We start from the raw sequence: 72,089 nt of genomic DNA, 5'->3' as shown, positions 1-72,089 counted from the left end.
GACTTTCTATGAGCAGGAACGAGGCCAAGGTAGCTATTTAGAAGCAACAATAAGCCATTCCTTCTGAGAAAGGAAGAATGCTTCAGAGGGTAGAGCCAAGAGCAGTGGAGAACTTGACACCAGTGAGCCACCCCCGAGGAGAAGAACTGGGTCCTAACCAAGGAACATCCTGGGTCAGGAGTGAGGGGAGCTAGTCACAGGGACCTGGGCAGAACTGCTGTGGACCACTGATTGCTATTTGCAACCTGTCCATGTGCCTTTGTTTTAAAAGGATTACATGTTTTGGTTATCCTTCCCCTATTTCATCATTTATGTTGGGTATGCATGAGGAAATACCTTCCTTCTAGTTCATTGTCTCAGGATCAAGAGACTCTACACCTGAAGAACTGTATCTGAGGTGTCCCATCTGTATCCAGAATTGAGGCAAATCATGGATAAGCCTGTGGACTTAGAGGCTGATGCCATAATGGGATGAGACTTCTGAGAACCCCAGGGTGAGGGTGAGCACATTTTTCTTATAGGAGAAATGTGAATACATTTTACCAGAGGCCGACTATACATGATTATTAAAAATGGCCACAAATTCTTAGCAGTACCTTTGATCAAGAAGTCATATCCATTCCCCTGTCCTTTGGATCTGGGCTTGGCCATGAGGCTTGCTTGGACCAAGAGGGGAGTAGCAAATGTGACGCAAGCAGAGGCTTGAACAGCCTCAGCACCCCTGGGCTTGCCCTCTCTTACCAGCGGGGACACTGAGACCACTATGTGAGGAAGCTTGAATGATCCTCCTGGAGGATGAGGACCACAAGGGAAGAGAGGCCAGCACCCAGGTGACCCACTTCTGTAGCTGTATGACTGTGGCCAGGTGAGCAGAGTGACAGACCACCCAGTGCTTACTCTCTGCCATGTACTGTTATAGAACCTTTATAGGAATTATCTCATTTAATCCCCACAACCATGAGAAATAACAACATGATTTGGGGGTGCTTTGTTATATTGACAAAGCTAACTCATACAAGCTTCTTCAGGTTTCTCCATTCCCCATAATGTGTGTTCTTCTTTTAAGGAGAACCAAGAAGAAGGGCATGGATTATGGATACATCATGCTGTTGGAAAGTAAATGCTTGTGCATTTAAAACAAAAATTCATTGCTATGATTTTAAAACACAAGCATAAGCAGCACGTAGCAAATACTTGCCCTGGTGATCCATGTCACCCTGTTGATGATCTCAGCCTACTTACATACCTTGATTTTAAGGCAGTATATGTTTACAATCCTCTGTTCCTGTTGTATACAAAGGCTACAATAAAGCATGCACATAAAAGGAGCATGTGTTTCTTACCATGTCTCAGGGCAACCTTGCTTTCCTTTTGAGGATTGTGGTCACAACCATGGTAAGAAAAAAAAAAAAAAAGGCAACGCTAAAAAAAGATTATCTTGCACACAGGCAGGATCCGCAGAAAGGCTGTGCAGACACTGTTTGATAATGCAGTGTGCTGAATCAGAGTCCCTGAGCACTGGGGGGAGGACAGCTCAGGGACACTGGGCAGCTGAACCCTGGCTGAGTTTCAGCCTGATAGAAGGTTCTGAAAACTTGAAGAGCCAGTTTTGAAATGGAGGTGAGTAGTTCTAAGTGTATCTCGGGTCTGTCATTCAGATCTCCAAAGTGAAGAGCACTGGGCAGGCAAAGTGCAACGTGCCAACACGACTCCGCTGCTATATTCCAACCCTCCCTTTGTCTTCCAAGGCTGGCCCACAGTCGTTTCTTGCTCTTCTACTAAAAAGAATAAAAAATAGTGGGATGTGAACCAGGTTGCTAAGAACATCACAAGTTGATTGTGGCCCTATTAATCTTTCGGAAGGTGAAAGGCCATCAGGATACTTCTTTTCAGAGTCGTAGGATCTGCTTAGAATTCCACACCTATTCAGGGAATTATAAGAGTGGCCAGGTGTTGAGTTTGGGGAGATAGTCAAACCCTAGCTCTGCCCCTACTGGGCCCAGCCTGGGATCTCTCGCTGCTTTCAGGGCTCCCAGGAGCAAGAGAGGTCAATTCCTAATGGATGAGTGCTTTTCAAACCTCTACTTGTCACATGTTTTCGTAGTTACCTTCTCTATACCTTATCTTCCCCGTGTAGACTACCTACTACTTAGGATGGTGCAGGGATTAAATGAGATAATCCATGTGAAGCTCTGAGAACAGTGCCTGGCAGAGCAGTCACTCTGTATGTGCTACAGATTATTGTCTATTCTGGGATTTTAATTTACTCAAATAAGTAATGTAGATTCAGTAACTATCATATAAATAGTGCACTTGCTAACATACCACTAACAGTTTATTACCCAGCTCATCTACAATCATAAGTAAACCTTAACACCTGTGCATTACTATATTCATTGGGGTTTTAAATTACTTTTGTTCCAATTCTGTTGCTGTAAAATCTCACTTTCTGAGTATAAAAGTAACCCATGATCTTTGTGAGGGGGAAAAAAAAAAGAAGAAAGCAAATAATACAGAACAATTTTTCATGGAAAGTACAAATGTCTCATCATCTAATACTACTATACTTATTAACTATGATCATCATCTAATACTACTATACTTATTAACTATGTCAATCAACCAATGACCAAGTCTATTATATATTCTTCCAGACTCTTCTACCCTAAAGTCTGTGAATAACTAAGAAATGGCATTCAGAAGAACTGATCCTGATACAGAAGTCCCTCTCTATTTTGTGGTTCACTTATCGCGGCCTCACTGTATTGCGGAATTTTTTAAATATTACATTTAATTATTTATCACGGATTTTCCGCTATATTATGGGATTTTGCAGTACTGTATACGTATGTTGTTACAGTTATGTAGGTTTAAGAGTGTAGAATATGTTTAAGAACATAAGTAGTGTTTATAAAAGTGTGGAAAAGGTTAATAAGGGAGTGGGAAAGGTTAATAAGGGACTGGGAACAGTTTATAAGTGTGTGGGAAGGGTTTATAAAGCCTTAAAATATATATAAATATTAAAATAAATGTAAGGTTCCTACTTCGCGGACTTTCACCTATCGCGGGGGGGTCTAGAACGTATTACCCGTGATAAGTGAGGGAACACTGCAATGTGAAATACAGCCCGATTCCCTGGTAAACCCCAGGACTTCTCTGGGGTTTCACCATTTAGGGGGACCTCTCAAGATGCAGCGTCACAGCGCAGGCCCCACTGTACTTTCCCACCACCACCATTTTTGTGCAGATGAAATCAGGTAAAAACGAACACCAAAGGCAACCTGGAATGGGAAGGGGACTTTAAACTGGAAGAGGATCTTCCTATTTTACTTTTACATTTAAGAATCTCAAGGCAGTTTCCCCAATTCCACACACTTCAGAGATTGAAAGAGTCTGGGAGTTCCTAAGCCAGCCTGATGATGACTATCTTCAAGGCTTAGTGTTTATAAAGTCAATGCCTAGGTTTTACCATCTCCCTCACCAGTGTCTCACGAACAGCCCCATTCCGCACCCCAGCCTTGACCCAAATCCATTAATTAGGTTTTTCTGTCAGTGGTGGTGGGGTTTGTTTTGTTTTCTAGTCAAGACACAGGAAAAAGGAAGAAGTCTTGCTCCTCGGTTAACGGACATGGTTCCTAAGAGCAAACGTGGTGTAGGAGAAGGTGCTATGACTTCTGCAGATCATATGATCTAAAATGATCTTCAAAAACAAACTATTCCAGCATCAGTTTCTATATTATTCCTATAGCTCAGGGGACAGAATATGAATGCGCTACAGTCACTCAGAACCTCAGGAAAGTATAAGTTGTTAGATGCCTTGCATTTACTGTATAAAGAGGGCCAAGGAAACAAACTCATTTATCATAATGAAAGTTTGTATTTCAAAGTGAATATCTCACCAAGACAGTCCAAGATGGTGGTGCAAAAAGCTGCTAAATTCACTTCCGCCCATGGTCACACCAAACTACAACTACATATGAATCAGTTCCATCTGAAAAAGACCTGAAAGCTATCTGAAGAGCCCACTACAGCAAAGGACAAATGGGCCACATCAATATGTGTAGGGGAGGCAGAACGTGGTCCTGCTCAAACCCCACCCCCACCTCACATGATGACCCATAATCAGGTGGAATTTTAGGAACACAGAGCATCTCCCTGAGGAGCGGGGAAGTCGTGTCCCACATCAGGCACTCCACCCTTTGGGACCTGCACCAAAGAGACGGGCTCTCAAAACATCTGGCTTTGAACACCAATGGGGCTTACAGCCAGGAGACCCCAAAGGCGGGGGGGAGGGGAGAGATGGAAAGTCCCCTCTTAAAGGACTGGCACACAGACTCACTCACCCAGCAGTTTAAATAGTGCCTAGATCATGTGTGAAGGAAATTCACTAGCTAATCTTATGTTCTTTTAAGTTCGTGCATTTTATTTAACAAATTCAGGCCACAGAATATTTGTAACTTCAATTCCTTTTGTCGATTATATGCACATATCCCTGAGGAAGAAGTAATGCCTGATAGTAAATGTTTTCTGGAGGCTTCTCTGTAAAATCCTCAGTTATCTTTGCCATTTTACATTAGGATTGCATTTAAAGAGATGATCAGCAAGAGACTCTTCTTTCGCACATTGATTTTGCACCTCCATTTCCTGCCTTAACCACTCTTCGAGCTCTGTATTCTTTCAAGCATGATGACCTATTAGATCTGAGCCTCTAATGATCTGTGGAAGTCTTCCAGATCTAGGAAATGCAACCTTTCTGAATTTCTTGAAATTCTTTAGTCTCTCATAATCATCATTTACCCTGGGTGCACTTCTGGAGGTAGAGTTACTAACCACCAGTGATCTACATTCGGTCAGTGACGCCTCCCTTGAAGGCGGCTCACCATCATCCTGATTCCTGTCATTTGTTAGATGGTTCTTTTTTTAGCTGACCATAGTAGTTCTTTCTTGATCTCATATTACTTCCCCATTTCATTTTACTGAAATATTTTGGTACGTTCTGGTATTGTTTCATCATTAAAAGAGCCATGTTTTTATATCCATTCTTGGCATTTTTCTAATTTTGACATCTTCCTCTTGTTTTTTAACTAACTCTGGTTTTGTGTTCTTGAATAACTCTTCTTCCAATGTGTCACTTTCTATAGCTAAATCATCAATTTTCCTTTTTTCCGATCTTAGTTTTTCTGTAGAAAGAGATTTATGGGCAGAATTTTCACAGTGGATTTTAAATCTGTATCTGCAAGTAAGTTACCTTGTTGTTTTCCCCACAGGCTCATTCCGAGGTAGATGCTGCTCCTTATGTCTCCATATTGAGGGTGAAGCAGGTTGTGTTTGTTCTAGAAGAGAACATGTCCACTCTTGCTAATTGAGATGAAGACATTTCTTGAGTTCCTTCCTCCTTTTTCCTTTCCTTGGTGGACGGCTGGAAGGGGTCTTGGATGAAGTTAGTCTGCAGCTGCTGGAAAGCCTGAGTTTGACCTCTGTCTACACCTGGGAGCTTCACTGGTGAAAGCTGACAGTTTGGGATTTTTCATCCTAACTAGAGTACTTGATACTACAGCATTGTTATCAGAGCTTAGTGGATGTTTCTTCTGAAGGCATCCTGAATTTTTGTTCCATTCTGAGGATTTTGATTTCTTTTGGCCTTTCACTCAAATCTATGCTGTACTGGGCAGGCATATAGGAAAGCCTCAATAAATATTTGTTGAATAACTATAAATATGTTCACCAGAATGATTTTTTTTCAGTCATTGTTGATGAGACTGGGTCTCTGGAACATAAAGTTGAAAAGGATGGTCCTGGTCCTCAAAGTGCTTTCAGGTTGGTAGAGAGAATAATGACAGCCAGTGGAATAATAGCGCGATATATGGGAGTACTTTCTGAACTCAGTAAGGGGTGGTGAACTCAGTCTGGGTGAGGGGAGGAAAGGCTTCTTAGAGAAGATACTGTATGAGCTTATTCTAAATAGTTCAACAGGAGTTAGAAAAGCAAGGAGAAGAAGGAAAAAACCCAAGTAGAGACAACCTGAGCGAAGGCATGAAACACTGGAGTTATAAGAATCATAGCAATCTGATGTTGCAGGAGTGAACAAAATGGATCAAAATGTCGTGGTAGTTTACCAGATTATTTTTTAGGTGACTAGTATTTTCTGCAATGACCTGACTCAAAATCGGTAAGTTTGAAAGTGTTTTCCTTCTGGAAAAAAAAGAAAAAATTCTCCTAGAAAATGTACTGATTTCTATAATTCACTGATTCCTCATCCCTTTAACTCCCCCAATCTACAATCATTCAAGGACTCTGGCATCTCTCACCCAGGTATCTAAGTTATTAAAGGGCCAACCAGAGATACCGCCCGCCCTCTCCAGCAATCTTGGTCAGAAGCCAACCAAGGAGTTCAGGCCAGGCTCTCTGTTGGCCACACTGGAAAGGTGCTATTCAAGATAAGGAATGAATGTGACTGTACCAAGCCTGCTGGGATTAAGACTGACGTATTCCTCTGCTGTCCCACGGTTCCCATGGTTTCTTGCTAATTTGAAAATCCCAGCAGGCTTAGTCACCATCATGGACATAATGGTTTAGAGCAATTGCTCTTGAACTCTGGCATGTATCAAAATCATCTAGGGAAAATGTGTAAAAACGTCAATTCATGGGCTCCCCTCTAGAGATTCTGTTCCAGTAGATCCTAAATGTGGGCCTGGACTTCCCTTTCTGTTGTCTTATTGTAGTTTGGGGACGGTGGTATTTTTAATATCCCAGGTAATTCTGATGCTTATATTCTACAGGCTTCAGTGAGATTCAATGGGCTAATTTAGGGCCTTTCAAAAGCTTAAAAAGATGAGAGAGAAGGAGGGAGAGAAGAGAGAAAAGTGTAGCCTAGTGTCACAAAACTGTTTACCATTTACAATGTTAAAGCCTAGAATTATAGCAAAGACCAGTATGCATTATGCTTCAGTTATCTGGACAGCCAAGGGTTTTTGTCAGTCCTGTCTTTTACGCGCCACCTCTCCACTTGTCCTGGTCTACGCTCTCCTTTCTCTTCTTCCCTGCTCCTAATCTCCCTAGGGTTAAGATTGCTGTCTTCTTGCTGTCTGGTCAGCTATTCTAAATCCTTAAGGACCTTAAACAAAATACCAGCTTTCTGGTTCCATTCAGCAGGGTGATGGTCTAGGTCAGAAAGACACAAACAAGTCCATGCAGAGGAGAATGCTCTCCTCCACACGAATGCTGTGGATGATGTGAGTCTCAGATCCCCTTCAGGACCTAGACCTTTGTTCCCCCAGTTGCCAGAAATATTGGCTGCCAAGGGCTCACAGCTCTAGGAACTGCCCTTGACTGAAGTAAGCTGTTAGCCCAAGATTATGCCTTCAGCCTGGGTGCAGCTACATTCTAGCTGATGTAAGGGGCACAATGACCAGCTCCCTTGCTTTGAGGTAGCAGAAAAATTCTGAAGGGCTATCCCAGCTCTGAAGTTCTCTTCTCTTGATGCCACTGATGTATGAGTACTATGGTTCAATTTCTCCCTCTGCGTAAACCTGCTGACCTCTCTGCACACCAAGTGTTGTTCCCGGAGGACCTACCAACACACCTCAGAGTCTATTTCCAGGGAATATCATCGATCTAAGGTACAGAACTTTCCTCCTTCAGTCAAGTACAGTGGAGTGGGCCTCTGCACCATACTTCTTGGTTAATGTTAGGTGGTCACTCAATCCCTCCATGTGTCTTCTTACTTATCTATAGAATTCGAATACAGACAATAACAATAATACTTGTTATTTTTATTTTATGAGGCTGTTATGGAACTTAATAGAGAAACTATGATGAGATGACAATGGACTAGGTAGAAGTTATACTCATCTCCTCCCAGGACCAAACTGGAGTTACAACTAAGATATAGAGCAACCTGAGTAACCAAATGAAGACTAGCTGAACTGAAGTCTTATAACCAAGACTGTTCGGAAGGGCAGAAACACAAAATGGGCTGGTCCTATACCTACGTGCAGCAGCTGAGAATCTGGAGGGACATCTCATTTGCAAATGTTGCCCCTGAGGATCATGAGGACTCAGCCCCACACCAGGTTCCCCAGACCAGGGCCCCAGAACTGGGAAGAGGAGCCCACAAAACATCTGGCTATGAAAATGAGCCGGGATTCTGTCCACCAGGGAGACATAGGGGTCTGCTAGAAACCCAGGTGCCCCCTTAAAGGCTCAGTGCACAAAGTCTCATTCAGAGCTACTTACCCAGGGCTCTGGCAGAGGGAAGATGGCTCAGAGCAGACTAGAGTCACGCAAGGAGAGATCAGGTTGTGTGGCTCTGAAAAGAGAGTTGAAGGGACAGCTGCCAGAGTCCCTGTGCTGAGTTTCTCTCCCATACCACAGATGCCATCTTTCCTGGGTAGAACACTTCCCTCCATATGGCATCAGCCTGGGGAAATGCATTATATTGCCCCACTCTCTTGACTCTCTGTCACCCTGCCCAGTGGAAGTAATGTCATATAAATAAGTCAGTTGCCTGGGTTCAGGGTGTAGAGATCCAGGCAGGCTCAGGGGTTTTCAGAGACTGAGTTGTGTGACTCTGGGATGGGGGCCATTCTCCCCAACTTCCCAGGAGACTGACCAGTTCTGCCCACCACCCAAGAGATTTACTTGCCCCACCCTTACAATGCTTGGCATCCCCCACACTGAGCCCAGGCTCTCCAGGAGGTCCTGGAAGAATCCAGGACAGACTACGTTGTATGGTTCTAGGGTGGGAGCCATTTTTCCCATTTTTCCTAGCATGCCTGACCAGCACCATTATTCCTACACAGAGCCCTCCCTTCACAGGTCAAATCCTAGTCCGCTTGGGCCTAATGCACCCTGTTGGCCTCACCTTGACTCCCTGAAACCCAGCCCTACTAGAAAGGTCTGCAGGCACCCAGCACTGGCACTGATTATGAATCTGTGTCAGTCTGGTGGAAACTACCCACCCCTACTGGCAACTCACTGAGAACCTCCCTTGTACAACTCATGTACTACCAGAGGCTCTTTCAGTGATGGGGCCTAACATGTGGTCAGTAAGCAGAGGCAGGAAGAGGCAGATCTCAGGGTGCTTGGGTCTTCTGCTGACCTGCCCCCAGGCTCGGTACTGGTGGAAGCTTGCCTTGGTGTGCAGCTTGGCTCTTCCCACACACACACACAGGCCCAGCAGAGGTGGCCAAAAATTGTGGATCACTTTATAGCTCCAGACGTGTTGCTCAGGGCCAGTTGTGAGCAGTGCCTGACATTGGCCTGCACTGGAGTCCCTCCCAAGAGGTCCCAGTACCAACATATCCAGTGACCACCTTCAGACCACATCAGAGTAGGATCCAATTAGCTCCACAAATGGCACATTCAAAGGGAGATCTTGGCAGGCACCAGACCCTGCTGAGGCAAATTCTGCTTTGGATTGTCAGCAGCCACACAGCAGCTCACGCCCTGGGGTCAGAGTCAGTCCTCACAGTCAGCCAGCTTGAGGCATGACCCCACACATGAAGAGGCCAACAGTGATCAAGACTCAACTACCACAGAAGGGTTCACATAACCCACACAAGGGACATTCCTGGAGCACCCTTCTCAGTTGATCAACAAGACTATGCCACTGGTCCCATAGGATACTTACAACATAACGCCACCCTACCAAGGCTGAGAGACACAGCAGATTTACAGAATACATAAAAACAAACACAAAGAGGCAGCCAAAATGGGGAGGCAAAGAAACATGTCCCAAAGGAAGAATAGACAAAATCTCCAGAAAAAGAACTAAATGAGGGAGGCAAAAAGCATCTACCAGAAACAGAGTTCAAAATAATGATTATAAGGATGCTCAAGGAACTTAGTGAGAATTCAATAGCATTAAAAAGGAATAGAAACCATAAAAAATAACCAGTCAGAAATGAAGAATACAATATCTGAGATGAAGAACACCTAGAAGGAATAAATAGTATGTTAGATGAAGCAGGGGAAGAAATCAGTGATTTGGAAGACTCAATCAGAATAGCAAAAAGAAAAAAGAATTTTAAAATTGAGGATATTTTAAGGGACCTTTGGGACAACATGAAGCATAATAACATGCACATCACAGGGGTACCAGAAGAAGAGATCAAAGGATTGAGAAACTATTTGAAGGAATAACTAAAAATTTCCCTAACCTGGTAAAGGAAAAAGACACTTAAGTCCAGTAAGCACAGAGAGTCCCAAATAAGATCAAACCAAAGAGGCCCACACCAAGACACATCATAATGAAAATGCCAACGGTTAAAGATCGAGAGAATCTTAAAAACAGCAAGAGAAAGACAGTCTCCTTCAAAGGAGCACCCATAAGACTGTCAGCTGATTTCTCAAAAGAAATCTTGCAAGCTATAAGGGATTGGCAAGAAATATTCAAAGTCATGAAAAGCACAGACCTACAGCCAAGATTGCGTTACCCAGCAAAGCTATTATTTAGAATCAAAGGGCAGATAAAGAGCTTCCCAGACAAGAAAAAACTAAAGGAGTTCATCATCACCAAACCATTATTATATGAAATGCTAAAGGGACTTACTAAAGGTAAAGATGAAGATCAAAACTATTAACAATAAAATGGCAATAAATACATATCTATCAACAACTGAATCTAAAAAACAAACTAAGCAAACTAGACAAAAAGAGACAGAATCATAGATACAGAGAGTGTTTTGATTATTGCCAGATGGATGGTGGATATAGAGGAATGGGTGAAGAATAGTTAGAGAAAAGCCATGGGGATGTAAAGTCGGCGGCGGCGGCAGCCGTCCGTCTCGAGAGACGATGGTGTAGCTTCTTAGGAGTCTATCTGCACTGCCGAAAATGGCTGTGCAGTCCGACTCGGGAGTGACACGGTATCTGTCTCCTCCCGTGTTGAATCGACATCTTGCGATGACGCTGGAGTGTCCTCTCCAGTGAAGCTGAAGCTACAGCCTGGGCAGGGTGATATGGAGGGTCTGCTGTTGCCCATGCAGCAGACCCCCCCTCTCTTCGCAGCTGAAGGATCCAAGGGAAAGACGGAGTCAATACAGCTTGGCTTCAGGTGCGCCGCAGGAGTTGCCGGTGTTGACTACAACGTCAAACCGCCTTAGGGACTCCGGCTCCGGATTTTCTGTCGGGGTTTACTCCCTTAGCCTTTCCCCTGAAGAGGTATGCCGCAAGGCAGCGGAGGTTTTTTGGAGTCAGAGTTTTCCTTCTCTGATGTGCCCTGACTGGAAGATCGAACCAGCGACACTTAGCTCGCAGGCCGACGCTCAATCCACTGAGCCAAACCAGCCAGGGTTTGGATGTAAAGTACTGTATAGGAAATGGAGCAGCCAAAGAACCTATACACATGACCCATGGACATGAACAATGGTGGGAGTATTGCCTGAGAGAGTGGGGTAAGCTGGGTAGAGGGGGGCAAGGGGGAAAAATTGGGACAACTGTAATAACATAATCAATGAAATATAATTTAAAAAATAAACTCAAAATGGAACAATGACTTAAATGTAAGACTCAAAACCATAGAACTCTTAGAAGAAAACATAGTAAAATCTCAAACATTTCTCTTAGTAATTTTTTTTCTAATATATCTCCTCAGGCAAGGGAAACAAAAGAAAAAAAACAAATGGAGCTACATCAAGCTAAAAAGTTTTTGCACGGAATAGGAAACCATCAATAAAATGAAAAGACAACTCACTGAATGGGAGAACACATTCACCAATGATATGTCTGATAAGGGATTGATACCCAAAATTTATAAAGAACTCATGCAATTCAACACCAAAACAAACAAACAAAAAACAACAACAAAAAACCAATCCCATTAAAAGATAGGCAGAAGACCTGAATAGATATTTCTCCAAAAAGTATATGAAAAAAGATGTTCAATGTCACTAATCATCAGAAAGATGCAAATTAAAACCACAATGATGTATCACTTCACACTTGACAGAATGCCTATCATCAGTAAATCACCAGATAACTGTTGGCAATAATGTGGAGAAAATGGAACACTTTTGCACTGTTAGTGGAAATGGAGGTTGGTGCAGCCACTATGGAAAACATATGGAGGGCCCACAAAAAAATTAAAAATGGAACTGCCTTATGGCTCAGCAATTCCACTTCTGAGCCTTTTCCATAAAGACAAACAAACAAACAAAAAAACAAAACAAGATTTCGAAAGAATATATGCACCACTAGGTTCATTGCAGCACTATTTCCAATAGCCCAACTATAAAAGCAACCAAGTGCCCATCAATAGATGAGTGGACAATGGAGTACTACTTGGCCATAGAAAAGAACAAAATCTTACCATTTGTGACAGCATGGATGGACCTAGAGGCTATTATGCTAAGTGAAATAAGTCAGTCAGAGAAAGACAAATACCATGATTTCACTTATATGTGGAATCTAAAGATCAACATAAACGAACAAACAAAACAGGAACAGTCTCATAGATAGAGAACATACTGATAATTCCCAGAGGGGAGGAGGTTTGGGGGGACTAAATGAAAAAGGTGAAGGGATTGAGAAGTACAGATCAGTAGTTACTAAAGTCATGGGGATGAAAAGTACAACAGCACAGGGAATACAGTTAATAATATTGTAGTAAGTTCGTATGGCTCCAGGTAGGTACTGGAAATATCAGGAGGAACACTTTATAAAGTAAATGATTTTCTAACCACTACGCTGTACACCTGAAACTAATACAAAATAGTAGTACATGTAAACTATAATTGGAAAAAATATTAAAAATTTAAAAAGAGAAAATATACATTAGAGTTCTTTGTAAATAATGAAGGGCTATGTCATATTGCCAGCTAACCTCACTCTGTGTTTGTTTGTTGTACAGTAATCAGGGAAGAGGGGAGGAGGAAGTGGGACATCTACTGATGTTATACAATTTGGCTTACCGATCGTGTTTTAATTTACCTCATGTCAACAGATTTGTGTCACTAATCAAGACACCCACACACATAACAGAAAATTAGAAATAAAACCGGGAGCTAAGACGTGCATTGCTACAATCCTGAAACCGAAACAGAAGTCAGAACAATACTTGTTCACTGTTTCCATCTGAAGATAGCAACACAGCAAGTTCCACTACTCTGGAAAGTCAGAATTCACATTATTACCCAATAAGTTATACAATGAGTAATGGAATGCCATTTTGAACAGAGAAACAAGTAGAACAGTTGGGTGTATAAAAGGTGGACTACTTTTCTAGGCAACTTAGTATTTTCTGAGTTACTCTGATACTGTAGCCACTGAAAAGAAAAACACAGTAGCACACAAATTAAATTGAAAATATTTAATTTGATCAAGAGAGATACATGGAAATTACCAATCCTAAAACTCTGTTTCACATTAAAATTACCAAACTGTTAAGCCTTACAAAGGACTTGAATGAGATCTGCAAATAATGTCTGATCTCCACAGACCCAGCAGGGGTGACCAACAAATGACTTACTCTGAGAGACAGTTTCTTTATCAGTAAAAGTCACAAAATGTTTAGAACTGCAAGAGCCTTAGAGACCTACCAGAACCCCCAGCATTGCTCTCTGCTCTCAGGGAAACCACAGTTAATTTGAAGAGGCAAGACAAACCCACATGAAATATTAACCAAAACCTTTCCCTTTCTTGTTATCTGAGCAGTGAATGAATTGCAGGCAGGAATACAGGAATTCAGACCAAGGGATCATCACGTGGGCTGCATCATCCTAGAGGGCTGTCGGTCTCAAATAATGGGAAACAATAAATAAATATCTTGATTTCCTAATATATCTGAAGAAATGCTGAATGAAACATTTTCTTCATGTGTAGACAAAACATGTAAGAACTTCAAGTTTTAGACATTCAACCATTTTGAAACTTCAAACTTAAAATGAGGTTGCTGATTCAGTTTAGGTACATGAATTCAGTACTTGTAATCCTTAAGAGGCCCAAAGTAGAGGCCTCTGAGAAAAAGATAATTAGAGCCTGCTAACTGAACAAATACCAGAGTTATGGTTGGTTGAATCATGAAACAATGAAAACAGTGAAGAGTTGGGGCCAGTTTAGAGGAAAAGGGGGCTGGGGTTGTTAGTCAAAAATACCTTTATCAGGACCAAAGAAATCTGCCTGTATCCTGCAAACACAAAGCAGGGCCTGAGCCCAGGGAACTTAAGCCATTTTGCCCAGCCAAAATCAAGAAGACAGGGAACACAGCAGGCCAGCTTCACTTAATCTTAATAAGGTTCTGGAAGTTAAAGGAGGAGGGGGCAAGTAAGCACCTGCTTTAGGGTAAAACCAGAACAAAATAGACCCCAGAAGGCAGATCACAAGCCAGGAGTGTAATAGTTGTTAGGGACCTGCCTGCATTTGTTAGTGAGTCTTCCACCATTGCACCATGCTCTGTAGATGACTATCCGAGGCCAGTCTTTCTGCTTCCCCTCAGGAGGGCTATTACAGGTCTTAGCAACAAAACTTTGCATGCATCTAAGAAATACAAAGTGCCCCCCTGGCTGGAGTGGCTCAGTGGATTGAGCGGCAGCCTGTGAACCAAAGAGCTGCCAGTTCAATTCCCAGTTAGGGCACATGCTTGGGTTGAGGGCCGGGTCCCCAGTTGGGGGCACGTGAGAGGCAATCACACGTTGATGTTTCTTTCTCTCTCCCTTCCCCTCTAAAAATAAATTTAGAAAATCTTTTTTTAAAAAAGTGTTTAACTTCAGTGCTTGGGAAGTGAGGTAACCAAGGCAGCTCTAAGGACACAGTTGTTAAAGCTCTGGGAACCTTCAGTCACTGTGAGTCTCCATTACAATGTTTAAAATTCCCAGGAGATTTCTAATTATTCTAGGCTCATTCCTAGATCAACCATGTATATTGTGGGGTGTAGGCAGGGGCAGGGTTGTCATGCATGCAGCACAATAGGGCCAAAGGAGGCCCATCTAATGTATTGGGCTTTTCCTGGATGAAGAGAACTGTTGAGATCAGAACAATGACAGCAATTTGAGTTTACCACAGTGCTCAAGACTTCATTCATTCACCCATTCATTCATTCATTGAGACAGCATATCATAGCAGTATGGTTCAGAATGCAAGTTCTGGAGCCAAATGCTTGGGATCGATTTCTGGCTTTATCTATTACTAACACTGCACTTTCTTCACCTGTCAAAAGCAATCAGTTATAGTACCTACTTCACAAGCTTGCAGTGAGTACTAAAAGACCAAATTCACATAATGAACCTAGAATAGTGCCTGCCGCTAATAAGCACTCACTAAATTTTAGCTATTACTATTCATTCTTTCAAAAAATGTTAATGACTACTGATTATGTGTCAAGCACTGTATGAAGTCTTCATTATCCTTCAGTTAATTTTCCTATCCTTCAATTTATGTCCCCATCTTAGTCATCAACTAGGAATGCGGGAGTCATCTTAAACTCCTCCCACTCCCTCACTACTGCCCACTCCTAAAGAGGGCCAAGTTCCGCGTATTAAACATCTTTCAGCGCCTTCCCTCTTTTCTATTCCTCACTATCACTGCCTGACTCAAACATTCTTTAATTTCTCTTCTCAAACACTACAGTAACCTCTGTCTCCCGACGGCTAGCGTCACTCTCACACAATCTATTTTCCATCTTGATTCTAAGTTGTCTTTTGAAAACACATTATCTGACAATATCATTCACTTGTTCAAAGCCCTTTATAAGAGAAACTCACAGCTCCTGCCAGGCACACAGGCCTTTGTGATGCCACCGAGCCAGTCTCTCCAGCCCTTTCCCCAACGTTCACCCTGTGCCCACACCAAACAGGCTGGAGTTCCCTGGTTGTGTGACACCGATCCCACTGCCGCGTCACCTATGTGTCCATCTTCCTGGCAGCCCCTCCTCTTACAATAAGGTTCATTATTTAATCAATAAATACTCCCTAACACTCATCAAGAGTAACGTCTGTGCCAAGTTCAGGGATTGTAATGAGGAACACACGCAATCCTTTCTTTCTCACAGAAAAAGTGCCTCTGAGGCTCTCGAGGGAGAAATGAGCTATGAACATTCAGGTACAGTTGTCTCAAATTTAGCTCTGTTTTACCCTCACTGGCTGGGTGTCTTGCAGAATTAGAGAAATTGAATGTATGTTGGCATCAAGTCCAAAAGTACTTCAGCTGATTTCAATCCCAACAGTAAGCTATGACACAATGGATTTACTCATTTTGACTCATACAGCTATAATGTGTTAGAAAAGACTGACTTGAATGACAAAAACAATGATCCGAAAGTTGCTTCAATACGGTATTATAAAGTTACAAGCCATTAATTAGTCACTGCTTTATAAAAGGCGAGTAACCAGGAGTTTCTGTGATTGTCTAGGGGTAATAACAGGCTGGGTTTATTTTTACATGGGTATGAAATAATACAAAATATAGTTAATTCAAACAACTTTAAAAATCATGCCTTTCTAATTAATATATTTTTATATCATTTATTGAATAACACTTACTGAATAAGCACAACGGGCTGCTTACAAAGACAAGTAGATGAGTAACCTCAAAACCTTCCTTATTTTTCCATCAGTGATGCCCCAGTTCATTCAAAATCCCAGACTTGCACTACTGTCCGTCATATTGGAACAGAAGCCCTGCTCTGGGCATTCATTTGTCATAGTGCTCCTCTCCTGTTGGGCACACCAGTGGATTTATGGCCTTCCACACTGGTCTTTAGGGCCCTTGTGAGCAGGACCCTGTCTTATTCATGACTGAACAGAGCTCAGTGAAGAGTCTAGCAGACACAGAGCACCCAGTAACTGCGTGCTGGGCTGCCTCGGCTCAGCTCAGCTCCAACAGAGATGCTGTTCCCTTCTTTCCTGTCTTCTGAGATAACATACAGTTCCTCCCTAAGAGCCACTACACAGCTGCAATAAGGCCTATCAGTTTAAACATTCTAATTTCTCAGTTTTAACAGGTATCTACCTTCTTCAAACATTTTCATGTGGTTTTAGCAGCACTAACTTGCTAAAGACAAATGACCCGAAATATTTTGATTCAGAGAGTGATACACAAGCACTACATGAAGTGATGTCTCTGTCATACCCTGCCAGTGAAAGTAATAAGAAATCAGTTATTGAATTACGAAATTAATTTTCTCTTGGGCCTCTGTGGCAAAGCATGTGACTTAAATGGTTATCTAACATCAGCCTAGTGACCCTAGCTGGTATGTTGTACCAACAGGCAGGCGCTTTAGGAAACTGAAAACTTGAACAGTTACTTCCTATACCAACCGCCCCAAGGCAGCAATGTACCCATTTCACAGCTTAGTCTTATTTTAATTACAGCGAGAGCAAACTTCACTTTTCAAAGTTCATTAACAAAGTATCACAATTAAAAGAGTAGCCTGTGACTCATTTTTGGATACCCATGTGGAAATAACATCTCCTCCCTTTGCTGAGAACCGGCTTAAGCAAGTGCGTGAGAACCACAGGAAGTAATACTGATCTCAGCTGGGCTCAGTGGGCTCTAGAATTCCCTCTCGGACAGTGTGATTCACAAAGGTGCTGCCACTACTTCTTGTCTTCAGTCTTCTTTTTAAAATAAGTTTCACGTGGGCTTATAAAGAGCTGTTTCAAAGCTGTATCAATTTCTCCGTATTTCCTGAGTCCTGGCTCATACTGTAAAGTCAAGAAGTTATCACTCTTGGTGTTTTGAGAAAGTGTAACCTAATAGGAAATGAAGAGATGATCCAACAGAAGTAATGCCCCAAACTAACAAACAAACAAACAAATAACTCCAGCCTTAAACTTAAAGTAAAATTAGTCTTAAGCGAATACTCAAGGGAGGCCTATCAACAGGTATCTGAAATAATTTCTAGAAGCCGTAAATGCACAGTCTCTTGCCCAACAGGAGAAATAAAAATCACTCCGTTCTATATGACAAACCCAATGCCGTACTCTCGGAGGTGCCAAGACTCAGGACCAGACCCGAAATCCCCCCAAGGGCATCCCTCGCGTCCCCGAGCCAGCCGGTCACCCCTCCCCGGGGGAGCCCCCATCCCGCAGCCATCCACGCACAGCTTCGCCGGGCGCGTCGTAGTTCCTGGGGGAGTTAAGGAGAGAAAAAGAGAAAAACGAACCAGGAACTGGCCGGAGCGCGCGAACCCAGACGCCCTGTCCTGCGCGGGCGCCTGTCCAGAGCTGGGCGCAGTCAGAGTCAGGAAACCTGCTGCGCGACTCCCCACGCCTCGGGTGGCTCCTCCAGCGCCACTGGACCTCCGCGCCGCCGCCACCGCCGCATCTGGGCGCCGCCGGCCCGGCCCCCTCGGCGTCGGAAGCGCCCACAGCTGGGACCAGGCCCCGCCCCGGGAGGACAGAGCCGGTCCCCGCGCGTGTCCCCGCCCCGCCTGGAGCTGGTGCGCACCTGACCGCGGGCAGCGGGGCGAACCCACTCTTGCCTCCTCCCCTCCCCTGCCCATTCCGACCTTCCAGGTGCTGCCCCCTAGACACGTTACCCTCCTCCCCACCCCCCTTTTTCGTGCCACCCCGCCAGGCGCGGGAAGGTGGTCAGGACTTTCCCTGGGAATCCCCGCGGCGCTGGTGACGTTGGCCGGTCTGTGGATTTCCCGCGGCGCGGACACTTGCTGCAGGGTCTCAGTGTGGGCGTAACGGCGCGGGGCTGAAGCCCGCCCTGCACCTGCTACCACCCCTGAGCTGGCCGGAAGGCTGCGCCTCACTGCGAGCCTGAGCATGGTCTTGGTCTTCCCAGCACCCACCGGGTCTCCCCTCTCTGGAGCGCACCTAACACCAGCTGGGTTCATTCATTCATTCATTTGCGCTACCATTTGAATGTCCACTCCAGCACCGAGGCTACACCCGTGGTAAAGAAAAATACCACAAGACTCTGCCCTCAAGGACCTGGCATTCCAGGGGAAAGATAAACAGGTAAGTGTATATTATGCGAGGTATTATATGTGGACTCTTGAAAAATAAGGCTGAGGTTGACAAGTTATAAGAAGGGCTCAAAGATGAAACAAGCCTACACTGATGTCAAGGAAATGCAGGAGCTCCCAGCGGCCACAGCTGGAACAATCTGAGCTACAAAATAAATAAAGTCGTATTGGATTACAACGCCAAGTAAATAAAGACATCCATGAGTCCATAATGATATAAATAAATGGTTGAATAAGTAAATAAATGGTGGAGAAGAGATAAATCACCCCTGCAGAAGAATTCCTATGTGCATACTCCACCCTCAAGGAGAAGCCCCACTTCCCTCTTCTTCAATATGCTTTATTCACAGTGACTTTTACCCCCAAAAGTATGGAAAGGAGACAGGGAGTAACTACAGTGGAGATACCTGAAAAACACTACTTCAAGCCAGGAAATCAAGGTCAACATTAACAGTCATGATCATATTGATAGCATGTATTCTTGATATGATGTGATGAAAATGTCACTTTTCCTCTGTGGTCTTCCTCCCCTAAACCCACAAGCCTGGTCTTCCATTAGAAACACATCTGGCAAATTCCAGGAGTAGGACATTCTACAAAACACCGTTCCTCAAAGCTGCAACATCATAAAAACCAAGCAAGTCTGAAAAACTTCCATCACCTGGAGGAGCCTAAGGAGACTCACAATTACAGGTAATGTGGTATCTACGGTGGGGTCCTGGGACAGAAGGGCATTAGATAAAAACTAAGGAAAACTGAATAAAGTATGGATTGTTGTTAATACGAAAGCATCAAGATTGGTTCCTTAGTTGTGATGATGTACCATATTAATGTAAGATGTTAATAATAGGGGAAAACGGGAATGACGTTTATGGAAACTACAGTATCTTTGCAATTTTTATGTAATCTAAAATTATTCCAAAAAATAAAGTTCATTTTAAAACTAAAGCAAAATAAAAAGGATGAGGGGTTAGAATATACATTAAGTCTTCCAAGATAAGAAAACAGTTGAGGGAGGAAACAATGAGGATATTTGGGTTAAGACCATTTCAAGCTGGAGGAATCTGTAAAGGTAAAGGCCCTGAGGCAGGAGGAAGCTTGGCTTCTTGGGATAATATCGGTATGGATGGAAGAGAATGAAAGAGGACAGAGTGACAGGTGATGGAGTGAGGGGTAGGGAATGAAATATGTAGGGCCTTGGTGGTCATGATAGTTTTTAAATCTTACTCTGCTTGGGAAGGGAAGCTGTTAAAGGATTTTTAGCAGAGGACCCATGTGAAGTGCTTTATTTTTTTTTTTCCTGCTGTTGTGTTGAGGATAGATTAGGGGACAAGAATGTAAGCAGGCCAATCAATTAGGAAGCTGTGATAGTTAATTTTATGTGTGGACTTGACTAGGCCACAGGGTTCCCAGGTATTTATTAAACATTATTCTGACTGTGTCTGTAAAGGTGTTTCTGCATGGGAATAAATCTGAATTGGTAGACTGAGTAAACCAGATTGCCCTTCCCACTGTGCGTGGGACTCATCTATCAAACATTGAAAGCTTGACTAGAACAAAAGGCAAGGTAGGGGAGAAGTTTTTCTCTTTTGGCTTAACTGTCTTTAACCTGGGACATCAGTTTTCTTCTATATTTGACTTGCCTTCAAACTGGAACTTACTCCATCTGCTCTCTCTTCTCAGGCCTTCAAACTCAGATTGGAATTAGATCACCAACTTTCCTGGGGCCCCAGCTTGCCAACTGCAGACCTTGGAACTTCTCAGCCTCCACAATTGAGTGAGCCAATTCCTTATAATTTCTCTCTCTCTCTCTCTCTCTCTCTCTCTCTCTCTCTCTCTCTCTCTCTCTCTCTCTCTCTCTCTCTCTCTCTCTCTCTCTCTCTCTCCACTTTCTCCCTCCCTCCACAGATGGCTAAGATTTGCACAGAAGAAAAGGAGGGAATCTGGTCTCTTGGTGCAGAGGTTCTTACGTTGATTAAAGAACAAAAAAGAATCCTGAGGGAAAGAAGTAGAATATATATGCCACCATTGAGTCACCAGGTCACCTCTAGGCTCCAACTAATGATCCCTTAACTATCCGCAAGTCCAGAACCAAGTTACAGGCTAGGTGAAAAGAACCTCTAAGTGTGGGAGGCTTCCAAAGCAAGCCCCTGCTACTCAATTTAAAAACTGATGTTCTTCCTCTAGCATTTCATTTTCATTCTGATTTCCCTGAAAATTCACTAAATCTGTTAACCCATAAAGAAATTTAAGTAAGCCTAGAAAAGCTACTTAAAAAACAATGCAATAAATAGCTCATAGAAAAGCAAATTTCTTGTTGTTCTATAAGCAATTTTGCTGTGCCTGGTCCACAGGGAAGGTAGAAATCAAATGGTGGAAATTGTATTATTTTGATTTAATTAAATGTTTCCCTTGCCTATAATTCCTTAAATGGCACTGTTATATTCTTATTTTAACCCAAGTTACAATTAAGTGAAAACTTTCCTCTTATATATTGGCATACTTGTAAGAGTCTTGAAGTTGAGCATATACTGCCTGCTGTATGCATACGAATAGAATATTTTCTGTGAAAGAGAATGGGCTTTAAAAATCTGGTCTAAAGATAGGAGAACTGATCTGCTTAATAGCTCTTAGGGGAAATCAATTTTTCTGCAACTGCTATTATGCATAACAAGTTACAAAAGTATTTTAAGATGAGACTATTACTCAATACTCATTTCTGGTAAAACCCCTTTTGCACCATGGCCCTGTCCTGCGGAACTGATAAAAGTGAAACAAAAGTATAAGCAGAACATAACAAATAAGCCATGCCTTTTACAGATAACAGTTTAGTCATAAACCTTTAAATATTGGTTTTGAATATCAGTAATTCAATCAGTTCTCAACAAGTAGAATTTTCAAAAATAGGCTAAACAATTTTTACAGCCATATTTTGTTCATTGACATGAATTTTTGCTATCTCTTTAGAAACTATATATTTATACACCAAAAGCCTTACTTTGGAGCTGAGATGTGGTTTTCTTCTCTTTTTCCTCCTCTTCATCCATTTCATCTCCTTGCTGCAGCTCCATATCTTTATCCGTCTTCCGTTTCCTTTAACACATTCTTCAGAGGGACTGATTCCTTCCTTCAGTATGGTTTATAATTTCTGTGAGGGCCATAGTCAGCATCCCTTCATGACGCTAAAGAAAGTTTAAAAGTATAATATTGGTGCCACAAAAAACAAACATCTTTCAAAAGATGAATATGTTTTTAAGATAAATTTACTAAAATTAACAGTGAAAAGAAGTTAAAATATGAACAGTATACTCACAGATTGGATGGGCTAAGTCTTTCCTTGAGAATACTGGCCTTTGGGGTGATACTCTTGGGGAGACCTTGGAGAAGCTGAGAGATGTTCGCTCAGGCCACAGCTCCTTACCTTGCTGTGTACCCTGAGGATGAGGAGGACTCTTTGGTAGGAACTGACATGACCTTGCATAACTAGCTCTGGGTGTTGAAAGCCAGCTGCTCCAGCTAATTTCTTTAAACCCTATTTTCTGCAGGTTGGTGATGAACAAAGGTAATTTATGAAACAGGAACTTTTGCCACCACTCGACATCCCTGGTCAAGAAGAAACCTATATAAAACAAATGCCCCCATGCAAATCCGAATTGATTACAATGCAAATGTAAGTGGGGGACAAAATCTATTCAAGTCTATTTCTTTCATGCTCCTGGTACATCTTTTCTCCAACTTAAGTAATGAGCAGACCCCTCTTCAAGGAAAAGAAATAGATTGCACCCAGTGTTAACTAATTATTTCACTCTAATGTTGCCCAAATATTAATAATATAAATACAGTGTTACTTACATAAATATGGTGTAAATTCCTATGGCTACAAAATATAAATACACACCAATCTGTACATTAAAAGTACAAAACTAATAATATTAAAATATACATTGATATAATGTTTTGATTAAGTGAAATTAAAAATGTTTGTTCTACCTGGCTGCTGTGGCTCAGTGGATTGAGCGTCGGCCTGCGAACCAAGTGTCACTAGTTTGATTCCCAGTCAGGGCACATGACTAGGTTGCATGTCAGGTCCCCAGTTGGGGGCGCAAGTGAGAGGCAACCACACAGTGATGTTTCTCTCCCTCTCTTTCTCCCCTCTCTCTAAAATCAAACAAACAAAAAAATTATTTTTTAACAAAGAAAAAAACAAAACAAAAACAAAAATGTCTGTTCTAAAAGTAGAAAAATATATTGGGATATGTTGTATTTCACTTGTTAACTATAAGACTTTCTTAATTTTTAAGATAATAGACACTCTTGAATGACCCTCATCATCACTGCTATGATTTTTTTCTTTAAAATTACACATTCATCTTGAATTATCAATTCCTAAATTTTTTCAGCTTTATTGAGGTATTACTGAAAAATAAAAATGTAAGCTGTTTAAAGTGTTCAAAGTGTGCAAGTGATATACATATACATTGGGAAAAGATTCCCACCATCTAGTTAATTAACACATCCATCACCTCCCATATTTATCTTTTCTTGTGTAAGAACATTTAAGTTTTGTTCTCTTAGCAAATTTCAGTTGTATTATACAGTGTTCATTATAGTCATTGTGTTTATATTAGATCCTCAGACCTTATTTATCTTATAGCTGAGCATTTGTATTCTTTTATCTACCTTTTCCTATTTCCCCCACTCCAGTCCCTGGCAATCAGTTTTCAACTCTGTTTCTGTGAGTTTGACTTTTTTTAAGAGTCTACATGTAAATGATACCATAAATATTTTTCTTTCTCTGTCTAGCTTATTCCACTTAGCATAATGTCATCAGGTTTGATCTATGTTGTTGCAAATGTCAGGATTTCCTTCTTTCTTATGGCTCAATACTATTCATATATATACACCACATGTTCTTTATTCATTCGTTTATTGATGGACATTTAGGTTGTTTCCATAATTCCGCTATTGTGGTTAATGCTGCAATGAACATGTGAGAGTACATATCTTTTTTTAGATAGTTTTTTTGTTTTCTTTCGATATATTATATATCCAGAAGTGAAATTGCTAGATCATGTGGTAATTCTTGTTTTAATTTTTTGAGGAACTTCTGTACTACTTTTCACATTGGTTCCACCAGTTTACATTTCCACCAACAGTGCATAAAGGTTCTCTTTGTCCACATCCATGGCCAACATTTATTATCTCTTGTCTTTTTTATGATAGCCATTCTAACAGGTGCGAGGTGATATCTCACCTGTATGTTTACATTTCCTGATGATTTGTAATGTTGAGCACCTTTTCATGTACCTGTTGGCCATTTGTATGTCTTCTTTAGGAAATGTCTGTTCAGGTCCTCTGCCAATTTTTAAATCATATTGGTTGTTTGTTTGTTTTTGCTATTGAGTTGTATGAATTCTTTATACTTTTTGGATATTAACCCCTTATCAGATATATGGTTTACAAATATTTTCTGCCATTCTGTATGTTGCCTTTTAATTCTGTTGTTGGTTTTCCTTTGAGGTGCAAAAGATTTTTAGTTTGATGTAGTCCCATTTGTTTATTTTTTTTCCTTTGCTTTTGGTGTCAACCCCTCACCCCACCCCAAAATATGGCAAAGACCAATATCAAGGAGCTTATGCCCTGTGTTTTCTTCTAGGAGTTTTATTGTTTCAGGTCTTATGTTTAAGTCTTTAATTTATTAGAGTTGATTGGGGACATGGTATAATATAGAGTTTGTATGTGGCTATCTATTTCTCCCAATACCATTTATTGAAGAGGTTCTCTTTTCCTTATTGTATATTCTTGACTCCTTTGTCCTAAATTAATGGACCATAGATGTGTATGTTTCTCTGCTCTCTATTGTGCTCCATTAATGTATGTGTCTGTTTTTATGCCAACATCATATGTTTTGATTACTATAGCTTTGTAAAACAGCTTAAAATCAGAAAATGTGATACCTCCCACTTTGTTCTATCTCAAGATTTCTTTAGTTATTTGGGGTCTTTTGTGGTTCCATACACATTTTAGAATTATTTGTTCTAGTTCTGGGAAAAATGCTATGAGAATTTTGATACAGATTGCATTGAATCTTAGATTGCTTGAGTAATATGGACATTTGTAGATGAACCCAGGTTCAGCTGCCTGTTGAAATGAAAACCAAACGTGTGAGACAGGTGTTGGTGAGAAGGAAAGTGATCTATTCAAGTACCAGTATCTTGAGAAGATGGACAGACTCCTGTCCTCAAAAACTCATCTTAACCTCTCTGGGCAATGTAGGGGACCACTTTGTGTGGTTTTGAGAATTGTAGCTTCACTGCAAGCTAGGCCTTGCAAGAGGCCTGTATGTATTTAGATTTTCTGTTTTATTTTTTTTATTCAGTCTGGTAAGTTATATGTTTCTAGGAATATATATAAGATTTCCTAATTTCCAATGTCATCTATTTGTGTCTTCTCTTTGTTGTTGTTGTTGAGTCTAGCAAAAGGTTTGACAGTTTATTATATTGTTCAAATAACCAGCTCTTAGTTCCATTCATCTTTTTCATTGTCTTTTTAGTGTCTACTTCATTTATTTCCATTCTGCCCCAGGCAGTCTTAGCTGATGGCATCATTTTCGATAAGACATAGAACAATGTCCTTAAAGCTGAATTGAGTTTCTTGTAGGCAGCCTATAGTTGTGTATTATTATTTTTAAAATCCATCTAGCCACTTTATGTCTTTTGGAGAATGTAGTCCATTTACATTTAAAGTAATTCTTCATAAGTACATACTTACTATTACCATTTTGTTCATTGTTCTCTGGTTTTCTTGTCAGTCCCTGTTCCTTTCTTCTTCTCTTTGTCCGTTTATCAATTTATGATTTGATGATTTTCTGTAGTAGTATATGCATAGATTCCTTTTCCTTTATATTTAGTGTATCTGTTATAGGTTTTTGCTTTGTGGTGGCAATGAGTGTTACATAAAACGTGTATTTATAACAGTCTATTTTAAGCTGGTTACAACTTAAGTTCTAATGCATGCTAAAGCTCTATATTTTTACTCTTCCCCCTCCCACATTTTATGTTTTTATTGCCATAATTTCCATTTTGACTTATGTATCCATTAATAAATTATTGTTATTTTTCTATTTTTGTCTTTTAACCTTCATACTAGCTTATAAAGTGATTTATCCCCCACCATTGCAACATTAGAGTAGTCTGAATCCTTATATTTACCTTTACCAGTGAGATTTATACCTTTATTTGTTTTTCTGTTACTAATTAGCATTCTTTCATTTTAGCTTAAAGGAGTTCCTTTAACCTTTACTGTAAGGACAGTTTAATGGTGATCAAATCCATTAGCTCTTGCTTGTCTGGAAAACTCTGATTCTGAAGAAAAACTGCTGGGTAGAGTGTTCTTAGTTGATACATTTTTTCTTTCAATACTTTAAAATATATCGTGCCACTCCCTCTGGCCTGCAAAGTTACCACTGAAATAATAAAATGCTTATCATTTTATAGGATTTCTCTTGTATATAATTTGTTGTTTTCCTTCTGCTGCTTTTAAGATTCTTTGTCTCTAACTTTTGACAATTTAATTATAATGTGTCTCAGAGTGGTTCTCTTTGGATTCAGCCCCGTCCTAGTTCTTGGTTGCCTCTCAAACCTTTGTGATTGTTTAAGTTTTCTTTGTTCCTAGTGGCTCCCAGTAGTTGAGGATGTACCAAGAACTGTTCCAAATAAAAGGATCTCAGTTAACTCTTCAATGCAGGCTGATTGAAAGCTTGATGCTTAGACAGCAGCTTTTATGATAAGCAAATAGGCCTGGGAAAGACTTGAAGATAAGCATTTCTGTCATCTCCATCTGTGGGGTGAGGGCGGGGGTATAACTGGTTAAGAAGTGTTTCTTTGTTTGTTACAATCTTATAGGACCTGGAACTGAAGTCTCCCTGGCCACCAGAACCAGGTGATTGAGGGGTACATCCCCTGGGCAACATTTATAAAAGTCAGAGTATCAGACATTTGTACAAGCTCTTTCCAAAGAGATACCAGTGATATGGAGCTGGCCAGGGGGAGAATGTAGAGACAGCATCCAAAGGCTGTCCTTGTTTCTGAGGAGGATTGCAGTCAGCCCCTTGCTGTAGTTTAAATTAAAAGCCTGAACATCAGATTGCAGCATTTACGATATGCAAAAAGGCCTTTTTCAGGGAAACCTGGAATGTGGGTGTTTCCGACTGGTATCTCTGTGCTCAGCCCTGGGGGGATAGTCCCAGGATGAGTCCTTGCTAGCCTGATAAGAATTCTTTCCTTGTTTTCTATAGCCTCGTGGGTCTCACGAACACAAGCCCCATTGACTTTCAGAGGTAGGCATTTGGAGTGCCCAACTCTATGGTGGAAGTCTTAGAAATCGGGGCACTAGATTGGGTACAAACCCATTGCTCCTCAGGGAGAAGCTGGGAGCTATGAGTTTTCTCCCGATTGTCTGTCACTGTGCTATGTGCAGTTTACAGTGAGAGTGTATCTCAGCTTTTCCCATTCTTTAGGTTTGCATTTTTTTCTTGTTCCTCCAATGTGTAGGAGTCACTCAACTATTTTTTGGATTTTCCTCAGAGGGAACTTTTCCATGTATGGCTGTAGAATCGTTACTGGCAGACAGTAACACCAAGGAGGCTAATGGTGGGAAACAGGGGCTGCTGAGGGCATAGAACTAGGCCATGGGAATGGGACCTGGGCTCTACCTGAACACCAAACCGTGCTCCTCACGGTTTGTGACACTCAGTGTCCTTGCCAGCCACGACCCCAGGCAGTTGGTCAAGGTACTCTTTGACTGGCTGCACATTTCCACAAGGTGTGAGGCTCGTGCTTCCTGGGTAATCAGGTGTGTGCCTTGCAGATGCTCCCCTCCAACATGGACTCCCTGCACCTCGCCTCCGGCCATAGATGCCCCGCCCCTCCCACTGAGGCCATCTCAGCACTGTCTGAGAGGCCTTGTGGGGTTTCCAGGCTTCCTTTGCTTAGGCCTTTGGTCTGGACACTCTCTGTCAGAGGCTCTGGGTGCAGGAAACCTGCTGCATGCAGGGACTAGGGCATGAGGGCATGGAGCTGACGGACCCCCAGGGGAGTCTCCCACATCAGCTGAGATGGTGGTGGAGGAGGCTCTTACACTGAGTGCAGGCAAGGCTAGCAAGATTATTGGATAGAGGAAAAAGCGCTCCTTCCCTGCCAGTACCAAGTGGGAGAGTGAGACCAGGGGAAGGCAGTCACATGTGCCACAGAAGTCAAAATGGCAGATGGGGAGGTGCTGGGCCAAAGAGACCTGTGAGTCTAACCAGGGGAAAGAAGGGGTTGCTTGGGAGGTGGACCCACCTGAAACATGAGACAGCACCTGGTCCGTCCCACACCCAAGTTAATATAGTCCCAGGGGAACAAAGAAATGCTCTCTGGCCCACCGGTGATGCACTGCCTGGTGCGTTCACGTGACCTTGCAGCGCTAGCACCCACATAGCCCATGTTCGCGGGGGGTTCCACCTGCAGGCTCCAGCAGGAAGCCTGAAGTGAGCAGCAGCTGAGAACAGACTAAACTACAGGGATGCCCACTTGGCAGCCACCTGCAGGCTTCAAAGGACTGTATTTTAAATTAGAGCAGGAACTCTGGACACTGCCTCTTGTCTTGGTCTTCCTGAGGAGATGGGCTTTGAGACGAGAGTCCGCCATTCTCCCAGATCACACAGCCCTTGAACAAAACCTCTTTCCTTTTTACCCCAGCAGCTGCCTCATGAGTTGAGCTTTTGTGTGGACAAGCAGCCGAACTTCCATTTTTGTTTGGTGACAGATTCAGTGTGTCCATGAGAGGAAGTTCAGGAACCATCTGGGACTGAAAATCTCATCAGTCTACGCTTTTATATAAAAAAGATTTTATTTATTTATTTTTAGAAAGAGGGGAAAGGAGTGAAAAAGAGAGGAAGAGAAATATCTGTGTGTGAGAGAAACACCAATCGGTTGCCTCTCACACACCCCCAATTGGGGACCTAGCCTGCAACCCAAGCATGTGCCCTATCTAAGAATTGAGTCAGTGACCTTTTGGTTTGCAGGACGACACCCAAACCACTGAGCCACAACAGTCAGGACATCAATCTATGCTTTTAATGAGTCAATCATTTTAAAACTCTTCCTAAAATAAAATGCCAAAATATAAGTTTAATTTAATGAAAATGTCTTTATTGAATATTTATGACCATATTTAGCGCTAATGAATTGAAATATTATGTATGATACATCTCTCAAATATGAATGTAGTAGTAACTATGGAGGCACAGATGGAAAACATACATAGTAAGCCCTGCTTACCCCAGATCACTGCTCTGAGGGAGCACATGGCACAGAGAAGGAGAAACCAGGCAGATTCCTTAAGTTGAGGACATGAAGCTAAAGTCCAGGGAGACCAAGGTGACTAAAATTCATAGGACAGAGTACTAGACAGAACGATGAATAGAGAGAGATCCCAGGAGATCGGTATAGGGTCCCCTTGAATATTTAATAGAGAATTTATCAGGCCATGTGCGTGAGAAAACTAGCTAGGACTGTGGGAAAAAAAAAAACTCTTAAAAAGATTGGAAGTGACAGTTGCTCACAGAGCCACAAATAGTGTTTATTCCCACTAGCCACACTGAGTAATGTGGTCAGAAGAGTTTTGTGTCAGTAAGATAAGAATCTCTTTCCAAATAATTTAGCAGAACAAAGTTCGAGAATACTTATGGGAAATCAAAAATATCGAGCACCCAACAATGTATACTACACAATCTATGACATCCACTCAAGAATGACCAGGCATGTTAAAGAGCAGGAAAATTCAATTTATAATGTGGAGAAAATCAATGAATCAGAACAGATTTTTAAAAATGTTAGGATTAGCAGGCAAGGGTATTAGAACAGTTATTATAACTGTATCATATATGTTCAAAAAGTTGAAACAAAACATTAAAATGATGTAAACAAACTACTGTGGATAAAAGATACAATGTCTGAGATTAAAAATAAACTAGTGGAATTAATGGCAAATTACACACTGTCAAAGTAAAAAGTTAGTGAGATTGAAGACAGAACAATAAAACTACCCAGAATAAACACAGAAAGAAATTTTAAAAATTAATCACCAACATAGCAATGATCTTTGATAAAAATTCAGATGACTGTATTTTCTGATATTTGATATATATAAGCCCATAGATCCAAGAAGCTTAATGAACCCAGTCATGAGAAACAGGAAGTACACCAAACCACATCATAAGCAATTACTCAACACCAGTGATAAAGAGAACATTTTAAAAGAAGCCAGAGGAAAAAAGATAGATTATTTAGAAAGGAAAAATGATAAAAAAGAAAAAAAGATGAGGATGGCAGCAAATTTCACATCAGAAATAATGTACCAGAGAAACAGTGGAGGACTAAAAGAAATAATATTAAAGGAAAAACACTGTCAGCTGTCTGCCTATACTTACTCAGACATACAGAAACTGAAAGGATTCATTACCAACAGTCTCACATTGCAAGATATGTGAAAGGAAGTCTTCAGGAAAAAAAGACAATGACAGCATAAAGTCGTATGGAAATCCATACACAAAAAAATTAAGAGTGGAAATGGTAACTACATGAATATATACAAGACTTTTTTTCTTATTAAGTGTCTTTAAATGATAATTATCTGTTTAAACCAAAATAATAACAATATAATGTGGGGTTTATACAATGTGTTAATGTAAAACATATGGCAATAATTGCACAAAGTCTGGGAGGGCAGAAATGGAAGTGTATTATTAAAAGTTTCTTTTACTATATATGAAGTGATATAATATCCCTTGAAAGTAAACTGTGATAAGTTAATGAGGTATACTATAAACCCAAAGCAAATAAAATGACATGACAAAGAATTATATTGTAACTAACATGCCAGCAAAGGAGGAAAAAATGGATTAAAATACTCAATTGATCCAAAAGAAAGCAGAAAAAGAAAACAAAGAAGAGATGAAACAAATAGAAAGGAAATAGCAAGATGTTAAGTTTCTACCTAACACATAATAATCATATTAAATGTAAGTGGTCTAATCACCCCCATGAAAAACCAGAAATGGGTTAATTGTATAAAACAGCAAAGCAGAGCTAAATGCTGCCTGAAATAAGTCACTCGTTAAATAAGTAAAAGCCAAAAGATGGAAAGATACAGCAAGCTAACACAAATCAAAAGAAAACAAGACTAGCTCTGTTAATGTCAGACAAATACATTTCAGAGCTAACATACTAGTGTGAATAAAGAAAGTCGTTTCATAATGATAAATAGATACACTAGGCAGGAAGAGAAAACATTCCTAAAAAGTTTATGAACCTAATATATTTATATTAGGATTCAGTCTTTGTGTTGTACATTCTTGCGTGTGTGTCTGTGTGTGTGTGTTGACAAATGTATCCATATGTATCCACTAATGCAGTATCATACTGAATAGTTTCACTGCTTTAACAAATTCATGGACTCACCTATGTATCCCACCCTATCCCCTAGAGCGCTGGTAATCACTGATCATTTTATTTTCTCTATAGTTTTGCTTTTTCCAAAATGTCGTATGGTTAGAATTGTATACTATGTAGACTTCTCAAATTGGTTTCTTTCATTTAGCGGTATGCATTTAAAGTTCCTTCATAATTTTTTATGGCTTGATAATTCATTATTTTATTGTTGAATAATATTCCATCATAAGGATATTCTCAGTTTATTTATCTATTCACCTATTGAAAGGCATGATTGCCATATCATGTGATAAGAATATGTTTAGTTTTGTAAGAAAATGCCAAACTGTTTTCCAAAGTGGCTGTACTAATTTGTATTCTCACCAGCAATGAATGAGAGGTTCTTTGCTCACCAGCATTTTGTTGTCAGTGTTTCGGATTTTAGCCATTCTGTTAAGTGTGTAGTGGTATCTCATTGTTACTTTAATTACTTTTTAGTTTTAATAGATAATTTTAACATATCGTTTAATATTTTGAGGGTTTTTTTACATCCACATTAATTTACATTTTTGATGAAAATAAATTCAAAGTAAATTAAATATCATTACTATTCATCTGTAAAATCATTTAGATAATTACTGCCAATAGAACAAAATTATATGAAATCTTACATTTTATAATATTTTGCTGAAACGAAGGCAAGGAAAACAAATTATATGGAATAAGTGTGCTATAAGATATGAATATTTTCTTATTCATCAAAACATTGATGATTCATCAATACTCAAAACATGCTCAATAAAATTAAATGTAGTCATTTATGGTATTTTGCCAACTTTTAGTCACATATTTTTCAGTTTTTTATTGTGAGGCTATGTTTGCCAAGATAGAATGAAGGATGTATTTTATTTAACAGTTTAGCTTCATTTATAATTTTAAAATATTTAGATATATGGGATGGTGGCCCCTATTTGGACTCTTTCCTTGAAGCTGTCCTGTTTAGGGGTGGGGGGCATCACAATTTTTGAGAATCACTGAGAGTTGATAATCTCAATAGAAACATACACAAAAAGACAAAATTTGGGTTCATTTCAGGGATCCACGGGCTCCCTCAGACTCTTCCAGGGACTCCAGGCCAGCAACCCCTGCTCTCAATTTCCTGAATTACTGCCATTTTGCTTCCATAAAGCACAGTCCTGAGATTGGCATCCTCTCACCTCTTCCGCCAGCCTCCAGGGGCCTCCAGTCCTTTAAGCAGCCATTCATTCATTCCTTAAGCCTGCCATTTAAAACATTCAGCAAATGGGCCTCAACAGACCTGATCAGACTTCTCTCCCTGCGTTCCCTTCTTAGAGCCCAAGACTAAGCCACTGCCAGCTTATGAAACTTGCTGTTCTCTGAATCTACCTCTAGTCTTTCCTATTCCTGACTATTTCTGTAGTTTTTCCACCTGAAGCCCCCTTTTCTTTATCTCTGCTTACTGAAACTCTACCATTAGTCAGGTTTCCTTGATATAACCTTTTTTTCCCTCCCCCATCTATTCTAAAAGAATCGCTTCTTTTTCTGAGCTCTCAGAACAACAGTATGTACCAGTATATATATTCTTCTACTCATCCTTCCTTCCTTCCTTCATTCTTTCAATCACTCGGTGCATTTGCTGAGTGTTTATAGTGCTGGGCACTCTACTGGTACCGATGGCTCCTGCTCTGGAAGAAGGATGAACACAAGTCCCTCTAAGTGGGAATGGATGAGGCCCTGGCCAACGGGCAGCAAGATGCACAGGGTAAGAGTCAGACTGCTGGGCAGGGAGCCTGGCTCTGCCAATTCTGGCTGGGTGACCTGGGCCAAGTCACTTCACCTCCCTTTGGCTGCTTCTTTATCTGTAAAATGTGTAATCGTTATCTGCACCTACCTCACAGGGTCCATATGAGGATTAAATGAATTTATTATGTAAAGATCTGAGAAGCGTTCCCTGTCAAGGAGTCAGAACTTAATATACTGTATACTATTATCATTACCATTGTGAATGTCAAGTGAGAGTAGACCTTCTTGAAAATATGTGTCTGAGAAAACCTTATATTCTACCCTGTGTTCTCCGAAGCTGGTTGAAGAAAATCAAATACACAAGCAGACTTTTGGCAAGGTTCCTCTTTCAAGCTCATTCAGGAGCTGGTTATGTATGTTTCAGGTGCTTTTGGTGACTTCTGTCCTATAATCAATTTATTATCTCTTGACTTAAAGAGTGGCTTTTAAAGGTCACTACTTCCATTTGCATTTTTTAATCACTGTGGGCCCGATAAGCTTGCAAAGAAGTTTTTTTTTTTTTTTAAAAAAAGGCCTTTCTATAAGGCTATATGAACACATCACATCCCTCTAGTAAGGTAGGGCACTCAGAGGAATGAAGTCAGAAGGCTGATTTTTAAAATGACAAGTCACAGAAAGTATAGGTTATAGAGTCAGCAAGCAGGTATATATTTTTTCAAAATACTACAAGGTATTTTATTACAATGGGGAGTGTTTGAAGTAGGTCATCTGCTTTTAATTTGTGGATTGTACATTTTCTAGCTGGAGAGAGTGGGAAAGCTATTTGAAATTCATTTTCATCCTCTGCATTAAAGGGTCCCGGTTTTATTCTCTGTGTTATGGGAATAATACCTCTATTCAGGATTAAAGAAGACAGTGTACATGAAAGTACTTGAAAATAGAAGGAAGGAAGGAAGAAATAAAGGGAGGGAGGAAGGTGATCCTCAAATGCAATTTGAAGAAATAGCCATAGATTTATGCTTGACTTTTTAAACTTACACTTAAGGCAAGACTATTTTGTTGTGGCATTGGTTTTATGAGTTTAAGTTCATCAGCTTTTTGAATTAAGTGCATTGGGTGCTTTGACTTTGCTGAGCTGCTTGCTTTCTTGACTGGCACTTTAACCCATTATACATTTTCACCTTTGAAATAGTTGGGTTGCATTTCAGTGCATGACCATCAGTTATTGTGATTCAGAACCTTCAGGAAGTTGACTACATGCAGAAACATTAAGAGTGTCAGAGGGAGAACATGGCAGATTTCCATAAATCACTTTTATTGAGAGTTAAGTCACTTTTTGTATGAAAGTAATTTATAGGGCAGTGTTTGAGGAGAAATGAAAATTAATGGCACTTGTCAAGACAGTGATGTGTTTCATCACCAGTGGAAAGGAGCAAGTTTTACAAAAACTTAAACCTCGTGCCACATTATTTCTCATCGTAGCTATCCTGGGCTCCTTGGTAAAATGTTAGAAAGTGTGGCTGAATGAGATATCACTCGTTATTCAACATGCCTCCCCTCAGGTCCATTTGCAGCCATTTTATCTTGACCCAGGATGAGACTGGGTCAGGGCATCTCTTCAGGAGTCCTTGCAGAGGACGCTGAGCTCCCGGCAATAGACGCACCTTCTCCACCACAGCTCCTGTGGGTGCAGGAAGAAAAGGCTTCCTCCCACTGTTGTTCTGGATGCCTCAGTTTTGCTCTTCCCCCAACACAGAGACACACTCTGGCAATTACCTAAGGCTTTACCCACAAAAATGGCAGGTGCTTTTTATGGGGAGTCAAAGCAGCTCTACCTAATACACAGAAACAAACACAAGGAGGCTGCCAAATTGAGGAGACAAAGAAACATGGTCCAAATGAAAGAACAGAACAAAACCCCAGAAAAAGAACTAAATGAAATGGAGATAGCCAACCTATCAAGTGCAGAGTTCAAAACACTAGTCATCAGGATGACCAAAGAGCTCATTGAGTACAGCAACAGCATAAAGGAAGAAGTGAAGGTTACACTAAGTAAAATAAAGAAAAACTTACAGGAAACCAACAGTGAAGGGAAGAAAGCCAGGATTCAAATAAACAATGTGGGACAAAAGGAAGAAATATTCAACCAGAACAGAAAAAAGAAAAAAGAATGCAAAAAATAAAAATAAAAATGAGGATAGGCTTGGGTACCAACATCTAAATCATAGGGGTGTCAGAAGGAGAAGAGGAAGAGCAAGAAATTGAAAACTTACTTGAAAAAACAATGAAAGAAAATTTCTTTAATTTGGCAAAGTAAATAGACATACAAGTGCAGAAAGCACAGTCCCAAACAAGATGGATACAAAGAGGACCACACCAAGACACATCATAATTAAAATGCCAAATGTTAAAGATAAAGAGAGAATCTTAAAAACAACAAGAGAAAAGCAGAGTTCCCTACAAAGGGGATCCCATAAGACTATAAGATGATATCTCAAAAGAAACTGCAGGCAAGAAGGGATTGGCAAGAAGTATTCAATGCGGTGAAAAGCAAGGGAATACAACCAAGATTACTCTATCCAGCAAAGATGTAATTTAGAATGGAAGGGAAGGAAAATGCTTCCCAGACAAGGTAAAGCTGAAGAAGTTCATCCTCACCAAGCCATTATTACATGAAATGTTAAAGGGACTTATTTAAGAAAAAGAAGGCCAAAACCATTAAAATGGCAACAAATTCACAACTATCAACAACTGAATCTAACAACAACAACAACAACAAACAAATGAAGCAAACTAGATCAGGAACGAATCATAGATATGGGGATCATTTGGAGAGTTATCAGCTGGTTGGGGGGAAGGGGGAGAAATGGGGAAATGGTTCAGGGATTAAGAAGCACAATTGGTTGGTACAAAATAGACAGGGGAATGTTAAGAATAGTATAGGAAATGGAGATGCCAAAGAACTTATATGCATGACCCATGGACATGAACTAAGGGCAAGGGGATTTCTGGAGGGAAAGAGAGTACCAGGTGGAAGAGGGGAAAGGGGGAAAAATTGGGACAACTGTAATAAGATAATCAATAAAACATACAAAAAAAGATTTTTCTCTGTTTCACTAACTTTCAATAAGTTGATTATGGTGTGCCTTTTCTTGTTTATTTTTCATTCCTCTATTCTGTAAAACAAGGCTGTGCAAGAAGTTCTTAGATATGACACCAAAAGCATGACCCATAAAAAGAAGAAATGAATAAATTACCAAAATTAAAAACATTTTTCTTGGCAAAGAGAATGTAGGATTTGCTAGCCATATGTCTGACAAAGGCCTTATATCTCAAATATATAAAGAACTCTCAAAGCTTAATTGTAAACAATCCAGTTATAAAACAAGAAAAAGACATGAACAAATATTTCATCAAAGAGGAGAATTAGGGTTATTTTTAAATACTTTAATTATTTTTAGAGAGCGGAAAAGGGAGGGAAAAAGAGTGGGAGAGAAACATCAATGTGTTGTTGCCTCTCGCACGCCCCCAACTGGGGACCTGGCCCACAGCCTAGGCATGTGCCCTGAATGGGAATCAAACTGGCAACCCTTTGGTTCACAGGCTGGCATTTAATCCACTGAGCCACACCAACCAGGGCAAGAATTAAGATTTAATATGTGAATTTTGGAGGGACAAATATTCAGTCTGTAGCACCACATCCTAAACATAGACAGGAGAAACCTCTACTTTTAATATCATTCACAGAAGTTGCACAGGCTGTCCCTTCTTACATCTGTTGGTCAAACCTTAAACACATTGCCGCAGCCAGCTGCAAGGAAGGTGGGAATTAGTTTTTACTCAAAAGAAGAAGGGGAAATGGGTCCTGGAAGACAACAAGCTGTCCTTGTTACCAGAGGCTAACATCTCAAGACTCACCAAAATTTGGCCCCATCTTCCACCTAGATTATCACTACAGCATGTCTCCACTTTCACATTCTCCTAGGTCACTGTCACTAGTCATCAACTCAAAGCACAGCTATAATTAAATTACTCCCTTGTCCCTTAATCATCAGTGAGTCCCTGTGATGTACAGAATGAGTTCAAACTCTTTTACGTAACCACAATATGATACCATAATACCATCTCATCTTGGTCATTCCCTTCCTTCCTGTCCTTTATTCTTCTCCACTGGCCATTCCCTGAATATACCATGCACTTTCAGTTCTCCCTGACTTCTCTCTAACACATCCTCCACCACGGTGATCTTCCTGAAAGCCCATCACCAACTTCTGAAACAGCACAGACTTCCAAACCTATCCCCAATGAAATTCCTTTTAAAAATTCATTTTTCATCATTTCTATTAAAGATAATCTACCCATTCCTTAAACAGTAACTTTTTAATATTACCATACATTATAATAAATTGTCAATTTTCTTATTTATGACCATTATTATATTACAAATTACATAATATTCACTACATATTATTAATCTTTATAGTCTGGGGAAAGCCTAGTCTCTGAATTTTTACCTAACAACTGCATGAGACATATTTATTAAATGGAATTGGTATGCAGCACTGAGTTTATTGAAGGAAAGAGAAAAACCTCAGGTCATCTCCCTTTGGATAAGGCTCTCATTTAAATTGGATTAAATGATTTATCAATAATCTAGTATTAGTCATTACTTAATACTCTCTAAGTCTATATGTACTCATTTTGAATCGTTTTGAGTGAGTTGTATTAATATTCAAAGCTTAATATGGATTTTCATCAGGAAGAACAACTTGTAAGAGCTAGTTCCAGCTCCAACAAGGAAGTGACAGTTTTTAATTTTTTAGCAGAAGTATAACTTATCTCAGTCAAACACTTGTTAGGTCATTTCGTGTATCACTTGTGTTACTTTCTTTTTTAACTCTCGGGCCTCAGAAATAACAAAAGAAGCCCTGGCTGGATCGCTCAGTTGGTTAAAGTGTGGTCCTGATATGCCAAGGTTGCAGGTTAGATCTCCAGTTAGGACACTACAAGAAGCAACCAACGAATGCATAAATAAGTGGAACAGCAAATTGATGTTTCTCTCTCCCCTCCTCTCTTTCTCTCTCTCTTAAAAAAAAAAACTAAAAACATTTTAAAAAGAAATAATAGGACTTCTGGTCAAGATGGAGGCCTAGACTGACATGCTCTGTCTCCCTCCACAACTAAGAAAGAATACAACTACTGCAAAACCAGAAATAACCAGAAGTTCCAGAAAATAAATGGAAATCCAACATTTGAAGTAATAAAAAAGTGGTGCTCATCCGGATGGGTAGGAGGGGCAAAGCCGGGGCAGAGAGGTCAAGCTGTGCTGTCCGTGGCAGTGGCAGTGGCAGCAGCAGCAGCAGTGACAGCAGCAGGATAGCGGTAAGCACAGACACCTCTATTTAAAGGGAGGCAAGAAGTGCCTGGGGAGCACCCCCAGCTGCAGGCCAGACCTGTCAACTTGCAATTTCAACACTGGGGAAGGCAGACCCCCATTGCCTCAGACTGTGAGTCCTGGAGGGGGAGGGGACAGAGGAGGAGTCTCCCAGTCTCTCAACGGAGAGTGAGCAGCAGAAATCCATCTTGGATCTCCACCCCCACTGAAAATGCCAAAGCATGGTGAGAAGGGTTGCCCAGTACTGACGTGTGGATGGGGCTCCACCCCCTATAGTGTAGGAGGTGTGACAGCCCCGCCCAGGAAGCAAAGGTAAACACAAAACTGTCAGGATGGAACAGATCATGATAGAGATCCCAGTGATGCAGCTGACCAGGCAGCAAATACCTAATCTAATGAAGCAGCAGATAGGAAATCTTTCTGAGGCACAGTTCAGAGCTTTGGTTATAAAAATGCTTACAGACCTAACAGCAGATCTTAAACAAGACAGGGAAGGAATGAAGGCTAGTCCTGCTGAAATGAACAAAAACACATATGAAACTAGTGGTGAGGGAAAAAAACCAGGGATCAAATCAACAAATCGGAACATAGGGAAGGAACAAGCAGTCAACCAGTGCAGAAAGAGGAAACAAAAAGTGAGGAAAATGAGGAGAGGCTCAGAAACCTATGGGACAGCTATAAGCAGGCCAACATCTGAATCATAGGGTTGCCAGAGGTGAAGAAGAACTAGAAATTGAAAAATTATGTGAAAAAATAATGAAGCAGAACTTCCCTAACATGGGAAAGGAAGTAGACTTACAGGTCCAGGAAGCACAGAGAGTTCCAAAAAAACTGGACCCAGGTAGAACCACATCAAGACACTGTAATCAAAATGTAAAAATTTAAGGATAAAGAGAGAATCTTAAAAGCAGCAAGAGAGAAGAAGAGAATTACATACAAAGGGGTCCCAATATGACTATCAGCTCATTTCTCAAAAGAAACTCTGCAGGCAAGAAGGGACTGTCAAGAAATATTCAAAGTAATGAAAAGCAAAAACCTACAACCACGATTATTCTATCCAGCAAAGCTGTCATTCAAAATAGAAGGGCAGAGAAAGTGCTTCCAGGACAAAGTAAAACTGAAGGAGTTCATTAGATCCAAACCACTGTTATATGAAATGTTAAAGGGACTTGTTTAGGAGAAAGAGGATCAAAACTATGAACATTAAAATGAAAACTGTATCACAACAACCAACAACAGAAGCTAGGGAACCAAAACAAAGGCAAACTAAGTAGGCAACAAGACCGGGAAAAGAATTATAGGTATGGAGAACATGATGGGGGGAGGTCAGCAGGGAGGGAGAAGGGGCAAAGGGAGAGAGATGGTACAGGAATTAAGAAGCATAGTAGGAGGGAGTGGAGTAGACAGGAAGAGGCTGAGAAGAACTATATGCACAACCAATGGGCATAGACTAAGGAGGCGGGGACAACTGGAGGGAGGGATGTCACTGGGTGGAGGGGAACAAAGGAAAAAGAAATTGGGACAACTGTAATAGCATACTCAATAAAGCATATTTTAAAAAAGAAATAATAAAATAAAATTTTAGTTTTGCTTGTTGCTAATTTTCTTGTGACGAGGTAGAAATGAAAATAGTTTCTGATTTAATTGCGTGTTAAAATATGAGAAGATCTATTTCATACTAATATTTTGTTGATGTTAGTGAATTTTATTAGCTCTTTATTAGGGTCAGACAGGAAAAATGTGGCTATAGAGTTTGAAATAAGCAATAAATTCTCAAGATTAATAAATTATTTAAAATCAATCCCACATTGGACTTAAAAGGAGACCTCTTCCTAAAAAATAGGCTTTCATATTAACCTGTTTGTGATTTTATTTGTTTCTCTGTCTATTCCTCATCTGTGCCCTCTCTGACTTCTTTTTGTGTTCATAGTTCTTGTTTCTGATCTGATTAAAATGATTTCATGCACTTTGTATTAACCCTGGTTATATGGGAAGAATTGGGACACCGATTGGAGTTCAGGATCTCATATCCCTACCGCTACAAGAAGGCTTAGGGAGTATGTGTGTGGATTGAAAATAAACTACAAGGTTAGTAGTTTTAGTTCTAATGCTATCCAATACTGAGTCACTTCTTAATACAAGGAACGTCTGTTAACTATCTAGGGCAGGGGAAAAAAAAAGAAGAGACAACTCCTTTGGGCAGTGACTCATGGAATCATTCAAGTACAATTCACGCTCCAGAGCTCCCACAGAATCAGGCTGAAGTGCATCCCCCACTGGAAACCACATCCTTGTTTAGCCCTTTCCCGTACCCTGTCCGTCTTTCTTCACTCCCCTTCTCCTGAGAGCACTCTTTCAATAAATCACTTGTACGGGAGTCCGGGTCTCCAGTTCTGCTAGTAGGAATCTCACCCTAAGGCAACTGGCCCTGTAATTAACCCTAAGAAGATTCCAGAATGAGGTTCTGGGGTTGATTCACTTGCTGGTCAGAGAGCAACAAGGACCCCATCACTAGTTGTAGGTGGCATGTGGGTAGCTCCCAGCATGCTGTAGAGATGAGATTGCCAACACTGTTCACCTACAAAGGGAAAGAGATGCACTAGCTAGTGCACTGTCTCTGTAGTTTGAGAATCCTGGGGGAAACAGAAACAGTGCCTGTAAACTCTGCAATCAAGAGCCTGTTGCTAAGCACCACTAGTACCTGAAGAGCAAACATAAGAGGGTTGAAGATATTAATCAGCAATTTAGAGCAAAGTGTGAGAGTCAAGGGACCTCCTCGGCCACATTTGAAAAGATCTTCATCTCCTGCAGCCAGAAGGAGATAGAGCGTAGATTTTAACTGTAAGAGGAGCAAAAGTTCAGAGAAGGCTGAATTCACATCCTGGTCAAGTGTCCTGTGCCAGACTCGGGGTCCTCATAGGAAAGGAGCAGGACCCTAAGACTCTGGGTGGAGATTTCTGGTGGAACTCATCTGAGTGCCTTGAGCCCTCAGACTCTCCTGAATTCTCCGGATCTACAGAAGGGCCAACTGTACTTTGTTGGACGGTAGAGGGCATCTCTTGAAGATTTTGCAAATGCCTCAACTGAGACAGTTACCTTACAAGATGATGCTGGCACTCCCTCAGGATCTGTACACATCTGCCTTCCTGTTCACCACACCGGTAACTAGGGCCAGATTTCAGATGACCTCACTGGAGCCTGCTAAAGAAGAGGCGGCTTTCCACACAAAGTGACCGCAGCATCTCTCTAACATGCACTCCCAGGAGCCAGAGAGGAGGCCCTAAGGGAACCAGAACGTGCTGGATCAAAGTGGGGGCAGAATGTAAAGCTCACTGCGGTAAGGGAAGTTTATCAGCACCGAGGCACTCTGTGTGATTGCTGGTCGGGACACATTCCTGGGTTGCAGGCCAGTCTCCGGTTGGGGGCACAGGAGAGGCAACCACACATTGGTGTTTTCTCTCCCTCTCTTTCTCCTTCTGTTCCCCTCTCTCTAAAAATAAATAAATAAACTTTTAGAAAATTACATTGTGATGTGCATATGGGTTTATTACTTTGTTTTTGGTACAACCCTAGAAAAAACTTGACACTTAATGTACTTTTTAAAATATTTAAGGCTTAGTAAAAAATACAAAAACCAGTAATTTCTCAACGCAACTTAAAGGTTGAGAAAAGGATGCTAAGAGCTTTTGAATCTTTCAAACACAGGCCATCCTCAATGTATAGAACATTTTCCAATAGAGGTCCACCCCCAGGGGGCTCACATGTGCAGAAACTCCTTCTGCTTCTCCCAGTGACCAGACTGACCACAAACATGCTATGGCCTTATGGATGGGAAGGAAAAAGACCAGAGAAAGTAAGGAACAAAGTTCTGTCACTGCTGCTCAGGAGCTCTTGCTAAAGTTCATGCTTTCCTCATTCCATAAGGTCTCTAATCCCATCTCTCGTTTGCCCCATCTCCTCCCCAGAAAATAGAACTAGAAAGCTTTCTCTTCATTCAGCTGACAGAGGACGGGAGGAGGGAGGTAGACCAGAGCGACCAGCACTGCAATGTCAGGGTTCTTGGCAATCCAATTTGGGATTCACAAATCATTTTCTTATGTATTCAGAAAGAAACCATAGTTATAACTGGCAGTTCATTTCTACCATTAGACCATTTCATCGTAAGTTAAACAAGTTTGTTTGTTTAAGCTTAAAAAGCTAACTGTGCTATGTGGCATTTTTTAGGGGGGTGTGGGGGAAATGCTCTAAATTCCAGACAACTTTCTTATAAGGACTTTTGAACTGCAAACCATTCAAAGGATGTAGACAAGAAGTACTTGAAAGAGTTACACGGAATGAGTGTTTCACGTCAGCAGGGCAATTGAAAAGGGGAACACTGGCTTTGGCAGGTCTCTCTGTGCTGGGGTAAGGAGTGGAGATAGGTAGGTAGCGTCTGTAGGCTCTTAAGCAGCGAGGCCAATGGGAAAGAAAGAAACACAACCGTTTCTTTTCTAAATTTTAATGATGAAGAAGATATTTCTAGCACTTGGCATAATGTTGGTAGGCACCCAAGGCAATAGCTACACCACCCAAACACCCTCCGCTGTTAACAATTGGTCCAACATAAGGGAAGTATGGGAATTGAGACTGTAGCCCTTTACAGACTGGGAAAAAAGAACACTTGCCTGACAGGGTAAAGCAAAGCGACTCTTGCCAGCCATTGTCTTTGCTGGCGTATATAATGGAATTGGCCAGCTGAGACTTAGCTGCCAAGCTACTTAATCTTCTGGTCTGTCTCCAACTTTCTTCTGCAAATTGTGAATATGGTTCAGAGGTTCTGTGAAGCTCCATAAAAGGTGGCCTGAGCATACTTTTTTCTTTTTTCATCTTTGGTGTGCCTAAGCAATTGACTTTTTTCTGAAAAAGTGTCAGAAATAAACCAAAGTCAATAGTCATTTATATGAAACTGCCATTTTAGAATAGTTTTTAAGATAGTATTAAAGAATTTAAACCAAGATCCCAAGGCTCTGGATCATGTCTTCTTCCTGGCATTAGAAGTGATAAAGTAAGACATACGGAGGATTAAAATAACCCCATTACCCAGATAGATCTGGATACATTTTAAAGTCTTGCAGAAGCCAGTGGGCTAATAGAAAGGAAGAACTGTAGCTTGTGAAGGGAACTGTCCACATCATTGGTGAAGAGCAAAGGCTGAGACTTAAGGCTGGAGTGAGGGAGAGAGAGAGAGAGAGAGAGAGAGAGAGAGAGAGAGAGGGAGAGAAAGGAACAATTTGCAAGCAAAACCAGTCTATAAAGAGAGCAAAATCCATGAAGGGTAGACAGCACTAGGATCCGAGGTGGGTGGGTATCCAGAGACCCCCTGGACCCCCCCCCCAGCCCCCCATCGCATCGCTTCTTTTCTATCCCAATGGCTTTAAACTCTGCTACTATATTAGGCATTTCTAGATTTCCAATTAGCAAAAGGTCGCTGATGCAACAAGGACATGAAAGATGCCACTTCAAGCCCCACTTGGTTGCTCCCTCGGGGTCCTCAGGGCAGCGCAGGCTCTGCGCAGCCAGCTTCAGGGGCCGACAACTGCTCTCCCCGCCCTGCGCCCTTGGGCTGAAACTACAGTATGTAATACCCTATCTCTAGAGTTTCTTGCCCGGACCCAGGGAAGCAGTAGCCTCTCTGAGTACAAGCAGATATTAGATTTTCCTCCCCGCAGGATGGGGACTTTTCTGTGAGAGCTCTGGGCTGTCGTCTTGGGAGTGGCTCCAGCTCCTGGGCCTGGGCTGCTTTCCTCCAGCCACAGCAGCGTTCAGGTCCGAGTTTGGGTCTTCTTCTTCATGACCCTTGGGTTTGCCTGGGTGTCCCAAGCGTGCAATGGCAGTGAATTGGGACCCCAAAACATCATTGATCTTCCCACAAGGTGGGTTCAGATGCCATTGATTTGTCAGAGATGCCACTTCTTCAGCCGCTGGGGAGGCGGTCCTATTAGGTTTCTTTAAGGAACTTCAGCTGGTACAAAAATAGTCGATGCCATTCTATGTGGCCTATTTGAAGGCACAGTTCCTTCTGGACTTAAAGTGACCCTGGAGCTGGCCAGCCACCCTCTCCAGCCCTCAAAGTGTAGCCTGCTGCTGGGAGCCTTCCTCAGCCCTCCTACTCTTTGCTTTTTGGTTAGTGCATTTTGTGTCTCATTTAAGAAACCTTTTTCTATCATAAAGTCATAAGCTATTCTCCTATGTTTATCACTGAGTGAACTGTATAATTTGCCTTATCTTGGGTCTCATATCCACCTGCAACTAACTATTGTGTATAGTGTGAAATAGAAATCCAATTTCATTTTTTACATGGTTGCCCTGGCTCCCTTTTTTGGAAAGACTGTCTTTCCTCCTACCTCTCTGCAATATGCCTCTGTCATGGATCAAGTATTTATCTGTGTGTGGGCCATTTAATTTGCTGCTGCTGGAATATAGAAATACCATTCCTTTTTTATATATTGATTTTGTATCCAGCAACCTCCCTTAAGTATTTTAAACAGCATTAATGGCTTTAATATGTTCAATTTTAAGCATTTCAAATGCCTGACCAAGCAAGTACATGTTCCTAGTAAGAAAAACCTTCCAAAGCATTTCAAAGGCCCTTGTAAATCTAATTTTAACTTATAAATCTGGTAAATTCATTTCCCTTAAATATTAGAATACCACTTACCCATTTGCTCACATTCTTCTTTTAATTTTAAATTATAAGTCTATTACACATTTTAAATAAATAGTATCATAACATTAATCTGTCAGTCTAAAATGCCGAAGTCTTTTAAATATTACAAACAGTTTAAATAACATACATAGATTTTCCTAAACCTCAAATAAAAGTATTAATACTAATGGTATGATTTAATTTGTCATCTTCCTATTTAATTTAAAATCTTCCTCTGACTGAAAAGTCACTCACCCTTTAAATAAAGCAGCTTTAACCTCAAAGGTGATCAGAAGTTCCATTTCAGGAGAACTGAAGTTACTACCCAGAACAAGTTATTGTTGCTAAGTATTATATATACAGTTTAGGACTTTAAGATTACATACCAGTAAGAAATTTGAGACTGGAAGGGGACCCAGTGGAAGTTTAAAAATAGGGTAACCTTTTCTGAAATACAGGTAGACACCTGAGTCCTTTTAAAAATCATTTCTAAGTTAAGAGTGTCCTCCAAGCCCATACCCTTCCGATGGAATTTCTCAGCCTGCCTCTCTGAGTTCACAAGGTCAACACCAGGCAATAGCCATCACTTGGGCACACAGCAGACAGAGGTATGCACACTCACAGTAAGGTCAGCCTTGGGGAGGACAGAATAAGGATGCAGCCTGCATGGGCCCTGGAAGTGGGCTTGGAGCTGTTTGTACTTGGAATTTGTGTTGCAGAGCTCAGTCTTGTCTGTGTTTGAGCTGGGAGTTGGTGGAGTAGGAGCATGGATGGATGTCTCCCTTTGACTTTTCAGCTCACAGAAGTGCACAGCTAGTAGGGAGGCATAGCTGGACCCTCTAAAGTGAAGGGCCCAGGGACAAGGCACACTCTAATCTTGGTCTAGGGGCAAATGTGCACTAAAACTACGACAGAAAAAAGTGCTTTTCTGACCTCTTTAAGGAAAGCTACTAAGCCAAATATAAAGATTATCCTAGGAAATTAGGGGACACAAAAGTCGAAATGAAAGGGTATGCCAACAGCATTTTGCTATCTTGAGGGCTCCAGAGATGAGACTTCAACAAGAAATATTTTCACAGTTCTGCAGAACATATCAGTTCCTTAAATAACTAAGCAGTTACCTCACTGAAACTTATTATTAATGGTCCTCAGCAGCCGGCATGCTAGCATTTCTTTATAAGAGACTTAGAGGCAGGTGATTGCAATGGAAGTGGGGATACTTGAAACTGCATTTGCACAGTGGTTTACGTAAGCTGAAGAAAATGTGAAAAGAACAGGTGGGAGATGGTCCCGTTAGTTCCGTGCCACAGCTCTGTGTGCCAATCTGTTCCACCCCGAATTCCTCTTTGGCCTGTAACTATCATAAACAAATTAACAGCATTAAAAATATTGGGTTTGCTTGTGTGTCATTTTCTTTTGAGGCCACTGTACACAGCATGTTAACACAGATTCTCTGGGGATCTTTTAAGTTAGGAAATCCTCATAAGTGACATTTGAAGGAGATACAAGAAAAATGAATAAAATCTCAAAAATACATAGAATGTGAAACATGGTTCCGCTTTATGAAATTAAGTGCAACTTGTGAAGAGTGAAAGCAACTATACTTTGATAAAGATTGTCATCTCCTCTCTCCCGTACACTTAACTGTTCTAAAAAGTAAAGGCAAAACAACCTCCCTGTGTTGATTTAAAACCAAGAGGCATTAAATATTCCCGAGGAACTAGACAGATCTTACCCTTGAATTTACAAATTCAAATCAAAGGAAAGCTGTAGCTCAGATCTTTTCCTGCAGGTTCACCTGTGACCTTTACTCTCGGTAGACTATAATAAATCAGAAGGTTAATTGGATACCTGAAATTTTGCATAGAAGGCCACTCCCATCCATTTCACCTCTTGTTTTTAGATTTCATATTCTGATTTGTGATTGCGGATATGATCCACATGTCTTAGGCTTAGGGTAAAAGATGGTCGCGACTTTGCAGTGGCTAGTTCTACTACTTGGGGTGCTTTAAGATTTTGAGTATCTCCCTGCTTAATGCAGTGCAAAAACAATATTCTAATTCAACAAGTATTTATTGAGTGCTAATGACAGGTAAGTCAGTATGCTAATATAATGAAGAAAAAGTTACATATTTAAAAGGAACTTACATTCAAATGAGATATGCCATATGTACCCAGATTACACTATAATTTATGTAATTATTATTTTATTGTTGGTAGTAAAGTTATTTCCAATCCTTTGCTATCACTCAAGATGCTATCATTAATGTGCATGTATTCATTTATTCGATAAATATTTAGTACCTATAATATGGCAATCATTAATCTTAGTGCTGCGAGATTTCATATCACTGTAACAAATGGAACGTGTATATAACACTTCAAAGTTTCTTTGTGAATTTTCTCCTATGAGAAATCTTTGTTCGAAAATTGCACCAGTTTATGATTTAATGTTATTTTTAAAGAAGAGAGAGGGGCCAGCCTATTTAATCTCAAGTGAGGGGTTATAGAATGCCTGCCCATGGGAATCATATCAGCCTTAGGAGAGATTATAAAAGGTACAGAACCTTTTGTTCTTTTGAAGGGTATGCCCAGTTAGAGGCAAAACCCTCCAAAAACTGAGAGTTCTAGATCTTCTCAGATACATGAAACCATGAGAGATGGAAAAAGAAAAGCTAAGCTGAAGATATTTTAACCACAGAAAAATGAGACATGTCTAGCAAACTTTTTATAAATTCCCTAAATTTAATTATCACCTAAATTCCTGCTTAATTCAACTAAAGAGAAAACCTCAAATTATAAAATTTGTAATGAAAAGGGAAAGATGGCTTGCTTTTCTCCCCAATTATCAAAGTCTTAATTGCTTTAAAACTACAGCAAACCAAATTATTTTTCTTCAGCATTTCAGTTCCGAGGCACTCTTCCTGCTTAGGATTAATAAGAAACTCAAGATGTCTAATTATAAAATGTTCTCAACCCCTAGTTTATTTATTGGTGTTAAATACTGTTTTGGCGACCTCTAGTGTGAAACATGGTGTCAGTACCTGTGCTAGAGAAAATTCTTTTTAACATTTTAAAGCTTGCTTACAGGCAAAAGTGGCATATAAAATAATATTTCACCAAAGGAAATATAACTTTTGTTCATTTTAATTTGAAGTTCATAATTTTATGCAATTATAATAAAATTTAAACCTAATTTCTGATATACAGACATTTGACAATCAATAGGAAGATGGTTATATAGTATGCTACCCCCATGCAATGGAATATTACAAAGCTGTAAAAGAAACTCTTTATGTACTCATATGAGATAATCTCCATTGTATGTCAAAGAAAATAGAACAAAAAAACAAAATATAGAACTTTACTGAGCATTTTGCTACTATCTGAATTTTAGAAAGGCTAAAATATACAAATTTGTATTTGCTTATTCACCCATTAAAAAATCTCTGAAAGGATACACAAGAGACACACAGCAAAGGCATGGGAAATGAGCCGATGTTGGAAACTACATTCCTTTGCATACTTTTATGTTTTGAATGATGCCTTGACTATTCAAAATATTAAATGACTTTTTAAAAAGTTAAAGCCATCAGCACAAGAACAAGAGAGTTTAAAAAGAGAAAATGTTGCTTTGCATTTCCAGACTTAAAAAATAGATAAGAGAATATATAATTTTTTGTCTAAAACATATTCCTCATTGTAAGTCTTTAATTCTATATCTTGTTTTCATGTAATCTTGTCTTGCATACTTTTTCTTACTCAAATGCCAAATTGTAAGACAGCGTTTCATAGTTACATAGAAGGAACCTAAGAGACAGGATTAACTTGAAGTTATATCTTGGAGCATGAAATAGTAACAGCTGTCCTGGCATGTCTTGACAACAAGTTTACTGGTTCCAGACCAAATTTCCTTACTGGCAATAAGTGTAAAGAAATTGTGATATTCCTTACTAGGTCATAGTTTAAAACTCATAAGGAATATCTTTAAGTATACAGGGTGGGGCAAAAATAGGTTTACAGTTGTTTGTATGGAAAATAATACAATAATTAGTAAATAGTAATATAAGAATAAACTCTGTTTTGCATACTCACAACTGTAAACCCTCTTTTGCTCCATGCTGTACATATAGAGACCCAGAAATAAATCTAAAGAAGATGTGAAAGACCTACATGAAAATTATACAAGCTTTATTTAAAGTTAAAAAAGTAGACATAAATAAATGGAAATAAATACTATGTGTATAGGTGAAAAAACTCAATATAATTAAAATGACAACTCTCCCCAAATAAGTCTATAAATTCAATGTAATTACAATTAAAATTGAAGCAGGGTTTTGTGTGTGTGTGTGTGTGCACGCCTTTGAGGATCATTTAGGGGAACGCAGAAAGTACTACTCAGAGATGTACTTAGGTTTTAAAAATTAATGTTCAATTTATTGAAGCTATACATTTTTTAAAAACTGCCTTTCTCCTTAAGCTTTTAAATCCAGCTAAAAATCCTAATCTATAAATCTAGCAAATTTTGACAATCACTTTTAAGGGGCCTTTAGGAAAAATTTAGTTACACTCCAAATTTTAACTGTTAAACATTTTAAATCACACTAATTAATGTAATATGTTTTATTTTCCTTGTAAATATTGCAATTGTCTATTTTAACAGTATCTGTTCACATACCTAAATTATTTTCACAACGCTTATTAAATTTAAATTCGTAAAAAGAAACAAATTCTTATATATTCCACAGCTGAATTGTATCACCTCAAGATTCATATGTTGAAGCCCTAACCCCTAGTAACTCAGAATGTGACTACATTTGAAGCTAGAATGTATAAAGAGGTAATTAAGGCAAAACGAGGTCATATGGGTGAACCCTAATCCAATATGACTGACACAGACACACACAGAGGGAAAACTGTGTGAAGACACAACAACGAAAATGGCCATCAGCAAGCTAAGGAGAGAGATCTCAAAATGAAATTAACCCCGCCATCACCTTGATTTTGTACTCTTAGCCTCCAGAACCGTGAGGAAATGAATTTCTATTGTATAAGCCCCCCAGTCTGTGGTAGTTTGTTTTGGAAGCCCTAGAAAACTAGTGTACCTTGGCTCTTAATGAATACATGTAAATGTATTTTCCGTCTATCTCTACGGGCCTTAAATTTGAGGAACTCTCACATAGTCTTAGAATTATTCTTAATGATATAGAAACAATACTAATTTTCATGGTTCTGTTTAACTGGTCAATCACAATTTCCATAAAGATTTTACTGACAATTCTAAATTCATGTAGAAGAACAAGGGTTCAAAAATGTCGGAACATTTATGAAAGAAGAAAATTGTATAGGCTTTCACTCTGTCAGATATCAAGACCTATTAATTCTTGTGTTACTGATGTGGGCGTAGACTAAGAAACTAATGGAAGAGAATATCCAGAAACAGACCTATTCACATACAACAGAAGCATAAAACTGAGTATATAAAGGATGTACTATTTAATGAATGATTGGTTATCACTGGGAACTAGTTAACCATATAGGAAAGTATTAAAAAATTAGATCTCTAAAGCAGCGATTTTCAACCTTTTTCATCTCGTGGCACATGTAAACTAATTAGCAAAATTCTAAGGGACACCACAAAATATTTTTTTGCTGATCTGACAAAAAATAGCTATAATTTTGATTCATTCACACCAGATGTTATTGTTGTGTTGGCTGTTTTCATTGCTTTATTTTTTATTTAGCCAGTGCCTCTGACTAAATACAGGTACTTCATGTTTTTAAAATTCTTGTGACATATCAGTTGAAAGTCACTGCTCTAAAGCAAAACAAAACAAAACAAAAACTTTCAGTGGACTGAAAAAATAAATATCAAAAACCAAAATTCTAAAACTTTTTGAAGACAATGAAAAAAACTCTTTTATGGCTCAAGGGTAGAAAAGTTTTGCTTGATTTAATTTTTAAACTAATGCAAAAAGCACAAAACATAAAGGAAGGCTGATACATCTGACTACTTTAAAGTTAACTTCCATACAGCAAATGATTCCATAAAGAAAGGGTAAAGTAGAGCCACAGACTGGAAAAAGATTCTCATATAAGCCATTTCAAAAAGGGTCTGTGGGACCAAAACCAGGAGCCCTTAATGCTGTGACTTAAGATTGAAGTTCTGCATAGGATGTGACAGACACTCAATCGTGCTATGTTACCTAAGGAGATACACGATTAAAAAAATAATAATAATATATCAAAAATTTCCACTGCATTACAACTGACAAGACTAGTATCCTGAATATATAAATATCTTCTTTAAAAAGATTTTTAAAATTTTCCAATAAGAAAATGGGCAAAATATAATATGCAGTTTACAGAGGAGAAATATAATAGACCAGTAAACACATATAAAAGATACTCAGTCTCCCTAGTAAGCAGAGATATGCAAATTAAAGGCACAATGAAATTCCATTCCACCCATCTGATCTGAAAATTTTTTTAATGTCTGAAGACACCAAGTTTTGGGAAGGATATGGATCAAAGTGAATTCTCATTTTGCTGGTGGGAGAGCCAATTGCTATAATCAATTTGGAAAACAATTTGACAATATCTAGCAAAGCTTGAAGACATTCAGCCCTACATCTCAACTTTATTCCTTTACATATTCTCCAAGAAATTTCTTCACATGTATAAGAATATATGTACAACAATATTTCTTGCAGCATTGAATTTCTTACAGTAAAAATGTGTAATTAAATGTCCATTTTGAGAAAATGGACATGTGATACTATGTTAATTCAGTAGCATACTACACAATAATAAAAATGAGCTAAAGCTACATATATCAGCAAGAAACAATGAGGGAAAAAGCAATTTTCATAACAATACATACAGGGTGTCATTTATATAATGCTTTACAACATGCATAACACTAACACTATTGTTTGTGGATGCACAAGCTAAGAGCAATCAATAAAACAGGCTCAGGCATGATTAACTCTAAATTCAAGATAGTGTCCTGAAGTGAAAAGATAAGGGAGGGGACCATAAAGAACTTCAAGTTTATTTCCATAGTTTTATTTCTTAAAAAAAAAAAAAAGCAAAATAACAAATTTGGAAACAAAAATGGCAAGATGGCAAGGTTTGATATACCTGGATGGTGAATCCAGAAGTATACCTTATAATAGTATCTACATTTTAGGAATGAAATGTTTGTTAGAACAAGATTTAATCCGAAGAATAGACCTTTTATTCCCTTATATTTGGTACAGCATTTGATCTGATAAAGAATATTTTTGTTTTATTTTTTGATCTCTTTTGAGAATAAAAACTTTATATTTAAGGTGTGCGACATAATGAAATGACTACTAATCAAGGTAATTAACATACCCATGTGTGGTGAGAGGGCCTGAAATCTACACTGAGAAAATTTCCAGTATTCAATACGGTATTAACTATAATCTGCAACTTCATATCAGAATAAAACTTTTAAAGTTCTCTTTCTCCCAGTAAAGACTTCTATTTGGCTGTCATACAGTTGTTTATCCATCCATCAAATGCTTTTAGGGGATACAGTCTGTGCCAGGCTTTGAGGGTATCATAAAAGAAGCATATGGTAAAAGATAATAACAAAGTAAACTTTCTCATGTAGTTTGTATTCGCATGAGGAAGTTGTTAAAAAGAAAAGAAAAGAAAAGAAAGATAACTATATTAATGAAGAGACGAAACGACACCCAAGTTGCAGAGGAAGGGGAATTTACATCTGCCTAGAATAGCCAAAGCCGATTTCAAGGAGATGCTTTTGAGCTGACTCAAAGGGAGAAGAGTCTGCCAAGGGTACAAAGGCATTCCAAGCCGAAAGAACAGCTTGTACAGAGAACTGGAGAAGCGAGCAGCACGCAACGCTGAGGGGTATAGGCTGGGGCGGGTGCGAGAGAGGATATCACAATTACAAGTTCGAGAGGAAGGAGGGGCTCCATGCTGGAGCCGGAACGTGCTGGAACTGGTACTGTGCAGCGGTCAAAGGGCAGGAAACGGCCCTGCAAGCTTTCACAGAACTTCCACTGCACACGGCTATAAGGACCAGAACTCGTGTCTCCTGCCTTAGGGGATCTACCTCTAGTTGTGAAGGGGCTGCTTTGCAGCCACAGTAGCCCCGAAATCAAGATTATACCGAGTTCATTTCTCAAGTTGCCTTTTGTCCTACTTGAGTTCCCCATATCCTGTCAGACCCAAACCACCTAAGGATGCTAAATGCCTTCAGAAACCGCCTCCATTAGGCCGCTTAAGGCCTCTTAAAAGCGGCGAGGGATCCCAGTACCCTCTCTGCCGGAGACATCGGAGACCACAAATCCCAGCATGCAACACTTTTTGTTAGAAAAACGGCCACTAAATGGACCATCATGCAACGCTCTCCAAAAGGGGGCGGGGCTCTCGATCGGGGCGGCCAACTTATAGCGTCGCCTAGGCAACTCCAATTACGTGCCAGAATGCACTTCCGCTTCCAGCTCTGAGTCCTAGAACCGCGAGGACTCACAGCTTCGTCGCAGTGACGCTTTTCGCCAGCGACTGCACTGTTCCGGACGTTCACTGTAGCGGTCCTCCGGTGAGAAATTCTGGAACCACTGCTTCTGGTCCCCGGCCTGTGACCTGAGAGCAACGAGAAAAGCGGCGAGATGACGGACCGCTACACCATCCACAGCCAGCTGGAGCACCTGCAGTCCAAATACATCGGCACCGGCCACGCCGACACCACCAAGTGGGAATGGCTGGTGAACCAGCACCGCGACTCCTACTGCTCCTACATGGGCCATTTCGACCTCCTCAACTACTTCGCCATTGCGGAGAATGAGAGCAAAGCTCGAGTCCGCTTCAACTTGATGGAGAAGATGCTGCAGCCTTGCGGACCGCCAGCCGACAAGCCCGAGGAGAACTGAGATCCCGCCTTGTCTGCGCTGTGAGCGAGAGCATCTGTTCTTCCTCCGATCCACTCGTTTGCAGTCTTTCCCGCGTGTTCCTGCCCCAAGTGGACTGATTCTCCGTGGCTGCTGCTTCTCGTGCTTTCGCCTGACCTGCCTTCATGTGGACCCTTCGGAACACAGCATTGGAGAGACGGTCAAGACCCCTGAGAACTGTGACCCCGGAGACCAGTTTAAAACCAGCGAGCGTTAGGGGAGACTGTACTGGAGTGAGACGCAATATGGAGGCTCGTTTTTGGCTGATTGTTGTTGATTTTTTCCATAAAGTTTAGAAATTTTTCAGTCTCTCTGAGTGGGTTACTTGTGTTCAGGTGGAGGGGTCCAGGGAGGGTTCTGGGGACTGCGGTTCCTTGGGAGTCCGACCAGGAAACCGGGGTGGGGGGCGGGGCCAGCGTTCTTTACCAGACACATTCCAGGTTGCCCTTCACGACTTTAAAAATATTATTCCACCGCCGTCGCTGGTTCGATTCCCAGTCAGGGCACATGACTAGGTTGCACATCAGGTCCCCAGTTGGGGGCGCGAGTGAGAGGCAACCACACAGTGATGTTTCTCTCCCCCCCTTTCTCCTTTCCCCTCTCTTTAAAAATAAGTAAATAAATAAATTATTTTAAAAAAAAAATTCCACCCTGACTTCCCCCAAGAGCCATTTTCAGGTCCGTAATGCCTTCAGTATTGAGGTTTGTGATCCTTGTACCCCACCTTCTTTTTCTCCCATTAAAGAAAATCTTTTCAATCATTGCCCTTCACTCTCTCTGAAGTTGAATACTCTTTTTCTTGGGACTTTGTGGACCTGTCATGAGAGATGACAAGCTGTCAAAAGGGTTTTTCATTAATTCAACATTCAACAAGTATTTGTCGAACGCCAGTGTAATGGGCATTATTCACACTTGGAGACATGCTGGTTGGGGGGGAGAGAGATACCACACAAACTACACATAGCGAATGTTAGAAGGTGCTGCGTAGAGGATGGGCGTGGGTAGGATTGCAATTTTAAAGAGGATGCTCATGTTGGACTATTGAGGTGGTGCCATTTGAGCAATGACTCAAGAAGTGAGGGCAATAACCATACAGAAAACGGGGGGGGGGGGGGGTAGCTTTCCAGACAAAGGTAACCGTCAGTGCAATGGTAATAATCGTGGGATTGTGTCTGGTTTGCTGGAACAGCAAAGAGGTGAGATGGCTGGAGGGAGTAAGCAAGGGGAAGAATGGAGGGATAAGTAGTGGAAAGAGAACAGATGAGAGTGTGGGAGGCCAACTCTGGCTTTTATCCTGAGGGAGATTTGCAGCCACTGGAAGATTTTTTTGTTTTTTTAATTTCTTTTATTTATTTATTTATTTATTTAATTGTTCATTTATTTTATTTTTAGAGAGAGGGGAAAGGAGAAAGAGGGAGAGAAACATCACTGTGTGGTTGCCTCTCACTCGTGCTCCCAACTGGGAACCTGATGTGCAACCTAGTCATGTGCCCTGACTGGGAATCGAACCAGCGACACTTGGGTCGCAGGCCGACGCTCAATCCCCTGAACCACAGCAGCCAGGGCATTTTTTTTTTTTTTAAGTATATTTTATTGAGTATGGTCTTACAGTTGTCCTAATTTTTGCCCTTTGCCCCCCTCTGCCTGGTACCCTCTTTCCTCCAGCAATCTCCCACCTTAGTTCACATCCATGGGTCATGCATATAGGTTCCTTGTCTCCTTCATTTTCTTTACTATTCTTAACATCCCCCTGTCTATTTAGTACCTACCAATTATGCTTCTTAGTCCCTGTACCTTTTCCCCCATTCTCCCCCTTTATCCTCTCCGCCAAGAATCCTCCATATGATCTCCCTATCTATGATTCTGTTTCTGTTCTAGTTGTTTGCTTGTTTGTTTTTGTTTTTTTGATTCAGTTGATAGCTGTGAGTTTGTTGTCATTTTACTGTCTATAGTTTTGATCTTTTCCTTACATAAGTCCCTTTAACGTTTCATACAATAATGGCTTGGTGATGATGAAGTCCTTTAGCTTTACCTTGTCTGGGAAGCACTTGATCTGCCCTTCCATTCTAAACGATAGCTTTGCTGGATAGAGTAATCTAGGTTGTGGGTACTTGCTTTTCATCACACTGAATACTTCTTGCCAGTCGCTTCTTGCCTGCAAAGTTTCTTTTGAGAAACCAGCTAGTAGTTTTATGGGAACTCTTTTGTAGGTAATGCTCTGCCTTTCTCTTGCTGCTTTTAAGATTCTTTATCTTTAACCTTTGTCATTTTAATTATGTCTTGGTATGCTCCTCTTTCTGTCCAACTTGTTTGGGATTCTCTGCTTCCTGGACTTGCATGTCTGTTTCCTCTGCCAAATTAGGGAAGTTTTCTTTCATTGTTTTTTCAAATAAGTTTTCAATTTCTTGTTCTTCTCTTCCTGGCACCTTTGTGATTCGGATGTTGAGATGTTTAAAATTGTTCCTGGGGTTCCTAATCCTCTCCTCATTTTTTTCCTTTCTTGTTTTTTCTTTCTGTTCCAGGTGAATGTCTATTTCTTCCTTTTGTTCCAAATCGTTGGTCTGAATCCCAGCTTCCTTCCCTTCACTGCTGGTTCCCTGTATATTTTTCTTTGTACAACCTTCACTTTTCCCTTTATTTTGTGGCCATAATAATTTCTCTGAGCATCCTTATCATTTGAACTCTGCATCTGATAGGTTGGTTATCTCCTTTTTGCTTAGCTCTTTTTTTTTTTTTTAATAAAAAATTATATTTACTTAGAAGCATTCAGAATGTCAACAAAACAGCTGCAACTTTTTTTGCAATTAGAGTGGTATTCAGTTAACAGAACAACAATTATTTCGTATAAGCTGCATCACAACTGAAGATGAAAAAACTACCATCCCCATATATAACTAATTTGTGCTGTGCACCAACAAGAACCTGCTTTAAACTTCCATGCCAATTTACAACCCCCTTACTGTACCAGCAAGGTTAGTGGCTATTGAAAATACCACCAGGACAGGGCTATCTAAAGACACATTCGGTAGTGTGCTAACTATACAAAAAAAAGACACTGCAGTTTAAAAACAAATCTCACACAGCCTTACATTTCAGTCTTTTTCTTTAAAAGGAGTGAGTTGTGTACAGAGGGGTTAAATGCTTTATAGACAAGAAAAAAAAACTGCGCTAGAACCAACTTATCATCATCAGCTTCTTCATCTTCATCTTCCTCCTTTTCCTCATCCTCCTCATCCTCTTCCTTCTTTATCTTGCTTTTTTCAGCCTTGACAACTCCCTTTTTTGCAGCATCAGGCTTTCCTTTAGCTCGGTATGCAGCAATATCCTTTTCATATTTCTCCTTCAGCTTAGCAGCCTTCTTTTCATAAGGCTGCTTGTCATCTGCAGCAGTGTTATTCCACATCTCTCCCAGCTTCTTTGCAACATCACCAATGGATAGGCCAGGATGTTCTCCTTTGATTTTGGGGCAATACTCAGAACAAAACAAGAAAAAGGCCAAAGGAGGCCTCTTGGGTGCATTGGGATCCTTGAACTTCTTTTTTGTTTCCCCTTTAGGAGGAATATAAGTTTTTATTTCTCTTTCATAACGGACCTTGTTCGCCTTTGCCATGTCTTCAAATTTTCCTTTCTCTTTAGCGGACATGGTCTTCCACCTCTCTGAGCACTTCTTAGAACACTCAGAAAAGCTGACCGAAGCATCTGGGTGCTGCTTCTTGTGCTCCTCCTGGCAAGTTTGCACAAAGAAAGCATATGATGACATTTTGCCTCTTGGCTTCTTAGGATCTCCTTTGCCCATGTTTGATTACTTTTCCTCAGTGAGCACAGAGTTGCCCAGTGCCCGTCCGGCTTGCACTTGCCCCGGCGCTGTCTCTTGCTTAGTTCTTTTTCTGGGATTTTGATTTAGTCTTTCATTTGGGCCATACTTCTTTGTCTCCTCAATTAGACAGCCTCCTTAGTTTGCTTCTGTGCCTTAGATAGAGTTGTCACACCTATGACATTCTAAGGGGCGGAGCCTTAGGTATTTGTTAATGCAGGTCTGCATGCCCTTTGACCGCCTTTGGCGCTGTATGTGTGGGGAGGTGTCAGAGAGGGAACAATGCCATTTGCTCAGCCCTCGCCCCTTTCCCAGTTATGCACTTCCTGTATGCGACTGGCACCCCTCAAGCTTTTGCTCTGCAATGGTTCCCAGAATGGGTAGGTTTACGTATGTTCTAAGACCATGGGGGCCTCTAAACAGACTCTCCTGAGAGACGGGCAGTTTCTTCCTCCGCCCCAACCCCCATTGGCTTTCACAGCCAGAAGCAGTGAGGCTTTATTTTCTTGGTGCTGGAACCCTGAGCTGCACAGTCTGGCCTGGGACCTGGATTGCTCCCCAAGTGTACCTCCTGGCTTTTCTCCACCACACATGAAAGCAGGACTAGACTGCTCATTCTGCCGGTGCAGCTGCTGCCTGACCACTGCTGCCCTGCCTCCACCACACCATATCCTCTCCACCCCAGCTCCCGGCTCCACCCCTCCTACCCATCTGGATCAATATTTCTTCTTAATTCCTTGGTTGCTGGACTTCCATACAGTTGGATTTTCTGGCAGTTCTGGTTGCTTTTTGTTTTGAGGTTGATGTAATCCTTCTGGCTGTTCAAGGAGGCGACATGTGGCCACCTACACCTCCATCTTGGCCGGACGCCTCTTTAGAAGATTATTAAGTGTTACAATCTGTCATGTTTTAGGTTAGTGGTTCTCATTTAGGCCTTGGGATTCCATTCCATTCTTACAAATTCTTGAAAACCCCACAGAGCCTTTGTGGGGTTTATAGCTGTTGATACTCACTAAATTAGAAGTTAAAACTGAGAAAATTTAAAAATATTTAATAAAATTATTTAACACTAATAAAGTCATTACATGCTAGCAAAAACAGTTTTTATTTAAAATGACATTTTGCCCCTATGTTCATAGCAGCGTTATTTATAATAGCCAAGTGCTGGAAACAACGGAAGTGCCCATTTGTAGATGAAGGGATAAAAAACTGTGGTACATTTACACAACGGGATTCTATGTAGCAGAAAGAAAGAAGGAGCTCCTACCTTTCGCAACAGCATGGATGAAACTGGAGAGTATTATGCTTAGTGAAATAAGCCAGGTGGCAAGACAAATACCCACCTAGCACAGGAACCTAATGAACAAAACAAACAAATGAGCAAAATCGAACCAGAGGCATGGAAACAAGGAACAGACTGACAGTGACCGGGGGGAGGTGGGAGGGTGAGAAGGAGGGAGAGAAGGGGAGGGTCTAGTCAAGGAACTAGTATAAATGACCCATGGACACGGACAACAGGACAGGGATTGACTGTGGGGTGGGGGGTAGGTCGGGCAGTGGAGAGAAGCAGGGATAATTGGGACAAATTAATAGAACAACAATAAAAGTAAATAATTTAAAAAATAACTTTTTTTAAAAACCAATTTTGTAAATGTTGTCAATGTCTAGCTCAGTAGAAGACACTTGGATTCTCCTGTCTGCCTCTGCATTCAAGCTTGGGGTATGAAGTTCTTGTTGAGGTATGAAAAAATCTACTTCACATGAATATGTATAAGGGAGAAGTATTTTAATAACCTTTTCAAATAATTATAGATATTCTTTGATACCCTAGCAAAACCTAACAAGTAGTAATTCCTTAAAAGTTTGTTACAACATGGAATTCGATCACTGAACTTTTCATTGTCTATACGTTAAAATTTATTTCTCTGTCTTAAACTTTGAATGGATCTCTTACCCATACATGATTTTGTGACATCATGCATCAGTCATTTGGAAAGTATTGGCTCACTGAGTTATTCAGGCTTTCCAAATGTTGACATATGTCATTATACATATCAAGTCACATTTATTCATATCATCACTGATCTCATCAGGAAGGTCTAATATTGGGTTGGTCAGAAAGTTTGTTTGGTTTTTCCATAACGTGGCTCTAGTAGCACTTAGTTGTTTTTAACTTCATTCAAAACAATTTTGTTAGATTGTATTATGACAGCTGTCATATCAGTGTCTATTTTTAAAAACATCAAAATAGGTGAATTTGTGTGTAGCCATTTTAATATTGAAGATAGAAGAAAATAAGCAACATTTTTGGCATATTATGCTTTATTATTTCAAGAAAGGCAAAAATGTAACTGAAATGCAAAGAAAGATTTGTGCATTGTATGGAGAAGGTGTTGTAACAGATCAAATGTGTCAGAAGTGGTTTGCGAGTTTTGCGCTTGAGATTTCTCGCTGGACAATGGTCCATGATCGGGAGACCAGTCGAAGTTGATAGTGATCATATTGAGGCCAATCAATATTCTACCACCCAGGAGACAGCTGACATACTCAAAATATCCAAGTCAATAAAGTTATTGGTGAAAATGAAAAATGTGTCTTTTATTTTACAGAAAAAGTCATATGGACTTTTTGACCCACCCAATAGTATTGAGAAGCTGAAAAACTCCTAGGGAGAGTAAGTGTTTCACAATTTTAAGTTTTTGCTTGATAGCCTAAATTTGATCACTGGTAGCAAATACTATCTGTAGTTTTCCTTGAAGTGACAGACCCACTTAGTTTGTTTTCAAGAAAACTTCTGCAAAATACTCAATTCTCAATAATTATAGTTTGTCATTCTTAAAAGTAAAAATGGTATTATTTCTTGAGAAAAAAAAATAGCCAGTTAAGTTTGCAGCTCAGATAGTGCTTTCCTCTGAGGAAACTGTTTTACTTGGGAGGCAGCAGAAACACTTTATGCATTTTACCAATTTTTTCCCACAAAAAACTTTAAAAGATATGTTAAGATTTCATATAATCAATACTAGTACTGCTTCACGAACATTTTTAAATGAAACAGTTGACATATTGGTTTTCTTTGTTTATTAAGAAGTGTATGGCAGCAGAGAGTACAGTGACTACTGATGGTTTGGTGACACTGCCTTGATTCATGCCAGTTGCTTTTGTGCCATCTCTACAAATGTTAGTGCAGTGGAAATGGCAGCTGAAATCTTAGAATTATGAAAATAGCATTGACTTCATGAATTTCCTGAAACTTATTGCCCACCATTTTTACTTGGGAATAAAAAAGGATAGACTGATCGTAAATTACCGTGTTTTTCACTCCATAAGACATACTTTTTCCCCCCAAAAGTGGGGGGGAAATGTCTGTGCATCTTACGAAGCAAATATTGCGTCACAGACCGTGATGTGTATTACCTGACCTGTCAGCTGCGGCGACAGCTGTTAGAAGAGGACACGGTGGGCCCACGTGAAACCCCTGGGGATGCTTAAATGTCCCATTTTACTGCTGAGTCTCAGGGCATCTGTTCAGTACAAAGATAGTGAAGAAAGTGATATCAGTGACTGTGAGCAACTGAGCTTCATAAATTCTGACACTAGCGATGATGAATTCTTTCAGTTCCCAGAAAACTAGAAGAGTACTTGAACCTTAAAATCTCACCTCATTTGTTAATGACAGTGATAATGGTTCTTAATACCACTGTTAACTGCCATGCACTTTACATGGTTGAAATATTATTCTGTTATATTTTATTATGTATTTTAGTACACCATTTTGTTCAGAACATTTTTTTTTCTTGTTTTTCTCCTCTAAACCTAGGTGCGTCTTATGGTCAGGTGCATCTTATAGGGCAAAAAATATGGTAAACTGCAGGGGTAAGCAAAGTAGGTTGACATTGTAACATTCTTTTGAGTTATTAAAAGTTATTTTAATAATCATAGCCTGCAAGTCTTTTTCCATATGAACAACTGTAAACCTAATTTTGTCCACCCCTTTATGGTTATTCATACTTGAGTATTTGGCAGACATTTCCTCCAAAAAAAAAAAAAAAAAAAAGAATGAAATGGGACATCACTTCAAGAAAAACAGCTGAACTGTTTCAGAGGATCCCTCTGACTGCTGTGCTGAGAATAGACTGAGGTAATATAAAAGAGAATAGATTGTAATTGTCAGTGATTAAATAAGAGTACCAACACTGATGCCCCCCCACCCCCTTACCTTAAAGAGTAGGAGAGAGTCAGGCTGTAAAACCCCATCCTTATAAAACTAAATAAAGGCATACAAAGTGGCATGAGAGTGAGCCCCCATTCCAAATTGGAGGCTGTAGCAGTGGACCAGGAGAGATGACAACCTCCACTGGAGATTAAGATAGAGAGGAAGGAACTAGATATATAGTATGGGTTAGCTTATATAAAGAATCAAAAGAGTAACATGGACAGTAAGAACTGTGAGAATTTAAAAGGAAGTTAGTAATTGAGAGAGACCTTCATGAACGGGCTAGGATTTACTTTATCAGGTTTCCCAAGGGCAAGGATTTTTGTCTGTTTTATTACCTGATGTATTTCAAGAATCTAGACAAGTGTTTAGTTATTGTTGAGTGTTGTTATGGAAAGGTATGATAATATCCTGTAGTATTCTGGGACCATGCTAATTCATGTTCTTAGGCAGTCTTCAACTTCACCAAAATAGGTAATACCAAAGAAAAGATATATTTCAAAACATACTTTCTCAATAGTAATACTAGCTAACATTGATAGCTTTTATACTGTACTGTTTTATGTGATGTTTGGGAGGTATTATCTGTTTTACCAATGATTAAGGTTCAGAAAGGTAATTTGGTCAAGGTTACAATTACTATGCGACTAAGCCAGGACTTGAACCAGGTCCTTCTTTTTTCCAAAGTACAAAGTCTTATATATACTGTTCCTCAAACAGCTCTAGTATGTAAAAATCATATTAGAATAATTTGAAATGTTATTGTCTCAGATAAACAAATAGAAATATTAAAAGTCTAGTAAATTATACTTAAGGAATACCAGAGCAACATGAAAAGTTCTTATGTAACTAAGTAACTTGAAATATTTTGAATAAAGATGATTTTAATCAGAAGACTAATAATTTGTGAGAGAAAAAAATCCATTCAAGGATCTGAAAATAAAGCATGGTCCAAATAAATTTAATGGAGCCACTTATTTTTTGTTCTGGTATAAAATTATATTTGTATCAAACACAGGAGGGCAGCAGATGATACACTGACAGAAATTACTTTTGGAAAGAGCTTGCAACTTGTAGATTCCTGCTAACTTGGGAGAAAATCAACTCTCTGTGTATTTACAGTGATGTTGCAATTAGAAAGCCACTTCATGAACTATAAAGTGATGCACATGGGAAAAGATGTGGACCCTGCCCTAAAAGGGTGCTAGCTAAGGGAACAAAGACAGCAGCACATAAACAAATAACTCTGATCTGAAGCAGGGAGTGGTAGGTGCTAAAGAGAAAAGGCTGTCGGGTTTTTACAGAGATTACTGCAAACCGCCAGTGAGGGTGTGGATGAGGACTTGGTTGAGAAAGAGTCCTTTGAGCAGGACCATGAGTGATAAGTGGGATTTATATATGTGAAGATAAGGGCAAGGCATTATGAGCCTATGACGATATTACCAGCTGCTCTAGCAAAGGCAGGAGAGTTCAAACCACACAGCTCTTCATAGGGTAGATCAGGGTTACCAGAACCATTTCCCAGAATTCCAGTTCCATGAAAAGTTCTAGATGGGTTGGTTGTGGGGTGGGGGTGAGGGTAGGATTGGTGGGGGATAAGGATAAGGAAATATCTTGATTTTAAAAGTTTCAGAAATGTCCCACACCTGGGAAATTCATGCTGCAGGTTAGTTTTTTAACATCTGCAACAGAAATTTTTCTTAACTCATTTCCTAAACTTATTTGATCTTCGAGTTCCTTTTCTCAAGAAATACTTACCAAGATAATTTTGAGAAAAATTCAGGGGCGGGAAGGTAGATACTGCTTTTGGCCATGAAAGAAATTTGAATAGAGAAATGATGTATTCAACCCTGCATTTGAGGAAAATGAATTTGATGGCAGCGTGTAGGCGGAACCCATAACCACAGGTAGTTTTCCTTTCCTCCTTAGACTGTAGTGCTCTCAGCTGAAAAAGTGTACCTTTGTGAGTGGGAGTTCTTTGTCCTCAGCTCCGACTCTTTTCAATTCTCCAAGACTAGCAACTTAAAGATATTAGAAAGAAAGGAGACAATTATGTTGTGCAAATTAGTTATGATGTCATCTGAGGTTCATACTTTTCCAGGGCAAGGACAAACAAAACAAACAAACAAACACATGTTATTGGGAATTTGGACATTTTTGTTTACTAACTGTATTAGTGTCTGGAGTGATCTGGCAACCAATAGTTCAGAAAGATGACAATTTGTTCTTTATGTAACTGACATCTCATATCACAAAATCATCCCATGTCCTTCATGGCCCTCAAATCAGAAATGTCTCATACCATTAAAAATGGGGAGACATAAAGTAATTGTGGAGGGTTTTGGTACATGGCATCAAAGAGTTTAGTGGGTTCACCTCAGCTCCCCTCTTCTGTTCAAACTCTCAACTAGCAGGCTAGTCTCTAGTTCTGGTCCAGCTCTGTCTATTTTAGAATTCTGCCCTTTACAGTGAGGGTATCATCACAGTACTACCTAAACACTGAAGTCTGATTCCAGGATCCAGGCTCTTCATAGGGTAGGTGGGTTATCAGAACTGTTTCACAGAATTCTAATTCTAATTCCATGAAAAGTTCTAGATGGGTATCAATTTTGCTATGAGGATCAAATATATGTACTTCTTAGGAAAAAAAGTCCAATTAAAAAAGAAAGGTAGAAAGAATGATATAACATGAGGTATTCCACTTCAGATTAACAACTGTTTATATTTTGTCGAATTTGCTTACGCCTTTCCTATTTTTAAAATAATTTTCCAAATAAGAAAGATCTTTACTCCATCCCATCTTTAAAAAATTATATGACTAGGAGAATATTTTTCTAAAACTTAATTTAAAAGAAACAAAACATATATTTCCCCATGAAATGTAGGGCTTGAACATCTCTTATTACTTGTGTCTTTGTGCTAGGTTAACTCCAACTGTAGATGATAAAGTATAACTAAGCAAGGACAATGATTTGAGCTGATGTTGTCCATCATGGAGCTTAGCGTTCAACACACGATAGCTTAAACATAGTTGTGGTCCAACAACCCTATTATCAGATCATGTACAGCACTAAAGAAATATTAAAATGTTAAAAGATAAGATCGCAATTAATAAGGAAGCTATATATACCAATGGAGATCCACATTCCATAATAGTGGACACTCAATAACTATTTTTTTGAATAATGAGTAGGTCAGTGAATGAACAAATGAGCAAACAAATACACAAGAAGCCACGGGGATTGCGTAAAGTTGATATGGGCATAGAAAATAATGAACGTAGGTTGGTTATGGATCTTTCCACCCTTAGGTTCAAAATAGAACTCTGATGGTTTGTGATGTGTTAAAGACCTCACTGAAGCGATTTTAATCCTATCAAGTGGGAGAGGCACAATAGATTTTTTAACCTCAAAAAAATGCACACTTGTTCCTATCCCTTGTCATATTAAAAAGCAATCTGAAAAATACCAGATACCGAAATAACTTGACAAGTTCACATAAAATGTAAGTTTCGAGCAAGGTAAGTCTCAAGATACATATTTGATTGAATAAGCCATTTCACAGTATTCATTTTTACAGGGTCACATGAGAGTGCTTAGTTTCTTGAGGAAATATATTTTGCTAAAAACAAGATTATCCCCATATGCAGAAGAAAATGATTATTAATATGGAAAATGAAACCTGAGATAAATAAATCTCAGTAAGGATCAAATTTGGGGATGCTGAATATAATGTGATAGCACATGACAAAATGTGCACCTTGTTTACCATTAATTTTAACAGTCCTGTAATTAATGGAGTTTGAATTGTGAAAAGTCAGTGTATTTACACTCATGGTTGCACGCTGATTTGATATTCAAATTTTTCTCTATCTCTTCAGTATTCTTTCTGGCTTTTATTCTGTCTCCCTTCCTACTCCTCTCCTTTTGATTCTTGCTTTTCTGTGATAAGAAACTTAACAATTAGTATAGTAAAACTGATACAACTTTAGAGCTTACAACAACTTCAGAATTCATATATTAAGACACATAGTGCTAATTAAATTTCATGTAATCTGAAGTTTGTGTCATAGAGACACAAATTTTTAAGGTAGTGAATAAAACATATTTGTGTGAAGAATTCCATAGTTTGACAGCACACATTTATTTATTTAAAATGTGTTATTAATGGAATTAAATGCTAAAAATATATATTTTTATAGATGACCACAGTATAAGAAAGTTGTAGGGATTCTTTATTTGTATTAGGAGCACTTGAATATGTTAAATGTACTAATTATATTTGAGCTGGTTATTCATGCTTCTGTATCAAATCTGAAAAACAATTAAGGGTGATGCATGTATTTAACAAAAGTATTTCTTAAATGAGACCATAGTTGTGAGTTTACTCACTACTTAAGCCAATAACTTTGCTCACTAAAAATTCTATAATGAGATACAAACTGCAACCCTACCCAGGCCAGAACTCTTAAAAATGTTTCCAGTGTGAAAACAGGTGTCTGGATGCTGTCACCTGAAAGTCATCTAAAGGGTGTGTCTTCCCAATAGCATCATGTGCGATATGAAAGAGTAGTATTGTATCCTAATGTCGCTCTTGTTAGTCAAAGTTTGGGGGTAGTGGTTGTTTCGGTATTTCTAAATGGATTATTTTAATTTTTAGAAGACATTTATTTCTAGATAGATAAAAATAGAAATAGATATACAGTTGTCCCTTGAACAACATGGCAGGGGCACTGAATCCCATACTGTGGAAAATCCAAGTATAACTTTGACTCCCCCAAAATGTAACTACCGAGAGCCTACTCTTGCCTGGAAGCCTTACTGACAATGTAGTCAATTAACACATATTTTGTATGTTATATGTGTATTGTATACTTCATTCTTAACAATAAATTAAGCTAGAAAAATAAAATGTTATTAAGAAAATAAGAGAAAATACATGTACAGTATTTATTGAAAAAAAATCCATGTAAAAGGGGACCCACTCAGTTCAAATCTGTGTTGTTCAGGGTCAACTGTAGATTCAAAAACAGGTATAGATATAGGTATCACCACACAGAAAGTCTCTTTGACATTAGAAGCCTGTAAAATGATCTCAGACTTGTTCTTTGACGTAATAGGGTTGCCCTGTGCCTTCATAGAAGTTATATTTGTAGGTATGCAACTTACCTTACTCTATAAATGAGGAGTTTGTCCTATATCAGAGTAATTTAAAGATATTTAAGGTCCCTTTTCATCCTAATGTGTTATTTCTAACTTATACAAAAGCCTACTTTTGCCTCAGACACAAGAATAGGCAATTACCAAGGTAAGAGTTGGCTCTTTGTGTACGTGTCCATTTTTAAGTTTTACATAATAACATAATACATGTATAGATTTCTACCAAAACTGTGTTTCCACGTAGCCTTTGATTTTTAAAATTTCAATTAGCATTAATAATAACTAGCTCCTTTTTTTCAAGTATACACAGGATAATACTGATTTGTATGACCTTCCAGTAGTGAACTTTCTTCTGACCAGCTCCAAATTGCTGAAGTCTTTCGCTGTCAGCCTGTTTGTGAGAGTGCTGAAATGCTATTTTATATGCCCAGCACGTTAATAATCAACACCAGTTGGCTTGTCTCTGCCATGTTATGCATTGCAGTGAATATGGCATTTATTTGTACTCCAAGTGCAGTACCCAGAATGGCGCATTTTTCTTTGTTCTTCAGCCGAATCTGCTGAATATTTTTTGTTTCAGATTTCCACTGAATCTTGAATATCAGCAGTGCATGGCACATAAACCTTAAAAGGATTTAATTCAAACTACCCTCTAGGTTCTATGTGGGTATCTGTAGTAACCGCTTCCTTGAAACAGCACTACTGTTGCAGGAGATAATGTTGAACTTATGCTCTAAATTGGTGTCACGGCTTAATTTTTCATAATGAGAGATTATGGTTTTCAAAAGGATAGAGTCTACCAGAAATGTGTGGTTAATAGATGTCCAACCTGTGTCTGTTATACAGCGTACTTAACAGCAATTCCTCCTGACGCAGCCACTTACGTGAAATCTGCGTTTATCCTGCTCAGGGTGGACAAAGTGTCCAGATAGAATGGCAAAGTGACTTGGGCGAGGCCGGGGGAGAATTTTCCCTTCCTGCTTAAGAGAAGCTTGAAGGGAGAGACTGTTTTCCTCATTTTTTTAGCGTAGTGCTGGTACATGTAGCCATGCCAAAAATATTTGTTAGATGTGTCTTTACACCCAGGGTGGGTTGCCTTCCCTACCCTAAGTCTGGATTATTTCAGTTGAAAGAAAACAAGGGTGGGGATATTGAGATCCACACTGTCTGGTTCATGTCACTGGCCAGTCCGAGTACTTCTGTCTCGGTGCCTCATGATCCAGGACTCAAACATGTGACCACACTTTGTTTTTCTCTTTCTTAATTTCTTATATCTAATTCCTCAGTATTGCCTTCATTTTATGAAGGCTACTAAGAGTTCCAGCAGCTATATGCTTTCAGGCTCAAATTCCAGACTTTCCCTGAATCCATCTTTCTGGCCAGGGGTAATAATAAATTGACTAATTTAGCTTTGGGCATGTGTTCCCACCCTTGAATTCCAAGTGGTAGACAAGAAATGACAAGAAATAACAAGTGTTGGCCATGGATGTGGAGAAAAGGGAACCCTGTGCACAGTTGGTGGGGACGTAAATTGGTGCAGCCACTATGAAAACATTATGGAGTTTCCTCCAAAAATTAAAAATAAATTTTTATTGTGTAAGCCACCCAATTTGTGGTACTATTATAGCAGCCCTAGGAAACTAATACAACTAGTTTTAACAGCAGTTCTTTAGACTGTGCAGCAGAGTGTCAGCTACATAAATGGGTTTTTGCAATAAAACAAAACAAAGCCCAACCAAAGCAATTGCAACTGTAAGATGTCTTTGGATTTTAGAAAGTCATGTGTGACAAGCAACTTTTCATGTAAATCTGTCCCATCAGAAATGATCTTCAACATGTGAAGTCCACCCCCCGGAGTGTGGATCTAGGTATGGCGGCCTTACTCAGACTAGGTGTCCTGTCCTCCAGAGGCGCATACAGCCACTTCTGTCTTGGCCTGCTGCAGTCTCTGTAAACTAACTTTGACTAGTTCTGTTAGAAGAGACAGGAAGGTACAGTAGGTAGTGAGCTAGGCATGAGCACAGTAGGGATGACAGGCCAGGTGCAGAGGGTCACCGGGACGGAGAGCCCAGGTGCCCAGCAACCGGCAGAACTGCAAGCCCTTGCACGACCACCCCCTTAAGCATTAACCCCCAGAGATGATATCTAGGCCTCAGCTGTGTTTCAACTCCAGGCCCAGAAAAACTGCAAAACCAGGGGAAGCAACGCCATGGCTGACGTTAGGACCAGCTGCCAACCAATCAGTGGAGACCATGACCCTGAGGAGACACACTGGGAGAGCTGATGAATATTCTACTGAGATCCTCCCCTGAGACCCCAGATAAAAGCCCTTAGGATAGAGGGCCCAGTGCTTCTCTCCCTATGGAGCACACCTGGGCCTCTCCCTGCCCCCTTCTCTCCCCAGGGATATTTCTCTCTCTCTCTCCCTCTCTCTCTCTCTCTCTCTCTCTCCCTTTCTCCCCCACCCCGCTCCCACTCTTCCCCTCCCCACTCTCATCCCCTCACCATGTATCTCTCTCTCCCCTAAGCTCCAAGGGCTCTTCTTTTGCTGAAGCTTGTTTTCTGAGCCCATTTCTTCTATTCCTGTGACTTTCTAATAAACTTTCTGTTATATAACTAGAGTCTTGGCTCTGAATTCTTCTCTTAGCCAGAATTCAAGAACTGAGGTTGCTGAACCAAGGTTAACACCTGGTGCCATTTTTCCATCACCGACAAAAGGAAATTGCTAGAGTCTTAAATCTCTCAATGGCTGGGGCTTTCCACTGCTCTTCACCAGTCTTCTCAGATCCATGCCGCACTGCTTTTCTTGAATGGGGACTCCCTGAAGCCCCTCTGAAACTGGAGAAGTCCCCAGGAGCCGTGAGGGAAGTGGGCATTGGCCTGTACAGACTGAGAACTGATTAGTGACTTCCACCTCACTTCTGGCTTAGACCACATTAATACAGGCTTTGCACAGCAATGGAGACTCGGGATCTCAGGCTCAGGATCAGGCCTCTAAGGATCGGGGCTTAAGCTGCCTAGAGTTAAATCCTGTCTCTGTCATTTACTGGCTGGAAGAAAAACCTTGGAAAAGTAACCTAATTGTTTTCTTCTGCCTCTGACTTCTCATTCATTGAATAGGAATAATTCTACTATAGAACCTATTTATAAGGTTGTTGTAAAGTTTAAATGACTTATTACACAGAGGGTACAAATTAATAGCACATTATAGGTACCCAATAAATGTAAGTAGTTATAATTATGTCATATCCTTTATGAAACTTTCATAATATTGACAAATTATCAAGTCAAAAGACTTGGTATATATCTGACAAAACATACAGACATATCTCAGATACTGTGAGTTTAGTTTCAGATGAACACAATAAAGTGACTACTGCAATAAAACAAGTCACACAAATTTTTTGGTTTCCCAATGCATATAAAAGTTATGTCTATACTGTACTGTAGTCTGTTTAGTGTGCAATAGGATTATGGTTTTTTTTTTTAAAAAAAAAAAAAACAGTGTAAACAGTGTATATACCTTAGTTTAGAAATATTGCTAGAAAAAGCTAGCCATCATCTGAGCCTTCAGAGAGTCGCACTCTTAGTGCTGCTGAAGGGTCTTACCTTCAATTTGTAAAAAATTCCATATCTGTGGAACACCGTAAAGTGCAGCGCAATAAAACAAGGTACGCCTGTGCAACAATTATATCTATACATACTCTGCAAAGACATTTTACCTCACTGAACTCTGGTTATGAATCTATAAAACACAAGATTCTCCACATACACTACTAGAAATAGCATATCTGCACACATGTAAGCTAAATCCCTCCCGTTATTTAAAAATCATTGTTTCTGTGCATCTACAAACTTCAAAACCCAGCCTTTACAATCAAGAAAGATCGTTGATGTGTGGTTGTGGATGAAGTTTTTTAGCTTTGAACTTCTTTCTATTTTTCTTGTGTTGGTGAAATTCACATAACATACAATTAACCATTTTAAAGTGTACAAATCAGTGACATTTAATGGGTTCGAATTTTTGTAATTTTTATTTTATTATTTTCAGGTGTGCAACTTTATAATTCAATATCTGTATACACTAAAGTGTGCTCATGACCCAAATTCTACTTTCCATCTGTCACCATACAGTTGGCCCACTTTACCCATTTCGCCCTCCATTCATTCATTTACTGATGGACAGGATTGGTAGAAAGAAAAAACAAAATATTAAAGCAGCAGTTTAAATTACTAACAGGTGAAACCACCTTGGCCGGGTAGACTAAAGTACTACCCCAGGCTTTAATACATTTGAATGATCAAGCAGTGAAGCCTGTTGCCCCAAATGCCAGACTAGGGACCCCTGCTGAGACACAGAACACCATCGAGGTATGGAAACAGCCACTGCCCCAGCTCTCACCATGGATCAGCACATGCTATGCTGCTGAGAACACCAATCCCCATCATGCCTGGGCAAGAAGATACCTAGTGGAATTTGCAGTGGAATGTCCCACTAGAATAGGTCAGTTACTTTTCCTCCCTGGGTGAGAGGGAACTAGCCAATCTCCAGTGGGATCCCATTGTCCAGCTGCAAGCCAGACCTGTTGAAATGAACTATGCCTGAAATGAAACATGTGCCACCGAGGGAGGGAAAACGGTGGGGGTCCAGGTCTGGCATATCACGTCCGCAGTCCACCTCCTCATGCCTGCCAGTGCTGCCTCCCCTGGCAAACGTGCGTGTTATGC

At 40.1% G+C, this 72,089-nt stretch overlaps 2 protein-coding genes, 1 non-coding gene and 2 pseudogenes across 4 annotated transcripts in view; 2 read left to right on the top strand and 3 right to left on the bottom strand.

Moving 5' to 3' along the window:
* The window catches only part of STX11 (syntaxin 11), a 34,426-nt gene extending 12,337 nt beyond the window's left edge, over nt 1–22,089 (bottom strand). Inside the window, exon 1 of one of the 2 annotated variants that reach the window (XM_090279941.1) lies at nt 21,912–22,089. In XM_090279941.1, coding sequence (XP_090136067.1) covers nt 21,912–21,984 — 73 coding nt within the window. In that variant the 5' untranslated portion in view covers nt 21,985–22,089. Of the gene's footprint in view, nt 1–18,100; nt 18,423–21,911 lie in introns of those variants that run through there. The other variant, XM_090279942.1, reaches the window with a different exon arrangement.
* On the bottom strand, nt 4,555–5,676 carry LOC150007885 (nibrin pseudogene; annotated as a pseudogene).
* A 29,237-nt stretch (nt 22,090–51,326) lies between the features above and the next one.
* LOC150007883 (small nucleolar RNA SNORA25) lies at nt 51,327–51,452 on the top strand. The gene has a single exon (XR_016512177.1). It is a non-coding gene; the product is annotated as a small nucleolar RNA SNORA25 (small nucleolar RNA).
* Nucleotides 51,453–53,748: 2,296 nt separating this feature from the next.
* On the top strand, nt 53,749–54,478 carry SF3B5 (splicing factor 3b subunit 5). The gene has a single exon (XM_090280681.1). It carries the CDS (start codon nt 53,897–53,899, stop codon nt 54,155–54,157), a length of 261 nt encoding a protein of 86 aa, XP_090136807.1. The 5' UTR covers nt 53,749–53,896; the 3' UTR covers nt 54,158–54,478.
* Nucleotides 54,479–57,260: 2,782 nt separating this feature from the next.
* Nucleotides 57,261–57,971, bottom strand: LOC150007881 (high mobility group protein B1 pseudogene; annotated as a pseudogene).
* Between the last annotated feature and the right edge of the window lie 14,118 nt (nt 57,972–72,089).

Source organism: Furipterus horrens, unplaced genomic scaffold (genome assembly GCF_987537825.1).
Source record: "Furipterus horrens unplaced genomic scaffold, mFurHor1.1.pri manual_scaffold_6, whole genome shotgun sequence".
NCBI lineage: Eukaryota > Metazoa > Chordata > Mammalia > Chiroptera > Furipteridae > Furipterus > Furipterus horrens.
The sequence above is the reverse complement of the archived record's forward strand: the minus strand, read 5'-3'. Positions and strand labels throughout refer to the sequence as shown.

Bases quoted from the DNA above. Each gene is read 5' to 3' on its own strand.
- SF3B5 (XM_090280681.1), top strand. From the start codon at position 53,897: ATGACGGACCGCTACACCATCCACAGCCAGCTGGAGCACCTGCAGTCC.